Source organism: Hypanus sabinus, unplaced genomic scaffold (genome assembly GCF_030144855.1).
Source record: "Hypanus sabinus isolate sHypSab1 unplaced genomic scaffold, sHypSab1.hap1 scaffold_1111, whole genome shotgun sequence".
NCBI lineage: Eukaryota > Metazoa > Chordata > Chondrichthyes > Myliobatiformes > Dasyatidae > Hypanus > Hypanus sabinus.
Genome location: NW_026779168.1, coordinates 473 through 72,561, shown reverse-complemented (window position 1 = coordinate 72,561; position 72,089 = coordinate 473).

Below are 72,089 nucleotides of genomic sequence, written 5' to 3'. Positions count from 1 at the left end.
CCGGATGTCAGTCAAAGACACACCGCCGAACTGTCCCCAGCCATTGGCCTGTGCATATGTCCATCTGTCCCTTTTGCGGCGAATCAACCTGACTGCCCACAAAACGACGGTGATTAATGCTGGTTGTCTAATCCAATGTCAATCACTCTGCTCTCCGCCTTCCCCTTGAATGATTTGCTAATATAATTCGAAATGGGGCGGGGTTTGGTTAAAAGGCGTTTGACAGGTCAAATTAAAGTCGGATTCCCGCCACTAACTGGACTGGAGTGTGGTGCAGAGAATTAGAAAATAAAACCTGCACTGTTTCTTTGTTGAATAAAATTCTTTCCCTTCTTGTTTTACTCCGTTCCCCCATAAAGCTAACAATTATGCATTCTGCAGTGGTGTTTCCTTTATGCTCGTTATCCAAACAGTCTTGCTAGAAGTAACACGCACAAAATGCTGGTGGAACGAAGCAGGCCAGGCAGCAACTAAAGGGAGAAGCACTGTCGACGGTTCGGGCCGAGACCCTTCGTCAGGACAATTACAATCTCTATACTTCTCAATCCCACCAACCACTTAGCTTCTGATTTGCCGGGGGGAAGGTCTTTATCCACCGCTGGAATTGTATCAGCTTTTGTAACTCAACCTCTCCGTGCAGGTTGAAACCCATGAGAAGATCCATAAAACTCATAAGAAGTGGGCCGATGAGTTTCGAACGAGTTTTGAATCAGGAGGAAGTGACAGCTTGTGATTCAGCTGGGAGCTCAGAGAATTCGACCGTTGTAGGTAGGATTTAAGCCTACCTGGTCAATACCTGTGGAGGAGTGGGAACTGCGCAGGCGCGAGTGACATCAGCGTCGAGCGCGCACTTTAAAAGGCAGGACTTCTATTCCGAGCGGGCAGCAGAGTCCTGGGCTTTGGCTAAGTGGGCTTCGGCGTAAGGGGACTTCGGTAAGCCTGTGTGATTGCTCGCTGAGGAGTAGAAGGTCAGGTCGCTCGGTGCTTTTCAGACTTATTCTATTAATCCAGTTCAGGTATGGGGGAGACAGTCAGAGCAGTGGTGTGCTCCGTATGTAGTATGTGGGAAGTCAGGGACAACACAGTTGTCCCTGATGACCACACCTGCAAAAGGTGCGTCCAGCTGCAGCTCCTATCAGCCCGAGTTAGGGAGTTGGAGCGGGAACTGGATGAACTACGGATCATTCGGGAGGCAGAGGCAGAGATAGATAGGAGTTATCAGGAGATAGTCACACCAAAAATCCAAGAAGTAGACAGATGGGTGACGGTCCGGAGAGGCAGGGGGAGCAGGCAGAGAGAGCAGAGCACCCCTGCGGCCATTCCCATTAACAATAAGTATACCGTACTGGATACTGTTGATGGGGATGACCTACCAGGAATGAGTTGTAGTGGTCCTGCCTCTGGCACAGAGGTTGAACCCTCAACTAGAAAGAGGAGGAGGGAAGAGAAGAGAGCGATAGTTTTAGGGGATTCTATAGTCAGGGGGACAGACAGGAGATCTTGTTGGGCAGATTGGGAGTCTCGGATGGTATGTTGCCTCCCTGGTGCCAGGGTTTGGGACATCTCAGATCGGGTGCAGGCTATTCTTGAGAACGAGGGCATGAACCCAGATGTAGTGGTCCATGTAGGGACCAACGATGTAGGTAAGGTGAGTGAGGGGGTCCTGCTTAGAGAGTTCAGGGAGTTAGGAGTGAAGCTGAAAGGCAGGACCTCCAGGGTGACAATCTCGGGATTGCTACCTGTGCCACGTGCGAGTGAGGCGAAGAATAGAATGATTATGCACATTAATACGAGGCTGAGAGCATGGTGCAGGAAGGAAGGGTTCAGGATTTTGGATAATTGGTCTTTGTTCCAGGGACATTGGGAGCTGTTTCGAAGGGATGGTCTACATCTGAAGTGGAGGGGTACTAAGATTCTTGCAGGAATGTTTGCCAGTGCTGCTCGGGGGGGTTTAAACTAGATGTGCAGGGGGCAAGGATCCAGATCCAGTGGGTTGGTCAGAAGGAGCATGGGGTTAAATGTGTAGAAGGTTTGGGTGATCTTGAGAAGGTCATCAAAATTCAGGGTGCAATTAGCCCAATGGAAAAACGGGCCAGAAAATGGCAGATGGCATAAAAGCGTGATGTGTTGCAGTTTGGAAGATCAAACCAAAGTAGGACATACACAGTAAATGGTAGGGCACTGGGGAGTGCGGGGGAACAAAGGGATCTGGGAGTACTGGTACATAATTCCATGAAAGTAGACAGGGTTGTAAAGAAGGCTTTTGCCATTCTGGCATTCATAAATCAAAGTGATGACTATAGGAGTTGGGATGTTATGGTGAGGTTGAAGAAGGCATTGGTGAGGCCAAATTTGGAGTCTTATTTATGGTTCTGGTCACCTAACTATAGGAATGATAGCAGTAAGATTGAAAGAGTGCAGAGAAGATTTACTAGGATGGTGCCAGGTCTTCAGGTCTTCTTGAGTTACAGGGAAAGATTGAAAAGGTTAGGACTTCATTCCTTGGAGCGTAGAAGAATGGGGGGGGGGCGGATTTGATAGAGGTATATACAATTATGAGGTGAATAGACAGTAACTGCATGTAGGTTCTTTCCACTTAGGAAGAATAAATATGAGAGGACATGGCTTTCGGGTGAAAGGGGAAAGGGTTAGGGGAACATTAGGAGGAACTTCTTCTCTCAAGGGAGTGGTGGGAGTGTGGAATGAGCTGCCACCTGACGTGGAAAATGCGGCCTCACTCTTGTTTTAAAAATAAATTGGACAGATACATGGATGGGAGAGGTGTTGAGGGTTACGGACTGGGTGCAGGTCAATGGGACGAGCGGAATAAAGTTTCCGCACAGACTAGAAGCGCCGAATGGGCTGTTTTCTGTGCTGTAGTGTTCTATGGTTTTATGGAGTGAAATAAACACGAGATGAGAATTATCGATCGACTAATTTTAACTCGTTCACCGCATCCGTCAACCGAACAGAAACACCGGTGATTCAGCAGCAGCTGCGGGCGGTGGATCCTGAGCTCCCCCGGTCCGAAAGTCTACCCGTAATGAGACAGGTTAAATGGGACAAGTGCTGACCGGAAAAGACATTGAAGATTGTTCATTAAGTTCATCTGCCATTTCTTTGTCCCCCACTACTTCTTCACCAGCATCATTTTCCAGTGGTCCAGTATCAACTCTCATCTCCCTTTCACTCTTCATGTAACTGAAAACTAAACTTTTAGTATCCTGATTTATATTATTGGCCAGTTTGCCCTCATATTTCGACTTGACCATTCTTATGGCTTTTTTCGTTGCCTTTTGTTGGATTTTAAGAGCATCCCAATAATCCAACATCCCACTCACCTTTGCTACCTCATTTTGCTACTTTCTTCGGTTTAACACAATCCTTAACTTCCCTTGTCATCCACGGATTCCTAGACCTGCCATTTGAGAACTTTTTCTGTGGGACATGTCTATCCTGCACCTTGTAAACTTTCCCAGATACTTCGGCCACCTCAGTTCAGCCATAATCCCCGCAGAATTCCCCTTCAATTCACTCGGGCAAGTTCCTCTCTCATGCCATTGTAATTCCCTTTATTCCATTCCGAGACTGATACATGTGACGTAGGCTTCTCCCTCTCAAATTGCAGTATGAATTCAATTATATTATGATCACTACTTCCAACAAGTTCCTTAACTTTAAGCTCCCGAATAAGGTCACAACACCCAATCTAAGATAGCCTTTACCCGAGTAGGCCCACACACAAGATGTTCTAAAAAGCCGGTTCATAGGCATTCAACAAATGCCCTCTTGTGATCTGACAACATCCTTTTCCAGCTCAAACTGCGAGTTAATTTGAAGTCAGTCTCATAAATTAATAAAGTTTTTTCTAAAAACTATCTACCCTCCCGAAGATTGTACTGAAGACTGCATTTGATTTTTCTTCAGCATTGTACGCTTCACATTGAAATAGTATGTGTTTCGACAGTTTCATAATGATAAAACGTACACGACTCAAAATGAAGTTTTCTAATTAGATACAAGGCATAATTAAGCATAGTGTGGGCATTTCTAAGTCGTGTCAATATCATTCCTTCCCTTGTTTTAAGCCCTTCTTCTATAAACCAAACACGTTTATGTATTCTGTAAAGGTGATTGTCCTTATGTCCATTATCCTACAAGTCTTGGCGTAAGCCCCTAATTCGTAACACTACCAACCCTTTCGGTTCTGATTTGCTAAGTGGAAGGTCTATATCCACAGCTTAGCATTTAACAACTTTTGTTGTTAAATAGTCAACCCCATCATTTCCCTCAACAGTGTGATGTGCAGAGCCCATAATGTGTAGACATATAAATCTAACTTTACATATGAGTTTCCAAATGTCACTCTAACCTACTGCCAGAATGACCTGTTTAAGACTCATCAAAGCCGAAATATATTCTGAACAAATTGTAAGGACCAATGTCCTCCACCCACTCTAAGCCTAAACCGTTGGCAAAGAGTTCAACTTCCTTTGCTGGTAAGTGCCTGCAAGTCATTTCTTTATCATTTATCTGCCATTCAGGCACACAAAAACAGCCACACCAACATCCCCAGTTAAGTTATCTTCTGATTCATCTGTAAAACATTGTTACTGTCTGATAATAACTTTAATTTATATGCTGATGAACCAACAGGCTGAAAGCTTAAAATCCTCATCAATTTGCCCACCGTTTGACCTATTAATTGTAAATTTCAATTTCTACCTCTAATCTATAAAGCTACATCATCTGTATATTGTGATTTAACCAGAGTATCCATCTCAGCGAAAATATCAGTAATCATAATATTAAATAATGAAGGGCTACAAATACTGCCCTGTGGGATCCCAGTCTCTGTCCATAGAAACACAAACAGAACACGCCGACACATACTTGCACAGTCCGTCCAAATAAAAAGAACTCTGAAAAATCATACTATCTCCCCTCACTCCTAATTGCCATAATTTAATCAAAAGTCCTTCTTTCTGTAATATATCACTTCCCTTTTCAGTATCAGTATTATTATTACAAAATCTTTTTCTAATTCCTATGGCCGTATTTCTTTATCATTTCCCTGAATTACAGTCACACAAAAACAGCCACACCAGCATCGCCAGTTAAATTATCTTTTGATTCATCTGTAAAAATGGTTACTGTATGATAATAACTTTCATTAATATACCGATGAACCAACAGACTCTCAGGCAGAACCGAATCCGATCGTGTAACCTAAAATCAACTGAAACCATTGGAAAAACAATGTCGGGTTGCAGAGAAAGCTACAATGGGACATATTGTATCATCAAATACACCCATATAACCAGTGTGATAAGAACCCAGCCACCCAAAACAAAACACACTCTTCTTGTGATGTCCCCAACCGTCCTCTAGCACACCTTTAACAGGATGATCATTTCCTTGCCCACGCAAATTAATCCAGTATGTTGACATCAACTTGAACCTCTGTGACTTTGAGGGCAATTGTCCCATTGGAATCAGTAAAGCCAAAACAGGAGACGACATTACTGCACCAGAACACAATCTTAAAGCCTGTAATTGTATCACATACCAATATTTTAAATTTGAAGATGAAGCTGAACCATAAGCCACAAAGACATAATCAAGAACAGATCAAATTAAACAAATATAATTGGTAAACAAAGATTTTCATGTTGCACCCAAGAATACCCACATAGATGTCTGAGGAGATTTAAAGCTCCTTTACATTTATCAATTATTTTACTGATAGGTGTTTCCACGTCAGCTTATTATCCATCCACATACTGAGAAATCTTACCACTGACACTTCTCAAGAAGTGTCATATAACTTAAAATCAATAAATCATATAATTTAAAATCAAGTGAAAGTCTATTAATCCTATTTGTAAAGCACATACCCTTCCAAAATCCTCTCTAATCTCTAATCAAACGCTATACAACCTGTTTTCCAAAATATAACTCAAGCGCTTGATTACCATACATTCCATCAGTTTATATAAATGAGACATTCACGATATAGGCCCATAGCAAAACCTCCCAGGTTTTCGAATATGCACAATTGCTGCCATTTCCCATGAGGAACGGACATAGCCTAACCTCCACGCCCGTTTCCAAAATTTCATATTTTCACAGAAGAGAATTATATACAAATTATATACAAATACAGTGACACAACCTTCCCTGTTTCAGTAACAATCATTTTGCCCTCATTAATCATCACTGGAATAGTATGATCCCCACAAATCCCCCCCTCCCCCATTTTCTAAATCATACGCCAAACCTCTCCAAGTTTAATATCCCTTCCAATATTATCTGTATATAACCTCCAGTAAATCACCACCTTTCTCAGCACGGCCTGCGCCCTTTTATTCTTAATAATGTCACTCGGAGACTGATGCATCATCACATAAAAACTTACATTTCTCGCAATTTGCTTCCTGTCCTGATATAAATCCAAACTCAAGCTCAAAAAGACTGGAAGGCTGACTGACGTTCACAACAACTAATCACCGTGTGAGTTCCCATTTGACCAGCAGGTACTGCAGGCAATGACAGCAGGGGTCAGTGTTGTATCTGAGCTGCTATAGGCTGGTGGATATCTGCCCATGATCAGCCCCTCCTCTTCCGCTCCATCGCCATGGCGGAGATCAGCGAGTCGCTTCTGTCGGTGTCGCCGGCCTCGGCGCCCACAAGGACGGGTGTGATTCCCCTTCGCGCTTCGGTGGGTCTGTTTCGGTGACGTCTGTCGTGGCGGAGAAAAAAACGTTTTTGCAGGGAGCGATAGAGAAGGCGAGGACATGACTACAAATCCCAGAATGCACAAAGCTGGGGCTATTGTTTAGGGATAAGATATAAAAGCAAAACGGAGGAAAATGTAATGCATTCCGTATTCTGTATTGCGTCATTCCGTCAATAAAAAAATAAATAAATAAGATAATAGATAGGTAGGAGAACTGCGCTGAGAAGTGGCAGATGGAGTTAAACCCAGTTACATGTGAAGTGGTACATTTCAGCAGGTCAAATTTAAACACAATATAATATTAATGGTAAGACTCTTGGTAGTGTGGAGCGTCAGAGAGATCTTGGGGTCCATACGACACTTAAAGCTGCTGCGCAGGTTGGCGGTGTTTTTAAGAAGGAGTCTGGTGTGATGGCCTTCATCAACAGTGGAATTGAATTCAAAATCTGTGAGGTATATTTCTCTTAACCAGTACATAAGTAATTGTACCCCAACACGACAGGGCTGTGGACTTAGTTGGACCCCACTTGGGAGTCCTGTGTTCAGTTCTGGTGGCCTCACTACAGGAAAGATGTGGATACTATAGAGAGTGTAGAGTAGATTTACAAGGATGTTCCTCTTAGATTGGAGAGCATGCCTTATGAGAATAGATTGAGTGAACTTGGCCTTTCCCTTTTGGAGCGACGGAGGATGAGAGGTGACCTGATATAGGTGTATAAGATGATGAGAAGCTTTGACCATGTGGATAGCCAGAGGCATTTTCCCAGGCTTGAAGTGACTAACACAAGGGAACGTAGTTTTAAGCTGCTTGGAAGTCGGTTCCAAGGGAATGTCAGGGGCAAGTTTCTTACACAGGGAGTGGTGGGTGCATGGAATGGGCTGCCGGCAGCGAAGGTGGAGGTGGATACAATAGGATATTTTAAGAGATTCTTAGATAGGTTAATGGAGCTTAGAAACATAGAGGGATATACGATCAGGAAATCCTAGGCAGTCTTTAGAGTAGGTTACATAGTCGGTACAACATTGTGGGCTGAAGAGCCTGTAATTTGCTGTAGATTTCTGTGTTCTGTGTCAAAGACAGGCAGAGGGATTAGTTTAAATTGACAGGAGGACAGCATGGGAAGGTTGGGCCAAAGGCCCTGTGTTTGTGCCGTAAGGGAGGGGTTCTGTCCCAACCATCGACTCTATTCCCCTCAACAGATGCTGCCTGACTTGACAACGTTCTTGAAAAGTTACATTCAGTTCCGCTTAGCATTCTGTAGAAAGGATGTTTTGTGCTGGAAGAGTGCAGAGGAGATTCATCATGATTGAGGGGGCTTGTGTTCATAAGTCCATAAGGCATAGGAACATAATTAGGCCGTTCAGCCCACTGAGCCAGCCAGGATGGAAAGGTGCCTCCACCACAGTCTGTGGCAGAGCATTCCACAGATCCAATACACCTCGGCTAATTAAAATAATAAGCTGCTTACCTCTGTTTGAAATTGTGGCCCCACAACTTTGTGGCTGTGCCCCACCACAGGAAATACCTTCCCACATCCACCTTATCCAGGCCTTTCAACATTCGTTAGGTTTCAATGAGAAGACTGCAGAGAAGACCCATCATGATTCAGTGCGCATGTGCCCATAAGACCATAAGTCATAGGAGCAGAATTGGGCGATCAGCCCATCGAGTCTGCTGCCTTCCTGTCATGGCATATCCCGGGTCAATTCCATACACCTGACCTCTCACTATATCCTCTGATGCGATGACTGACCAGGAAACTTTCAATTTCCTCCTTCAAAATACTGACAGACTTGGCCTTTACTGCAGTCTGTGGCAGAGCATTCCACAGATTCAATACACCCTGCCTAATAAAAAAAATCCACCTTATCTCTGTTTGAAAAGGTGGCTCCTCATTTTTGTGTATGTGCTCTCTCGATCTCGATAGTCCCACCATCGGTAAAATCCTCTCACATCCACCTTTCAACATTCAGCAGGTTTCAATGAAATACCCTCTGCATTCTTCAGAATTCCAGGGTGTACATGTTCAAAGATGCCAAATTGTCCTCATATGTTGACACCATCAATCCCAAAACCATACTTCTGAACCTCCTTTGGACTCTCTCCAATGACAACACATCGATTCTGAGATATGGGACCCCAAAACTGTTGAAAATACTTAAATTGTGGCCTGACTGGCATCTTATAAAGGCTCAGCGTTAACCCCTTGCTGTTATATACATGGAGCGAGATTGGACAGTATTGATCCACAGAGAGATCTTGGAATCCGAGTTCACAACTCCAGATACTGGTTCCAGTGTCAGGCAGTTAGGTTGCGTCTAGAAAATTGCATTCGAATACAGGAATAATGCGGAGGTTTTGGATGGTGAGTGGAAGAGGCTTAACAGTATGCTGCCTGGATAAAGTGAGACTGGACAATCTGGGGTAATTTTCTCCGAAGCCGCAGAGGCTGAGGGAGGTCTGACAGAAGTTTACAGGAATGTGAGAGACACAGACAGAGTGGACAGCCGGGATTTTTTTCTCTAAGGAGGAAATGTCCAATGCCAGAGGGAATAAAGAGGAGAAAGGGAGAACAAATCCTAACATCCTCATTGCTCCTCTTTGCACTATTTAAATATTTTGTAATTTAGAGTAATTTTGTATCTTTTCTCTGCACAGCTGCTGTTGGAAAAAAAAAACTGTTAGAAAAGACAATGATGTTAAAAACCTGACTCCGAATGTTTAAAGATTTGCGTTTCAAGTTTTGTTTTTCATTCCCATAGTGGTGGGTGTCTGGAGTGAATGTCAGGGATGGTGGAGAAGGCAGATGTGATAGAGGCTATTATATACCACGTGAATGTGAGGAGAATGGAGGGATGTGTTCTTTGTGTCGGCAGAAGGGCTTGTTTAGTAAGGCATGAAGTGACCAGTTCAATTGGTTCAGAACAACACAGTGAGCAGAAGGGACAGTTCAAGGACAAGTAACAGCAAGCAGAGCAGGTAAACTGGATAAAGTGATCCCACTCAAGGAACAGACTGTGACGTCCGTGGATATATGCCGGCATCACGGTTTCCTCACCAAAGGTACTTCACTGCTGGATAAAATAAAGTTTGTGATGTTTATAACCAATGTTTATAAAAAATTGTACTGCTCAGACATCTCATCCTACTGAGGAAATTAAAATTATTGTGAAAGCTGCAGAAAGGTATCTTGGTGTAACTGGTGTGTAGTGGGCAAATGTAGTTTTGTTCCGTAGGGTATCTGTATCGCAGTGTACTTGTGAACATACACAATAGGAATGAAAATATTGGAATGAAATGCGAGATTTCAGAGTTATAATGGTCAAAACTTTAAGAAGTTTGTTCCTGATTTGTCAGATTCTTTCGATGTTATATCTGTTCAAGAAACCTGTACATTTTAAGTTTTTATTCCTATGCAGGATTATATTGTCGTTCGGCTTGACAGGTTAGTTGGTAGAGGGGTGGTGTTGCCAGTTTTATAAGGAAAGGGGCAGGGTATAGAGTTATGAATGGGAATAAATTGTTTGAGGAAATTGTAGTAGAAATTCTTGATTCAACAGGTATGTGTGTAATTTTCTTTTGCGAATATATTAACTTTCTGAATCGCATTTGGAGGTTTGGCCATCTACTCTCCTCATGGAAATTGGTTGTAGTAGCGTCCATTCTAAAACTTGGAGCTCCCCGTCTGATCCTCCTTGTTATAGGCCAATATCATTAACGTCTCATTTATGCAAACTTGTGGAATGTATGGTAATCGAGGGTTTGAATTATATTTTTGATAAAAGAGGTGATTTCATGTTTTATCAGAGGGGGATTCAGAAGGGTAAAGTAACATTGGAATCAGCTTTGGGTTTGGAAGGTCATATTAGGAAAGCACAGTTAAATAAATATGTTGTAATAGCAATATTTTTAATATTGAAAAGGGAAATTATATTTATTGAACGACGGATTTTTGATTATTTTTGGAAATGCAATTGAGGGGGCTATTGTACATTTTTTTCTGATTGTCTTTATTTGGACGTCTTGTAAAGGTATGGGAGGGCAAGTATGGCACAGAATTCATTTTTCTGTTTGGAAGGTGATATTAAGAAAGCACAGTGATATGTAGATTTTGAAACAACAGTATTTTTACTATTCAAAAAGGCAGATGGTATTTATGGAAGAAAATACTTTTTTATGAAATAATGGAAATCTAGATGAAGGGCTTGATTATCTAATCTTTTTTGAGTTTACTTTATTGGCCGTCTTGTGTCAGATACAGGTGGGCAAGTTATAGTCTGGTTGTTATGACATCGAGATTGGGATCCCACAAGGCAGTATTTATTATGTCATATTATAATTAATCCTATTTTTCTCTCAGATAGGTTTTGGAGCGTGTAAATCAGTATATGCAGATGATGGAGGTTCATGGATTAGAGGTAGAAAATTTAATTTTAATGTATATAGGATGCCATTATCAATTAATAAGGTTGAACAGTCTGCAAATAGATGGGATTTAAGCATTCAGTATCTAAAAACAAGTTATGCTTTACAAACAGTATTAGTAGACTTACATTTGATTTGAAAGTATATGATCAAACTCTTGAGGACGTGTCAGTCCTCTTGAGGAGATCCAGGCGTGTGGACGGAAGTTGACATGGAAGCACCAAATCAGTAAAATAACTGATACATATAAAGGCGCATTAAATATTCTCAGGCGTCAATGTGGATATTCTTGGGCTGCTACATGAAAATCATTTATGACCATTAACATTTCTTTAATTAGATCTGTTCTTGATTATGGTTGTGGTTTATCAATCACCTTCATATTCAATTTTATTTTGTTTGGGTGTGATACAAGCAGGCTTTAAGATTGTGTTGTGGTGCAGTCAGGTCATATAACCATATAACAATCACAGCACGAAAACAGGCCATCTCGGCCCTCCTAGTCCATGACGAATTCTTAATCTCACCTAGTCCCACCTACCCGCACTCAGCCCAAAACCCTCCACTCCTTTCCTGTCCACATACCTATCCATTTTTACCTTAAATGACACAACTGAACTGGCCTCTACTAATTCTACAGGAAGCTCATTCCACACAGCTATCACTCTCTGAGTAAAGAAATACCCCCTCGTGTTTCCCTTAAACTCTGCCCCCTTACTCTCAAATCAAGTCCTCTCGTTTGAATCTCCCCTACTCTCAATGGAAACAGCCTATTCACGTCAACTCTATCTATCCCTCTCAAAATTTTAAATACCTCGAACAAATCCCCCCTCAACCCTCTACGCTCCAATGAATAGAGACCTAACTTGGTCAACCTTTCTCTGTAACTTAACTGCCGAAACCAAGGCAACATCCTAGTAAATCGTCTCTGCACTCTCTCTAATTTACTGATATCTTTCCTATAATTCGGTGACCAGAACTGTACACAATATTCCAAATTTGGCCTTAACAATGCCTTGAACAATTTTAACATTACATCCCAACTTCTGTACTGAATGCTTTGATTTATAAAGGCCAGCGTTCCAAATGCCTTCTTCACCACCATATCGACACGAGACTCCACCTTCGGGGAACTATGCACTGTTATTCTGTTCCTCTGCATTCCTCAATGCCCTACCATTTACCCTATATGTTCTATTTGGATTATTCCTGCCAAAATGTAGAACCTCACACTTCTCAGCATTAAACTCCATCTGCCAACGTTCAGCCCATTCTTCTAACCGGCACAAATCTCCCTGGCAAGCTTTGAAAACCCATCTCATTATCCACAACTCCTCCGACCTTAGTATCATCGGCATACTTACTAATCCAATTTACCACCCCATCATCCAGATCATTGATGTATATTACAAATAACATTGCACTCAAAACAGATCCCTGAGGGACCCCGCTAGTCACCGGCCTCCATCCCGATTAACAATTATCTATCAGTACTCTCTGGCATCTCCCATCTAGCCACTGTTGAATCCATTTTATTACTCCAGAATTAATACCTAACGACTAAAACTTCTTAAATAACCTTCCATGTGGAACATTGTCAAAGGCCTTGCTGAAGTCCATATAGACTACATCCACTGCCTTACCCTCGTCAACATTCCTTGTAACGTCTTTAAAAAAATTCAATAAGGTTTGTTAAACATGACCTTCCACTGACAAATCCATGCTGGCTACTCCCAATCAGATCCTGTCTATCCAGATAATTATAAATACTATCTCTAAGTATACTTTCCATTAATTTACCCACCACTAATGTCAAACTGACAGGTCTATAATTGCTAGGCTTACTGGTAGAACCCTTTTTAAACAATGGAACCACATGAGCAATACGCCAATCCTCCGGCACAATCCTAGTTTCTAATGACATCTGAAAGATCTCTGTCAGGGCTCCTGCTATCTCTGCACAAACTTCCCTCAAGGTCCTGGAGAATATCCTGTCAGGACCCGGAGATTTATCCACTTTTAATTTTCTTAAAAGCGCCAGTACTTCCACCTCTTTAATTGTCATAGGTTCCATAACTTCCTCACTTGTTTCCCACACCTTACACAATTCAATGTCCTTCTCCTTAGTGAATACCGAAGAAAAGAAATCGTTCAAAATCTCTCCCATCTCCTACGGCTCCACACATAGCTGACCACCCTGATTCTCGAAGGGATCAATTTTATCCATCACTATCCTCTTGCTTTTTATGTAACTGTAGAAACCTTTCGGATTTACTTTCAGCTTATTTGCCAAACCAAACTCGTATCTGCTTTTCGCTTTTCTAATCTCTTTCTTAAGATTCATTTTACATTCTTTATTTTCCTCGAGCAATTCCGTTCCTCCATGCTGCCTATATCTATTGCAGACATCCCTCTTTTTCCGAACCAAGTTTCTAATATCACTTGAAAACCATGGTTCTTTCAAACCTTTAACCTTTCCTTTCAACCTAACAAGAACATAAAGATTATGTACTCTCATAATTTCACCCTTAAATGACCTCCACTTCTCTATTACATCCTTCCCATAAAAATACTTGACCCAATCCACTCTCTATAAAACCCTTTGCATCTCCTCAAAGTTAGCCTTTCTCCAATCAACAATCTCAACTCTAGGTCCAGTCCTGACCTTCTCCATAATTATACTGAAGCTAATGTTTTTGTGATCACTGGACCCGAAGTGCTCCCCAACACATACATCTGTCAGCTGACCTATCGCATTCCCTAACAGGAGATCCAACACTGCCCCATCTCTAGTCAGTACTTCTATGTATTGTTGCAAAAAACTATCTTGTTCACATTTCACAAACTCTCAACCATCCAGCCCTATTACAGAATGAGCTTCCTAGTCTACGTGTGGAAAATTAAAATCTCCCACAGTTACCACCTTGTGTTTAATACAAATTTTTGCTATCTCCTTACACATTTGCTCTTCCAACTCACACTCCCCATTAGGTTGCCTATAATACACTCCTATCAGTGTTACTACACCTTTCCCATTCCTCAATTCGACCCAAATGGCCTCCCTAGAGGAGCTCTCTAATCTATCCTTCCAAAGCACCGCAATAAGATTTTCTCGGACAAGCAATGCAACACCTCCTCCTCTGGCCCCTCCTACTCTATTACACCTGAAGCAACTAAATCCAGGAATATTTGTTTGCCAATCACAACCTTCCTGCAGCTATGTTTCACTAATAGCTACAACATCATAATTCCAGGTATCAATCCACGCTTTAAGCTCATCCACCTTTCTTACAATGTTCCCAGCATTGAAATAGATACATTTAAGATACTCTCCACCTCCTCCTCTCTTTTTATCCCTAACAGTGCATTCAAATTTATTATCCTTTTCTTTCTTCTCCCCTACATTTTCGGGGTGAGCGCATCCCTTCTCCATCACTTGCCTTTCCTCCCTCACACACTGTCTACTTACTTGCCCTGCTGGTGAACTAACCTCCTCTCCCATAGTTTCCTCAAATTGATTCCCCCCCCCCATCTTACTGGTTTGAAGTCTGCCCTGTAGCCATAGCAAACCTCCCAGCTAGAATATTGGTCCCCCCAGAATTCAAGTGTAACCCGTCCTTCTTGAACAGGTCACGCCTGCCCCAGAAGAGGTCCCAATGATCCATAATTTTAAATCCCTGCCCCCTGCTCCAAACCCTCAGCCACGCATTAATCCTCCACCTAATTCACCTTCCCACTCTCACTGTCGCGTGGCACAGGCAGTAATCCCGGGATTACTACCTTTGCGGTCCTTCTTCTTAACTGCCTTCCAAACTCACTGTACTCTTGTTTCAGGACCTCTTCCCCTTTCCTACCTATGTCATTGGTACTACATGTACCACGAGCTCTGGCTCCTCACCCTGCCACTTCAGGATATCTTGGACGCGATCAGAAACGTCCCGAACCCTGGCACCAGGGGGGGAAACTACCATCCGGGACTCCCGATCACCTCCACAGAACAGGCTGTCTGAACCACTGACTATCGATTCCCCTATTACTATGGTCCTCTTTCTTCTCTCCCTACCCTTCTGAGCTAAAGGGCCGTCCTCTGTGCTGGAGGCCCGGCCACTGTCAATTCCTCCAGGTAGGCTGTCCCCCCCAACAGTACTCAAACATGAGTACTTATTGTCAAGGGGTACAGCCACTGGGGTACTCTCTAGTACCTGCCTCTTCCCCTTCCTGACCGTGACCCACCTATCTGCCTCCCGTGGCCCCGGAGTGACCACCTGCCTGTAACTCCTCTCTATCACCTCCTCACTCTCCCTGACCAGGCGCAGGTCATCGAGCTGCAGCTCCAGTTCCCTAACTCCGTCGCTCAGGAGCTGCAGTTCGGCGCACCTGGCGCTGATGTGGACGTCCGGGAGGCTCGGAAACTCCAGGACCTCCCACATCCGACACCGAGAACAACAAGCTGCCCTCACACTCATACTTACCGAATAACTGAAAATAACAACGAGAACTAAAAGATAAGCCTGCTGTGCCCTCTCCCGCCTAAGCCCTCTGAGCCCAAGTCCGACACACTGCTCCCGGCTCAATCCGCTGCCCGTAAACAAAGAAAATTATGCCCTCTCGTGTTAGCCTCTTCAGCCCTGGAGAAAAGCCTCTGACTATCCACACGGTCTCTGATCCTCCGCACTGGCTGCTCGCACATTCTAACTGTGCCCTCTCGTGTTAGCCTTTTCAGCCCTGGGGAAAAGCCTCTGGATATCCACACGCTCCTCTGATCCTCCGCATTGGCTGCTCGCACATTTTTTCCTGTGCCGTGTTATCTTGTTACTAGTCGTGACAGGTTAGTTGGTAGAGGGGTGGTGTTGACAGTTTTACAAGAAAGTGACAGGGTTGTGAATGTGAAAGAAAGGTGTGAAGCGCTTGTAATAGAAATATTTCATTCAATAGGCAGGGATGTGGAAGTGTTTAATTATCAGTTTGTTGTGCCGATACTAAACCCGGGTATCTCATCGTCTGATTGTTCTAGTTGAAGGCCTAAGTAGTTAATGTCCCTTTTATGTAAACTTATGGAAAGCATCTTAATGGAGAGGTTCAATTATATTTCCTGGGAAGAAATTAATATTTCGTGTTAGCAGACTGGGTTTTGGAAGGGTAGAATTACCGGATTAACTTGTACATTTGTATAAATGATATTACAAAGCACTCTTAAATAAGGGTGTTATAATTGCAGTGTTTTTATATTGAAAAAAGCATATGGTATTTCTGGAAAGAAGGATTTTGGACTGAATTATGAAAAGGATGTTTCCATTAGAATGATGGGAGAGTTTAGGATAAGAGGTCATAGCCTCAGGAGAGAGGGGCGCCGTTTCAAAACAGAGATGCGGGGAATCTTTCAGACAAAGGGTGGTGAATTTGTGGAATTTCTTGCCACATGCAGCTGCAGAGCCCACGGCGTTGGGTGTTCTTAAGGCAGACATTGATTGTTTCTTGATGGGACATGGCATCAAAGGTTCAGGGGAGAAGGCCGGTAGCTGGGGTTGAGGAGGTCGGAAAGAAACGATCAGCCATGTGTGAATGGTGGAGCAGACTCGATGGGCCGGATGGCCTGACTCTGCTTCCAAGTCTTATGGCTTTATGGAAATGAGGATTGAGCAGGAGACTGCAAGGCTTTCTCTGAGTTTTACATTTGGACGGTCGGTGCTGGTACGGGTGGGAACCCACAACGCCGTAATTGTAACCCTTTATTATCTAATGTTATGATTAATGACATTCTCTCTGAAACAGACACTGAGGTGTGTAAATCACTATATGCAGATGATGGAGCTCTATGGCTTAGAGGCATAAATTGCAAGCATACTGTATATTGGATCCAATTAGCAGCTAATAATTTTGAACAGTCGGCAAATACATGAGAATTTAAGTTTTCAGTCGCACATGAACAAGTTCTGTGTTTTAAAAATGGGATTAATAAGCATGCAGTTGATTTGAAATGATATGGTCAGACTCTTCAAGACGTGACAGCGGGAAGATTTCCAGGCATGTGGATGGATAATCAGCTGGCATGGAAGCGCCATAAATGAAAATAATAACATTAAATATTCTCAGTTGTCTATATGGGTATTCTGGGCAGCTTCATGAATATCATTGTGGGCCATGTTCATTTGTTTAATTGGATCTGTTCTTGATTATGGCTGTGTGACTTGTAGATCAGCGTCATCTTCAATATTAAAGTGTTCGGAAGTGTTCTGGCGCAATAAGGTGGTCCCCTGTTTCAGCTTTACTGGTTGAAATGAGCCAAGTGTAATTGCGGAGTTTGCAGTTGATATTAACAAACTGGATTCATTAGACTGGACAAATAGATTAAATTCCTGTTGAATTTGTGTTCGAGGACGGTTGGCAATATCACACGAAGAGCGCTTTCAAGTTTAGGTGGCTGGGATCTTATGGCGCTGGGAAGATGGGATTGTGGGATTACGCAATGTTCCCCAATGTCACGTTCTCTGAAACCCCATCTTGTTCTGCATCTGACTAGCTGATTTTAGGTCACATAGTTTAATAACTCTAAGAATTCTGTAATCCGAGAGTCTGTTGGTTCATTAGTGTATTTTGAAAAACTCTTAAGATATATTAACTGTTGCAGAAGAATAAAAAAATAACAACTGAGATGTTCCTCTGGCTGTTTCTCTGCCTTAATTACAGGTAACGATAACGAAACAACTTCCTAACCATTATATCAGTACAAAGAGAAGAATTTGTTGCCATCATTTTAGGCTTCCACTGGGTGGAAGAAATTTGTCTGTGTAAAGTTTTAATTTATTCAGATGTCTTTTCGGATTTGATGAGTTTTAAAACAGTTTATTCTCGCGGACGGTCAGATTTACTGTTAGAAACACATTGGCCCACTTCTTATGACTTCTATGGGTCTTCTTATGGGTCTCAACCTGCACGGGGAGGTTGAGTCACAAAAGCTGATAGAATTCCAGCGGTGGATAAAGACCTTCCACCCGGAAAATCAGAAGCTATGGGCTTGGTGGGATAGAGAATTATTGAGATTAGAATTGTCCTGACGAAGGGTCTCGGCCTAAAACGTCGACAGTGCTTCTCCCTATAGTTGTTACCTGGTCTGCTGCGTTCCACCAGAATTTTGTGAGTGTTACTTATAGCAAGACTGTTTGGATAATGAGCATAAAGGAAACACCACTGAAGAATGCATAATTGTTAGCATCATGGGGGAACGGAGTAAAACAAAAAGGGAAAGAATTGTATTCAACAAAGAAACACAGATGGTTTTATTTTCTAATTCTCTGCACCACACTCCAGTCCAGTTAGTGGTGGAAATCCGACTTCAATTTGATCTGTCAAACGTCTTTTAAACAAACCCCGCCCCATTTCGAATTACATTAACAAATCATTCAAGGGGAAGGCGGAGAGTAGAGTGATTGACAGTGGATTAGACAACCAGCATTCTACAAGTTTGCCGTCGTTTTGTGGGTTGTCAGGTTGATAGGCCGCAAAAGGAACGGATGGACAATTGCACAGACCAATGGCTGGACAGCCTTTCGGTGCAGGTCTTTGACTGACATCTGGCAGGTCCAATGCGGTACTGAGTCTCCAGGACGGAGCTTTGTCCCTCACAAATCATACACGATCCTAACGTTCCAGAGCAGCCGGTCGATGCGATAACCTGCCGGGAATAACACCTGGGTGATCAGGGGGTGAATGTGAGGAGATGGAACCCTCACTACAACCGCCTCCGACTTGTACTCAGGTCGCGGCTTTATGAATGAACTGAAGCACCGAGGTGACCGGATATTTCACCGCGCTGATCACCTGCTCCCTGAATTTCGACTGAGTCACTGCGTAAATAAATGTGTTCGTGCAGCAGTTGCAGTTCATCAGTAAAACCGCGACGTAGTGAAAGATCAGTTCAAAATCATTGAATACGAATCCTTTCCCTGAGACCTGATAATATATGAAATTTACAACCGCCGTCATCCACAGGAGGATGAAGCTGCCGGAGATGGTGAAGAGTAAAACCATAGACCTCCTCCTGCTCTCCATCTCCACGTCACTGCGGTTCTCCCCCTTGCTCTGACCCTTCAGCCCCTTACGGACCCGACTGGCCACTAAAATGTGTTTGACTGTCAGAGCGTTGAGCAGCAGGATCCCAGCGAAAGGGAGGAACGGAGTTAAAACCGTATCGAACCAGTCATATACCACCCACCCGGGGTCAGTGAGATAATTGGCCCTGAGTTCACAGTACCACGGTACATTGTCGATGATCATCCAGGGTTCCCGTGTGAAGTATCGGGGAACGTTTTTAAGACAGAACAGTACACCGGTTGTTGTCAGAACCACAGTCGCAGTTTTCCCGGTGCAATATTTTGTTTTCAGCTTCCGGCAGCAAATGGCGACAAACCGGTCAAAGGTGAAAGTGACGGTGAACCAGACAGAACAGTGTGTGGCTGTGTAGCTCAGTACATCGATAACACTGCACACAGGGGTGATGCTCAGAAAACTCCACCGGAAGTAATTCCATCTTATTCGAGTCAATATGACCCCGGTGACAATGGTCAGTAGATCGGCCGCTGCCATGGCCACCAGGTAGCGAGTGGTGCAGGTCGAGAGGCCGCACTTTCCCCGGGATAGGATCACAATCGCCACTACATTCACTGGAGAGAGAAAGGGGGACAAACAGACACTTGACACAGTCTCCAAGAATTAACACCGGATCGAGTTGCTGCTAAAGATGTCTGTGAACGGCTGCTAATCCAGCACCAGACACGGGTCACACTATCTCTGAACTGCTTTCTTCAGTGTGAAGATAAAGCAATGTGTGGGGAATCGTCGGCGATATAAACGAGCTGAATGAACAACAACGATCGCTGCTGATCCCGATTTCAGTCGCTGATGGGGCCGGTTTCACTGACTTAACCGTGACTGACCAGGACTCTGGAAAATCAGCATCTGATGTTCCCAAGATGAGATACAGAGGGGAGAAGCAGCTTGAAAACACTGGAAGCAGTATTAGCAAATGGAGACTGAGTGGCTCAGTTAACGGATTAATTCCACACCGCAGTTCAATTCGATAACACACGCGAGCAGATCCCTTGACACCGGATGGGTTGAAGACCAAATTATTGAGCAAAAGGCAGCGGGTTACGATTGTGACAGACTCCACAGGGAGACGCGAAGCACAGCACCAGAGGCTCTCTTTGATCAATAACTCAGAAACAGTGAACCTGACAATGAACCCGTCCCCCCCCCCCAGTCACACCTTCTCGGAGAGCTACCTGTCCTCAGCACTGCGACAAATCTGGACAAGATATCATTAAAGGCAAGAACAGTGTTTGAGTCGATCCCGTGGGCTAGAGGAGAGACAGAGGTTTAGTTCCCTTTGTCATTGAATATGAAAAATCGGAAACTGGAATTGATAGGATCGATATTTCTGACGGATATTTGTACAATGATCATCAAGTTGGAAGATGGTAAAATGATCAGGAATAAGTTCACACCGGTAACAATCAGAAATTCCAAACATGAATCCCTCTGCTCACTCACCGGGAACTCCAACAACGGCAATGAACACGTACAATATTTTATCCACTCTTAAGTAAATATCGAAGAATGCAGACATTTTCTCTGTCCAGTGATCCGGCCCCCGTGTGTTACACGCGATCTCTCGGAATGAAATGCTGAGGCAGCAGATGCCTCGGGTTTTTAATACAATTCAGTGACTCCACGGGGACAGACTTCAACAGATTTAAAAATAAAGATATTAAATTATTTACAAATCGATTACATCAGACAGGTGAAATTCCCGCGGTGACGGATGGCGATTAAACTATTCAAATAATATGAAGACCATTGGGAGCTAATTTGTACCATCGCAGGTGACTGAACCGTCCGAGTTATCTTATCAATTAAATGTGCTTCCAGTGTAAATATGCACTTCAAGGTATCCATTTATCAGACACAAAATATTTAAGTGAATTATGCCATTGCAGCTTGTGAAATTGCATTGAATCGCGAACACTACGCCGGCTGATGTTGTCGTGGGATCAACGCCGGACTTCGGAGTGAAGATTCCCGAGTTCGAATCCATCTGGCGTCAAAAAAAAAAAACCTCTGTCTGTCTGTGTGTGGGTAGACCGACTGTCTCTGCCTGACCCTGCCGGACTATGCACGTGACCATCTCCAATTCACTTTATGCCCTTGGTTTAGTCCCTTCTCATCTGTCTCCCCAAACTGCACAGTTCCAACACTTCTCAAAATGGAGCCTGGACAATGAATAAAGACAAGAACAGAGGGCATAAATCAAATTACATTTATTAGGTCTGAACGTACAAATGAAATAACTTCGAGACTTGTCGCAGCTCCAAATCACGAGGCACCCCCACATGCGCATTAGATTGTGCCAGAGCAAGAATCATTTCAAGCAGTTCACAAAAGGTTGCCACCATTTAAACCACTAGGAAGAACAAATTATGGATTATTAAAGTATGGATAAACGGAAAATCCTTGAAATCCGACACATCTCCTGATGCCCCGGCTCATCCAGTTTAGTGTTCACCCCCAAATCCGCCAACACGCCCAGCTGTGTGCAAATCAGTCTGCACCCAGAAATCTGTGCTCTCCAGAAAACCCTCATTGAACCTTCAAATCAGTGACCACCCCAAAGCATCGGACACCACGAAATCCGTGTGTACTCACACATTCGCTGACATACCCCTAAAGCTGTGCACATCCGCAAAGCTGGATGCTCCGCCATACCCGTCCGCAATACTAGATTCATTGGCAAACCCCGAAATATGCCGACATCCCCATTTATCTGACCAAACAATGACATGTATCATCTTGTCCTGGTGACGTCTGACCTACCAATCCCCTGCAATATTGTCACAGTATGTCCACAGAAAATCTTTTTCGCAATCTTCACCACTTTCCTCACCCTTGTGGCTTCTGCCCTTTTATACTTAATAAGGTTACAGGGGCACTGATACTTCTTCACTTTCCTAAACGCCTTGTCCCACTCCCGAATCGCCTCTGCACACTCCACAGTCTACAGTGATACAGCCTTTCTCCTATTAATTCTGTTTGTAATGGGAATCACTTCCATCGCAGTATGCTGAATAACGTGACATAACCTATCAATGTAAAAATACACATCTTCGTCAATATTCTGCAGCAGTTCCAGAACTACTGTGAATATTAAATCTCGTACCCGTTCAGACACACAAGTTGAAAAACTGTTCTTTAATCAAACCATTACCATCATTCCACAAACAAACCCTCAGTGAACTGCGTTATAATCTCAGCAGCAGACAACTCTTCGTGAGCGAGAACAAAATATACTTTCTCACAACTCAAAAGTTTTCCACAAGCGTTGTAAACCATAATCAGTCTTATACAACTACCTGCTGAATCAAATATTTCTACAGCAAATCCCACATACGGTTCATTCAGATTCACAACTCTACACCCTCCCTCCTTCCTTATAAAACTATCAGCACTTGTTTTGGATGAAACCCTCCAGTTTCAGCATTGAGAGTGGCCCTTCCAGGCTGCACTGGTGCCCAACAGAATTGTCCCATCTGCCTGCGTATGAGCCATTTCCTCTGAGCATGAGTTAGCTTGAATAGTCGCATGGGCACAGGCGCTCCCTACTGCTGGAGTCTTTGACTAAACCTTTCCTATTCTGTACTTACTCACAATGCCTTTTAAATTTGTCTAAGTGCAGGACCACAAAGGAGGTAGTGTTTGGTCTCTTATCGGGCTGTAAGGTGGTTTATTTACTCATAGCCTGGGAGGATATACTGCGGATTATTCAGTGAGGCAGGAAATGACATTACTAGTGACTTGACCAATATATTTGTGCTCTCTGGAACACGAGTAAGATCTCAGAAAAGCGCTGATCGATCTTATTCTGTTATTTAAGAAGGCGGTGGATAATCCTGGAAAACGTAGAGTCACGTTAGGGTTAGACAAGCTTCGAGAGGATTCTTAGGGATTGGATGTAGAGTTATCAAACTCTTCACACATCAACATAACCATCGTCTCCTCCAGAGTGTGATAGTCTGTTTCCCGACGGCCCTTTCGGCCGGCACCAGGACCATCCCTGCCGTCCATGTACATGTCCAAGTGTCTCAATGGAACCTCATTTCACCACTTCCACTGGTGTCTCATTCCACACTCACACTGTCCACTCAGTAAAGAAGTTCCTTTACTTTTTACTCTTAAACCCTTTTCCTTTTACCCCGAACTGATGACTTCTTTTTCAGGCCTCACCCAACCTGAGGGGGAAAAGTCTCAGCTTAGGTGCGAAAAAAACCCTTTGAATCTTTCTCTCCAACTCAGGTCCTCACCTTCTGGAAACATCATTATAAATGTTCGCTCTGATCGTTCAAGTTTCTTGATACTTCTTATATGTAGATCGGAACCCTGGATAGACACACAGAGCTTAGAAAAATGGAGGGTTATGGGAAAGCCTAGATAGGTCTATGGCAGGGACAGATTCAGCACAGCTATGTTGGACGAAGGACCTGCATTGTGTTATAGGTTTTCTATGATACGAACTACACACAATCCTCCAGGATTGTGCTCACTTACGTCCTTCATAAATTCAACATAACATTCCAATTCGTGTACTGAGTAGTTTAATTCATGAACGCCAATATGGCAAAGGGTCTCTTCATGACCCTGCCCAGAACTATGGACCTGTATTCCCGGATCCCTCTGCCCTTCGCAGACCACAATCCCCGACCAGTCACTGCCTGAGTCCGACCCTGTTGTTCCCGGCAAATTGCAACACCTCTCATCTGTCTTCATTACATTCCAGCTGCAAAACCGTCAGCCCATTTATCCAGCTGCTAAACTCATCTCCAGGTTCCGATAATCTGCCTCACTGCCACTCATGCTTTGTATCGAGGTGTCAGCTGCAAATCCAGTTTATCATATTCCCATTCAAATCCGCAGTTACGTGGAGCTGAGGAGGACGATGGCGCCTAACGGCGACTCCTTGTTTGGGACTTCGGAAAGAGCTCTTGTTCTATTTTAATATCTCTATTTTCCCTCTCATGTTGCTTTTGAAGACCCCGACCTGGAATTACAAACTGACTTTGGTACTTTGCGAGAATGGGACCCGTTCTCGGAGTCTGACGACTGGCCGTTATTCGATATACCAAGGACGAGGGCTAAAACACCAGCGCGCCTTCAGTATCCCGGGATTTCGTGGCTCTGGAGGCGGGTGGAGTCGAGGTCGGTGCCGTTGCAGGAAATCGGTGTGTCGTGGGAGACGGAAGATCGAAAGCAGCGAGCTGGCTGCTGGCCGAGTGCCCGGAGACCCGAGTTCCTCGGGCACAGAGCTCGGAACAAACAACACAACAGACATTTAACATCTTAAATCAGCGAGCTGTTTGTTGTGTCCCCTTCTCGCTGTGAAAGCGGCACACCCATTTTTCCTGTATTAGAGAGGGAGAAAAAGAGAGAGGGGGGGTGAGGGGGGGAGAGAGGGGGCAGAGAGAGAGGGGGAGAGAGAGAGAGAGCGAAGAAGAGGGAGAGAGAAAGAGATGGGGGGAGAGGCTGTGGGATGTTGAATTACCGGGTGAACGTGTACTCTTTGGGGTTCTGCAAGTCTGTGTCCCTATTGACGCTTTGCTGCACGTTTCAGTGCTCGGTGGAGGGCACCGATGCTTTCTTTAACTGGTGGGTGTGGGGAGGGAGATGGTTGCTTTACCACTGTTTCTGCGTGGGTGGGGTCAACTGGAGAGAATTTGGGGTGCTAGCATTTAACTGTAATTCATTCATTGGGAATCTCCTCTGTTTTCGTGGATGGTTGCGGAAAGAGGGTTTTCCGTTTCTGTTTCCATTTCTCTTACATTAACTACACATTTGAAACATTTGATACCTTTGAAATACTTCTATACCCTGTCCCCTAGACTGTCTGACAATAAGTTAACTGTTGGTGTCAGGCTCATCCGCCTCTACTTTCCCGGGGCATCGTCAGAGCCTTTCACCATTCGATAGGTTTCAATCGGGTCACCCCTCATTCTTCTGAATCCCAGTGATTGCAGACCGGAAGCCATCGAACCTGGAATCATGTTCGTGAACCTCGTTGAACGCTCTCCAGTTTCAGCACATTCTTCTGAAGATAAGCGGTTTAAAACTGTTCAGAATACTCCGTTTGAGGCCACACCAGCACTTTATAAAGCCGTTACATTACATCCTTGTTCCTGCATTGTAGCTACCTTAAAATAAATGCTAATGTCGCATTTTCTTTCATCATCACACACTTGAACCCTGAAATAACCTTGAGGGAATGCTGTTCAACGAGTCCCAGTTCTCTGCTTGTCCGTGTTTTGCATTTTCTCTCCACTTAGAAAGTACTCAACACTTTCATTTCCTCTACAAGTGTGAATGACCATACACTTCCAGGCACTGCGTTCCACCTGCCACTTCTTTGTCCATTTTCCTCATCTGTCAGTCTTTCTGCAGCCTCGCTCCGTCCTTAAAACTATCTGTCGCTCCACCCATCTCCGTATTGTCTGCAACCGTTGTAAGAATGCCATCGATTACATCATCGAAATCATTGACATATAACGTGAAAGAATTATCACAACACAGTCGTCTATCGAACAACACTTCTCACTGGCAGCCAGCCGGAAAAGTCCCCTCTCTTCCCATTCTTCATCGTCTGCTAGTCAGCTACTGCTGGAATTATTTTTGTTGTATTTTATTCCCTCTCTGATGCTGGCTTCGACTTCTCTTGTCAGCCACGGTTGTCAATCTGTGCTATTCTTTGCCAGAGACGTCATTCGGTATATTTAAGGCAGAGGTTGATAAATTCTTGTTTAGACAGGGCAGGAAGGGCGACGCTGAGAGGGCAGGAGATGAGGGTTGAAAGGGAAAATGGAACAGCCACGATGGAAACGCAGATTTCTTGCGTCAGATTTTCCGATTCTGCTCCAGATTCTGATGTGAAGGCTGAACAGTGAGATGCTGTGGTCCATCTAGAGACCAATGTCATGGGTAGGAAGAGGGTCAATAATCCTTAAAGTGAGTTCAGGGAGATGTGTGCAAAGTTAAATGACAGGTATTGCAGGGTTGTGTCCTTAGCATTGCTACCCATGCCACAGTACCATTGAAATCAGAAGTATGAAGATTATACAGTTTAAAGTGTGACGATGGAGCTGGAGCAGGCGGAGGAGTTTCAGACTTTTGGATCATTGGCTGTCTTTTAAAGTGCATCACCATACACGTCCCGGTACTGAACTCCATCTGCCAATCCTTTCCTCTTTTTTCCTCAGGTGGCTGAGTCCTTTTCCAACCTCTCTTCTTCCTCAAAGCTACCTGCCCCTTAACCGACCTTCATACCGTCTGCAAACCCTGAGACAAAGCTACCTGCCCCTTCACCGACCTTCATATCGTCCGCAAACCCTGCGACAAATCTGCCTGCCCCTTCTCCTATCTTCATATCGTCCGCTATCCCTGCGACATAGCCATCATCCAATTCACTGGCATAGAATGTAGCAGTGATCGGTCCCAACACAGACGTCTGTGGAACAACACCAATCACGGCAGTCAAACAAGAAAAGCCTCCCTTACTTCAAACACTTTGCATTCTGCTAGTCAGACAATGCTAGAATCTTCTCTGTTTGTTAGGCAGCCTCATGTCCGGCAACTTGACCGCCTAGGGATCTGAACCAAGTAGCTGAGAGATTGCGGAGGCGATAATAATGATCTTTCCAGAATCGATAGGTTCTGGCGAAGTACCAGATGACTGGAAAATTGCAAATGTTACTCTGCTGTATAAGAAGGGTGGAAGGTGGGATATATGAAACTATAGACCTGTTAGCCTGACATCAGTGTTTAGAAACTTGTTGGGAACGGTCGTTAGGGATAAGATCATGGAGTACCTGGAGGCACATGACTAGATAGGCCAAAGGTAGCGTGGGTTCCTGAAAGGGAAATCCAGCCTAATAAAGAACTACTACAATTTTTGCGGTAAGTACAAGCTCACAGTCAAACGAGATGAGGCAGATATGGTGTAATTGGAAATTCCTAGCAAGATAGGATTCCATGGAAATGCAGGGAAGTTAATAGCGCAGGTGGAGCATTGGCTGATCGGCAGAAAACTGAGAGTGGAAATATGGGGTCCCATTCTGTCTGGCTGTCAGTGGAAACTCACAGGTGGCGCTTTTGGGAATGTTGCTTTTTGCGATGAACTGTACTGTACATGAACACCTGGAAGTATGATATTGTAGCCAGTAGAGAGACTTGGGTGCGGAGGGACACAACTGGCCGGTCCATATTTCGAGTTTCCATTGCTTTAGACGCGACAGATCGCGGGGGATTAAAGCAAGAGGGGTGGTGCTGCTATTCATGGAAAAATTGTACAGCTGTGCTCAGTCAGGCCAGACTGGAAAAATCGTCCCATGATGCGTTTTCCTTGGAACCGATGAATACAAAAAAAGCTATGATCTCGTTCATGGGGCTGTATTACAGAGAACTCAACACCCCGACGGATTTAGAAGAACAAATTTGCAGAGAGATCGTAGATCGCAAGAAACATATGGTTGGTGTTATAGTGGGACATTAGTTCCCTTGCAGTTCAGGTGCAAATCTTCCCTTCTGTGCAGATCCCAAAATGTTCCCTTACACACATCTGTCAGCTGCTGTCTATCACAGAGACTGGGAACAAAGTAAAACCTTTCTGGTTGACTTCCAATAACTCGTGGTTTTCCAGAAGTGACTGGGCTGGGACCATTTCATTTTAACCTCTCTCTTAGTGACATGGATGACGCATTTGATGGGTTTGTGGCCAGAATCTTCAGACTGCGAGGTCACTGTGCGTGAATGGGAGTAGATGGACATATCCAGAGACCCATTATTCGGTGGCATTCCAAAATAGTTCTTTGACTGACATTTGGTAGGCCATTGAGGAACCGAGTTCTATTCAATTTTGTTATGAACATGGAAATAACTGCAAATGGAGAGAGTGCGATACCTGATCTGCGATTAGAGAATGAGAGAGAGCAGTGGCAAAAGTTTGTGTAGAGAACACATTACATCTCGTGACCACAAGGTGATTTGTTTCACGGTAGATACGCACCAGTTTAGGTCTGGTGTGCGGGGTGAGATTCTAACTTGGAGAAAGGTCAGTTTTAATGGAATCAGAAGTAATCTGTCAAGTGTGGATTAGGACAGGCTGTTTTCTGGCAAATGTGAACTTGGGAAGTGGGAAGCTTCAAAAAGTTGGGAGTAAAATTCTTATATATGTCTGACTGAATAAAAGGTAAATTTGAAAGATGTAGACATCTTCGGTCCTTTTGGATGATGAGGCCCTGGTGAAGATATAAAAGGAGGTTCACTGCAGGTATAAGCAGGCCGGAACAAATGAGGTGCTCATGGGATATAAAAATGGAAGAGAACATGAGACACTGACGCAACAGCAATTGGCATTTTTACGACAGTTAATTGAAGCTTCCAGACTGCACACGGTGATTTCTATTTAAATAATTATATGAATTCTCAAACAAATTGTCTGCACCAGTGACTATCTGGTTTGCCATATTTAAGGGGTGAATATCACTTTTTAGACATCACTTTCATTTTGACACGAACTCGTCTTTCTGTTTTTCAGTGTCAAAAAGCCAAATTAAACCACTGTGGATTAATGTTGTAAAACGATAAAACATGAAAACTTCCAAAGTGGGTATGAATACTTTTTAAAGTGTTGTAAAATACAAAACATCCTGCGTACAATTAAGAAACATTAGGAACCATGTTGTCCTTGATCCTGGTGCTGTGTGTTCACACTCCTTCATGTCAGCTGCCCAATGGAGGGTGTGAGAAGACAGAATGACGTGGTGGAAAGGGTTTTTGTTTATGTTAACTGCTTTCCTGGGGCAGCTAGAAATGCAGCTGGAGTCAATGGAGGGGAGTAAAATTTCTATGACAGACAGTGCTGAGATCACAAAGTCCAGCTCTGACATGACTTTCACAAAGTGCCACACCTCACTCATCTGGAGTGAAAACCTTTTGCCATTCCTCAGCCAACTCAACAAGCTGATCAAGAATCACTTGTATCAGAATCAGAATCGGTTTTTTTAAACACCTGTATGTGTTGTGAAATTTGGAAACTGTTACCATCAGGTAGGAGGTACAGAAGCCTGAAGGCAAACACTCATCGATTCAGGAACGGCTTCTTACCCTCTGCAATCCGATTCCTAAAAGGGGATTGAAACCTTGGACACTATAATTGTTATTATTTTATTTTGTTTTTCCTTCCATACTATGTATCGTAGTGAACTGCTGCTGCTAAGATAACAAATTCCACGACACATGCCAGTGGTAATAAACCTGATTCGGATTTGTTAATTTACCAGCAGCAGTTTCATACAATACATGAAAACATAGAAAAAAAAACAAAACAAGTAAAACAATAACAGTAAGCATATATGCATACTTAAATGTCGAAATATGCTGCAAATACAAAAATTATATATATTATAAAAGTGAGGTGGTCATTGATACAATGTCCATTTAGGAATCGGATGGCAGAGAGGAAGAAGCTGTTCCCGAATCGCTGATTATGCGCCTTCAGACTTCTGTATTTCTTTCTTGCCTTTAACAACGAGAAGAGGGCAGGTCCTGGGTGATGGAAGTCCTGCATTGCTGACGTCGATTTTCTGATGCATCACTACCTGACGATGTCTTGGATGCTACCGAGGCTCGAGTCCAAGACGGAGCAGACTAATTTTACAACTTCTGGAAGCTGATTTTGGTCCTGCGCAGTAACTGCCCCCATCCCCACCAAAGAGTGAATCGGCCTGTTAGGATACACTTCACAGTACGTTGAGGGAGGTTTTTGAGCGACTTCCATTACTAGTTCTCAAACAGAACACTGCTAGACCATTCAGATGGTTCACTGCTGCTCAGCGATAAAATAGAAAAAAAAATCTTGTGTACAATTAAAAACATTAAAGAATAATAGAAATACTGGAGTCATGATGCTCATTATAGGTCTGCTGGATAGAGATGTTTATGCACATTCTGTCAATAATTCACAGAGATTGAAGGATAAGGCTGCAGGGTGACAAGACGTTGCAGGAGCTCTTGGAAAGAAAAACAAATCCCGACCGGGAGAAAACGGCACCTTTTCTTTCTGCACTGTTCTCCAGCAGTTTGAGGACTGAGTCCAGTCGGAACATAACTCACAAGTGCTCCTGAAAGTCAGGTTTTAAACCCTACCTACCAACAACCAAGCATTGCCATCCTGGTCGCTTTCATGAAGGCTTATGAAGAAGCATGTGACTTCCCTCCCAGAGATGATCGGTGTTTGTGCACTCAACTCTTGAAGGCTTGGACCCCATCACCTGACAAGAATAACATTTTCTTAAGAATACTCTTAAGAGGGAAGCAAGTCTAATTCCAGGTCAGGAAAATGCCAAGAGTTTCTGTAGCTACGTTAGGAGTAACAGTGTGGCTTGGGAGAGAGTGGCACCATAGAGAACAGTAGGGTCTCCTTTTCGTGAGGCACAGGGAATGGGTGGGATCATGAATCTATCAATGATTTCTACTTTGTGCTTACGGGTCCAATATCATGGTTGCTCAATGGATAATGCAAACTCGTGAAGTTGCTTTGGAGGATATTCATATTAGAAGCGAGCAGTCATCAGTAGACTAAACTGCATTAAGGGCCTGCATTAAGGGAATCATCAGGGCCTGACCCACTGCTTTGTGGAAGTGGAGAGAAAATTGTTGAGGTCCACTGAAGATTGCTGCAATGACTGAAGAGTGGTTAATGTTGTTTTACTGTTTAAAGAGCTGTCAAGGACAAGCCTGTGAACTGCAGGTCAGTCAGCCTGACTTCAGTAGTTCGGACGCTACTGGAGAGGATTCTGGGGGACAGGAATCACCTGTATTTGGATGGACTGTGTCTGATTGGCAGGAGTCAGCGTGGATTGTTTGCAGGAAGTTGTGTTTGATGGATCTGCAGAGGTTTTTGAAGAGGTAAGTAAAACTGTTTCTCAGAATGCAGTTTGGGAATTAGTGATCTGCTCCAGCGGGCTGAGCTGTGAGTCTTGTTGTTCACTATTTTAACAATGTATTTGCATACAAATGCAGAAGGCTTCATCAGTAAGTTCGGACATGATGTTGATAGTGAAGAATGTTCGCATAGATTGCAGGGAGATCCTGATCAGTTAGGGAAAAGGGCCAGAGTGACAAATGGCTCAAAACACAGCTACAGACGTGAGAGAAATTCGTGAATCCTGTAGGATTTTCTCTATTTCTGCATAAATATGATCTAAATATGATCAGATCTTCAGCAATATCCTAAATCTAGATAAAGAGTATGCAATTAAATTAATAACACCAAAACTTCTTCATTTATTTATTTAGGTAAATGATCCATGAGTCTGTGGGTCTTTGAAAGTGGTGACAGTGTACACAAGGTGGTGAGGAGATCCTTTCTCATGAATCCTTCATCCGTCAGGGCAGTGAATACAAGAGTTAGGATGTACCCTCACTACTATACAATATTTTGTTGAGACTGTAGTTGGATTGTTGCCCAGCAACAGAAAAGATGTGATTCAGCTGGAGAGGGTTCAGGAAAGATTCACAAGGAGCGACTGGGACTGAGTTACAAGGAGAGGCGGGGAAGCCTCGGTCTGTGCTCCCGGAATGTAGAAAGCTGAGTGTTGAGCGTATAGAACTGTATAAACTCTGAGGGACATGGCTGATAAAGTGACTGGCTGCAGTCATCCACAACAAATACCATCTAATACTAGATAGGGCAGATTTGTGGTGAGGCAAGAATGATTTAACTGACGTGGGGAGAAACGTTTTTTTGCACATTCCTCTTCTCATCTTGTACATACCCCCTCGTCTCATGTGAACTATCTACTCCTGGAGTGAGGAACGTCTAGTGCTGTCCATCTTGCACTCAGTTACAGAATCTTACAGGGCAAAAACGCGGCCATATTGACCACGGTGTGTATCCTAGAATTCCATTTAAACTGTGTCTGGTCCAGATCCCTCTCTATCCATTCACCTGCCCGAATGTCTGATAAACATTGTGATTGTGTCTCCTCAGCAGCGTTTTCTTGCAGCTCGTATATATACCCACAACTCTGTGGAAGAGGTTGCCAAATTGTCCCTTTTGATCTTTCCCCTTTCAAAACGTTCTGCCCTTTCCCAGCTTAGTAACTTCCATCCTATAAATGCGTCACCAGAACTGCCCACAATACATTGTGGTCACACCAATGATCTGTACTGTCACAACATGAAGTCCCATCTCCTGTACTCCAATCTCTAACTGATGAATGCCTTCTTCACCACCCTACCTACATTTCCAGAGTACTATGTACTTGTAATCCTTGGTCTGTCTGCTCTCCAACACTCTTGGGGATCCGACTAGCTGCCACAGATACCCCTGTCGGTGCCCCCTGTTAAATAGTTTGCTGTTACTGAGGCTCACTCAGAGCACTGAACAGTGCGGTATAGGAACAGGTCCTTCTTCCCACCATGTCTGTGCTGAACACAATGCCACATTAAACAGAATCACTTCTCTCCCTTCAATGTCACTATCATATCTGCTTCCATCACTCCCCATTGGCAGCCCATAACAGGCCCCACCACTCTGTAAATAACACTGGTCTACCACTTGCCATGTTCACCATCTTTAAATGATCACCCTGTCACTGTAAAGGCAGCCTTCTTGAATTTGATATTTCCACCCTGGGAAAATGACTCTGACTGTTTCCCTTATCTATAACTGCATAGTTTTATAAACTTCGGTCAGGTCCACCCTCAGCCTCCTTCACTCCAGCGAAAGCAGCCCCAGAGTGTCCGATCATTATCTGTAACACAAGACCCCAGTCTAGGCATCATTTCTGTGAATTTTGTCTTCACCTTTCCAGCTTAATCACTTCTTCCTTATTTTGCTGACCAGAATTACACAGGTTACTGCAGCTGTGATTTAATGAATATTTTGTACAACTGTAATGTGATTTTGCAACTCCTCTGTTGCTAAAGGGAGGCATGTTGTTCACCTACTTCACAACCATGACAATTTGTGTTGTGACTTTTAGGGAACCATGTACCTGTACCCCAAGATCTCTCTGTTCATTAACACTCTGCATGACACTGCCTAAGTCCTGTTCTGCATTACCTTCCCAAAATCCATCAGGGTGCACTTGTCTGACATTGTAACAACACTTCTCCGTCTCTCTGCACCAATCACACTGATATAAATGACCATTAACCATTCAATGCACCTGTGTGCTGTTTGTGTGTAGCTTGGACAAGACAACACCTGGACCCCTACAGGGCACCAGATTGCAGGTGGAGGGGGATTGAATTGGAATCCGTTACTCTATATCTCCCGGTCAGACCGTGGTCAGTTTCGCAAATCATGTGCACTGGGGCACAGACCACTGACCCGAGTTCTTTGTGCTGTGCCAGTCTTTCACACTGTCCCCAGGTGCAGCCAATCTTCGTGCGTGATACATCCTTTCTCAGAGATGAAGACTTTTGAGCTTCTGTAGTTCATGGTTTTTGAGTGATTGAATTTCTGGAGTTAGGATGTCCAACTCTACTCCATTTGCATCCGGGCTTCGGACAGGGCTGGAACAATGAATATGTTCGAACACTGAGGTCCATCTCCCGGTCAGCCTGCAACCATCTCCCTACAATAGCTGTAAGGTCAAACACGTTTCTCACAATACAACGCATTCATTCACCCTATCTATACCATTCATAATTTACTATACCGCTGCTAAAGTGCTCTGTGTTAATATCCCGTGAAACATCAAACTAGCCACTTTCCGCCTGTCCCCTACTGCCACTTTTCAGGCTGCGGCAGTACATGCTGAGGGACACACGGAGGCTTGGTGTACCCGACTGTGTCCCCGTAAAATGATGTGAGTAGAGATGTGCACAGTACATCAGCCTCATCAATCTCATCAGAAAGTACATATCTTTATTGTAATCCATTTGCCACTCTGTGGCACTCTTCCCCAAAAGGTCAGAGTCTCCCTGTAATATATAATCTCCTTCATGAACTCGTATTTACTCGCTAATCTCCCGGACACTATTGAATGTCGCTCTGGTGGTAATGCAAAGATCCTCTTTCCTCGTTCTACCTATGTTGTCAGTGCCCAAATGCACCTCCCACTGCAAGTTCCTCTACAGGGCAGATAAGGCGACCCGAACCCGGGTAGAGGCAGGCAACACAGTCAGTCTGTGACTCTGTTACAAGGTCTTCCGCCGTATCCAGTGTACATCAGTAAGCAGGGGCTACAGCATGCTCAGGTGTAACCTGCAGGCTGGTGGTGGGATGGAGCGCCTTACGTCTATTATATTAGGTCCACCTACACAAACATAATTCCGGACATTGTTCGTGGAGGAGTGGAAAAAGAACCTAAAATATGAAAAGAGGTGCAGCTTGTGTTCAATGATGCAGATAATGCAGCACGCTGGGGAACATAAAATATCGAGTCTCCATCACTTACAGCTTTACACAGCTGCTTCTTTTTCTGATCTAGCATACTGCCAAGAACAGAATAAATAAATATAATTGTTAAATTATCCCGCCTGGAGGTAAACATACGTATAACGTAGTTAAACACTGAACAATATTCTGAATAGTGCTGCAAATAAACGTTCGAGTTGATGCTGTTCCAAACAGGCTGTGCACAACAAAGAGAATTATTGCGCATCACAAATCAGATTAATTACAGTCAGAAATAGATGTTGTTAACCCGTTGTAGTTCAGCTGATGCAGAAATATGGGATACACCACACGGTGGTATAAAATGAAAATAGGACACATTATTATTGAAGGTTTTATAATAATTTTATCTGTTGCTCTGATAGGGGTAAACATTCCAACAAAGCTTTCTCTGCAGGTGGGGAAGGATGTGAAACACAGACTTGATGAATCTGCCCAAAATCTCCACTAGTCACAGTCAGACTCTTCTCTCTGACCTCCTGGAGAACCACTGCCTGGATTGGAGCTGCAAGACAGTGGACATGAAAAGACACATTGAGTGCTAAGCTGCAACGGCAGAAAGGTTATGGGCTCTTGTATTCAATATGCAAAATGGTCTGTACTTTCAGAGCACGTCACTGATCTCTCTGATGTTGTCATTGCCTCACTCATCTGGACTGAAAACCATTTGCCATTCCTCAGCCTACTCAACAAGCTGATCAAGAATCACTTGTATCAGAATCAGAATCGGTTTTTTTTAAACACCTGTATGTGTTGTGAAATTTGGAAACTGTTACCATCAGGTACGAGGTACAGAAGACTGAAGGTACACACTGATCGATTCGGGAACGGCTTCTTACCCTCTGCAATCCGATTCCTAAAAGGGGATTGAAACCTTGGACACTATAATTGTTATTATTTTATTTTGTTTTTTCCTTCCATACTATGTATCGTAGTGAACTGCTGCTGCTAAGCTAACAAATTCCACGACACATGCCAGTGGTAATAAACCTGATTCTGATTTGTTAACTTACCAGCAGCAGTTTCATCCAATACGTGAAAACATAGAAAGGGAAAAAAACAAAACAAGTAAAACAATAACAGTAAGTATATATGCATATTTAAATGATGAAATATGCTGCAAATCCAAAAATAATATATATTATAAAAGTGAGGTAGTGTTCATGGATATAATGTCCATTTAGCAATCGGACCGCAGAGCGGAAGAAGTTGTTCGTGAATCACTGAGTGTGCGCCTTCAGACTTCTGTATTTCTTTATGGCTTTAGCAATGAGAAGAGGGCATGTCCTGGGTGATGGAAGTCCTGCATTATTGACGTCGATTTTCTGATACATCACTACCTGACGATGTCTTGGATGCGACCGAGGCTCGGACCCAAGATGGATCTGACTAATTTTACAACTTCTGTAAGGTTCTTTTGGTCCTGCGCAGTAACTGCCCCTATTCCCTCCAAAGGGTGAATCAGACTGTTAGAATATCCTTCATTGTACATTGAGAGAGGCTTTTGAGCAACTTCCATCACTAGTTCTCAAAGAGAACTCTGCTAGACTAATCAGATGGTTCACTGCTGCTCAGCGATAAAATACAAAATAAAATCCTGTGTACAATTAAGAAACATTAAAAAATAATAGAAATACTGGAGTCCTGATGCTCATTATAGGTCTGCTGGATAGAGACGTTTGTACACATTCTGTCCACAATAATTCACAGAGATTGAAGAATAAGGTTGCAGGGTGACAAAACGTGGCAGGAGCACTTGGAAGGAAAAACAAATCCCGTCCGCAAACCCTGCAACATCCTTCATATCGTCGGCAAACCCTGCGACAAAGCCATCATCCAATTCATTGATGTAGAATGTAACAGCGATCGGTCCCAACACAGACGTCTGTGAAACTACACCAGTCACGGCAGCCAAACGCGAAAAGGCTCCCTTACTTCAGACACTTTGCATTCTGCTAGTCAGACAATGGTAGAATCTTCCACGTTTGTTAAGCAGCCTCATGTCCGGCACCTTGTCCCCCTCGGGATCTGAACCAAGTAGCTGAGAGATTGCGGAGGCGTTAATAATGATCTTTCCATAATCGATAGGTTCTGGCGAAGTACCAGGTAACTGGAAAATTGAAAATGTTACTCTACTATTTAAGAAGGGTGGACAGCGGCATAAATGAAACTATAGACACGTTAGCCTGACATCAGTGTTTAGAAACTTGTTGGGAACGATTGTTAGGGATAAGATCATGGAGTACCTGGAGGCACATGACGAGATAGGCCAAAGGTAGCATGGGTTCCTGAAAGGAAAATCCAGCCTGATAAAGACCTACTACAATTTTCGAGGGAATGACAAGCTCATAGACAAAAGAGATGCGGTAGATATGGTGTATTTGGAAATTCCTAGCAAAATTGGAGTCCATGGCAATGCAGTCAGGCCAGACTGGAAAAATCTTCTAATGATGCGTTTTGCGAGGAACCGATGAATAAAAAAAAGCTATGACCTCGTTCATGGGGCTGTATTACAGAGAACTCAACACCCCGTCGGATTTAGCGGAACAAATTTGCAGAGAGATCGTAGATCGCAAGAAACATGAGATTGGTGTTATAGTGGGATATTAGTTCCCTTGCAGTTCAGGAGCAAATCGTCCCTTCTGTGAAGGTCCCAAAATGTTCCCTTACACACATCTGTCAGCTGCTGTCTGTCACAGAGACTGGGAACAAAGTAAAACCTTTCTGTTTGACTTCCAGTAACTCGTGGCTTTCCAGAAGTGACTGTGCTGGGACCATTTCTTTTTAACCTCTCTCTCAGTGACTTGGATGACGCATTTGACGGGTTTGTGGCCAGAATCGTCAGACTGTGAGGTCAATGTGCGTGAATGGGAATTGATGGACATATCCAGAGACCCATTATTCGGTGGCATTCCGAAATAGTTCTTTGACTGACATTTGACCGGCCATTGAGGAACCGAGTTGGATTCAATTTTGTTATGAACAGGGAAATAACTGCAACTGGAGAGAGTGCGATACTTGATCGGCGATTAGAGAATGAGAGAGGGCAGTGGAAAAAATTTGTGTAGAGAACACTTTGCATCTAGTGACCACAAGGTCATTTGTTTCACGGTAAATACGCATAAACTTAGGTCTGGTGTCAAGTGTGGATTAGGACAGGCTGTTTTCTGGCAAAAATGAGAATTTGGGAAGTCGGAAGCTTCAAAAAGTGTAACTTTGGGAGTAAAATCCTGATATATGTCTGACTGAATAAAAGGTAAAGTTGAAAGATAGAGGATTCTTCGGTCCTTTTTGATGTTGAGGCCCTGGTGAAGATGGTGAAGAACCTGGTGAGGTTCACTACAGGTATAAGAAGGCCGGAACAAATGAGGTGCTCATGGAGTATAAAATAGAAGAGAAGGTAAGACACTGACGCCACAGCAATTGACATTTTTACGACAGTTAATTGAAGCATCCAGACTGCACACGGTGATTTCCATTTAACTAATTATATGAATTCTAAAACAAATTGATTGCACCAGTGACTATTTGGTTTGTCATATTAAAGGGGTGAATATCACTTTGTAGACATCACTTTCATTTTGACACGAAATCGGCTTTCTGTTATTCAGTGTTAAAAAGCCAAATAAAACCATTGTGGATTAATGTTGTAAAACGATAAAACATGAAATCTTCGAAAGTAGGTATGAATACTTTTGAAAGTGCTGTAAAATACAAAACATCATGCGTACAATTATGAAACATTAGGACCCATGTTGTCCTTGATCCTGGTGCTGTGTGTTCTCACTCCTTAATGTCTGCTGCCCAATGGAAGGTGTGAGACGACAGAATGACGGAGTGGAAAGGGTCTTTGTTTATGTTAGCTGCTTTCCAGGGGCAGCTAGAAATGCAGCTGGAGTCAATGGAGGGGAGTAAAATTTCTATGACAGACAGTGCTGAGATCACAAAGTCCATCTCTGACATGACTTTCACAAATTGCCACACCTCACTCATCTGGACTGAAAACCTTTTGCCAGTCCTCAGCCAACTCAACAAGCTGATCAAGAATCACTTGTATCAGAATCAGAATCGGGGTTTTATTTATCACCTGTATGTGTTGTGAAATTTGGAAACTGCGACCGTCAGGTAGGAGGTACAGAAGCCTGAAGGCAAACACTCATCGATTCAGGAACGGCTTCCGACCCTCTGCAATACGATTCCTGAATGGGCATTGAAATCTTGGACACTATAATTTTTATTATTTTATTTTGTTTTCTCCTTCCATACTATGTATCGTAGTGAACTGCTGCTGCTAAGCTAACAAATTCCACGACACATGCCAGTGGTAATAAACCTGATTCGGATTTGTTAACTTACCAGCAGCAGTTTCATCCAATACATGAAAACATAGAAAGGGAAAAAACAAAACAAGTAAAACAATAACAATAAGTATATATGCATACGTAAAAGTCGAAATATGCTGCAAATACAAAAATTATATATATTATAATAGTGAGGTGGTGTTCATTGATACAATGTCCATTTAGGAATCGGATGGCAGAGAGGAAGAAGCTGTTCTTGAATCGCTGATTATGCGCCTTCAGACTTCTGTATTTCTTTCTTGCCTTTAACAATGAGAAGAGGGCATGTTCTGGGTGATGGAAGTCCTGCATTATTGACGTCGATTTTCTGATGCATCACTACCTGACGATGTCTTGGATGCTACGGAGGCTCGGGCCCAAGATGGAGCTGACTAACTTTACAAATTCTGAAATCTGATTTGGGTCCTGCACAGTAACTGCCCCCATCCCCACCAAAGTGTGAATCGGCCTGTTAGGATACACTTCACAGTACATTGAGAGATGTTTTTGAGCGACTTCCATTACTAGTTCTCAAAGAGAACTCTGCAAGACTAATCAGATGGTTCACTGCTGCTCAGCGATAAAATACAAAATAAAATCCTGTGTACAATTAAGAAACATTAAAGAATAATAGAAATACTGGAGTCCTGATGCTCATTATAGGTCTGCTGGATAGAGACGTTTGTACACATTCTGTCTTCAATAATTCACAGAGATTGAAGGATAAGGTTGCAGGGTGACAAAACATGGCAGGAGCACTTGGAACGAAAAACAAATCCCGACCGGGAGAAAACAGCACCTGTTCTTTCAGCACTGTTCTCTAGCAGTTTAAGGACTGTGTCCAGCTGGAACATAACACACAAGTGCTCCTAAAAGTCAAGTATTAACCCCTACCTACCAACAACCAAGCATTGCCATCCTGGTCGCTTTCATGAAGGCTTATGAAGAAGCATGTGACTTCCCTCCCAGAGATGATCGGTGTTTGTGCACTCGACTCTTGACGTCTTGGACCCCATCACCCGACAAGAATAAAATTTTCTTAAGAATACTCTTAAGAGGGAAGCCAGGCTAATACCAGGTCAGGAAAATGCCAAGAGTTTCTCTAGCTATGTTAGGAGTAACAGTGTGGCTTGGGAGAGAGAGGCACCATAGAGAACAGTAGGGTCTCCTTTTCGTGAGCCGCAGGGAATGGGTGGGATCATGAATCAATCAATGATTTCTTCTTTGTGCTTACGGGTCCAATACCATGGTTGCTCAATGGATAATGCAAACTTGGGAAGTTGCTTTGGAGGACATTCATATTACCAGCGAGCAGTTATCAGTAGACTAAACTGCATTAAGTGGAAGAATCATCAGGGCCTGACCCACTGCTTTGTGGACGGACAGAGAAAATTGTTGAGGTCCACTGAAGGTTGCTGCAATGACTGAAGAGTGGATAATGTTGTTTTACTTTTTAAAGAGCTGTCAGGGACAAGCCTGGGAACTGCAGGTCAGTCAGCCTGACTTCAGTAGTTCGGACCCTACTGGAGAGGATTCTGGGGGCAGGAATCACCTGTCTTTGGATGGACTGTGTCTGATCGGCAGGAGTCAGCGTGGATTGTTTGCAGGAAGTTGTGGTTGATGGATCTGCAGAGGTTTTTGAAGAGGTAAGTTGTTGGATTGTTGCCCAGCAGCAGAAAGGATGTTGTTCAGCTGGAGAGGGTGCAGTAAAGATTCACAAGGAGCGACTGGGACTGAGTTACAAGGAGAGACTGGAAAATCTCTGTCTGTGCTCCCGGAATGGAGAAAGCTGAGTGTGGAGCGTATAGAAGTGTATAAACTCTGAGGGGCATGGCAGATAAAGTGAATGGCTGCAGTCATTCACAACAAATATCATCTAATATTAGATAGACCAGATTTGTGGTGAGGCGAGAATGATTTAAAGGACGTGGGGAGAAACGTTTTTTGCACATTCCTCTTCTCATCTTCGTGATGAGATCTTCTCATCTTAGTTCTCATGTGAACTATCTACTCCTGGTGTGAGGAATCTCTAGTGTTGTCCATTTTGCAGTCAGTTACAGAAATGTACAGGACAAAAACGCGGCCATATTGACCACGGAGTGTATTATAGAATTCCATTTAAACTCTGTCTGATCCAGATCCCTCTCCATCCATTCACCTGCCCGAATGTCTGATAAACATTGTGATTGTGTCTCCTCTGCAGCGTTTTCTTGCAGCTCGTAATATATACACACAGCTCTGTGGAAGATGGTGCCAAAGTGTCTCTTTTGATCTTTCCCTTTTCTAAACGTTCTGCCCTTTCCCAGCTTAGTAACTTTCATCCTATAAATGCGTCACCAGAACTGCCCACAATACATTGTGGTCTCACCAATGACCTGTACTGTCGCAACATGAAGTCCCATCTCCTGTACTCCTACATCTAACTGATGAATGCCTTCTTCAACACCCTATCTACACTTCCAGAGCATAGTGCACTCGTAATCCTTGGTCTGTCTGCTCTCCAACACTCTTGATGATCCGACTAGCTGCCACAGATACCACTGTCGGTGCCCCCTGTTAAATAGTTTGCTGTTACTGAGGCTCACTCAGAGCACTGAACAGTGCGGTATAGGAACAGGTCCTTCTTCCCACCATGTCTGTGCTGAACACAATGCCACATTAAACAGAATCAATTCTCTCCCTTCAATGTCACTATCATATCTGCTTCCATCACTCCCCATTGGCAGCCCATAACAGGCCCCACCACTCCGTAAATAACACTGGTCTACCACTTGCCATGTTCACCATCTTTAAATGATCACCCTGTCACTGTAAAGGCAGCCTTTTTGAATTTGATATTTCCACCCTGGGAAAATGACTCTGACTGTTTTCCTTATCTACAACTGCATAGTTTTATAAACTTCGGTCAGGTCCCCCCTCAGCCTCCTTCACTCCAGCGAAAACAGACCCAGAGTGTCTGATCTTTACCTGTAACAGAAGACCCCAGTCCAGGCGACATTTCTGAGAATCTTTTCCTCACCTTTCCAGCTTAATCACTTCTTCCTTATTTTGCTGACCAGAATTGCACAAGTTACTGTAGCTGTGAATTAATTAGTATTTTGTACAACTGTAATGTGATTTTGCAACTCCTCTGTTGCGAAAGGGAGGCATGCTGTTCACAACCATGACAATTTTTGTTGTGATTTTAGGGAGCCATGTACCTGTGTCCCAAGATCTCTCTGTTCACTAACACTCTGCATGACACTGCCGAAGTCCTGCTCTGCTTTACCTTCCCAAAATCCGTCAGGGTGCACTAGTCTGACATTGTAACAACACTTCTCCGTCTCTCTGCACCAATCACACAGATATAAATGTTCATTAACCATTCAATGCACCTGTGCGCTGTTTGTGTGTCGCTTGGACAAGACAACACCTGGACCCCTACAGGGCACCAGATTGCGAGGGGGGGGGGAATTGAATAGTAATCCGTTACTCTATATCTCTCAATCAGACGGTGGTCAGTTTCGCACATCATGCCCACTGGGGCACAGACCACTGACCCGAGTTCTCTGTGCTGTGCCAGTCTTTCACGCTGTCCCCAGGTGCAGCCAGTCTTCGTGCTGGATACATCCTTTCTCAGAGATGAAGACCTTGGAGCTTCTCTGGCTCCGGGTTTTTGTGGGGTTGGATTGCTGGAGTTAGTCTGTCCAACTCTACTCCATTTGCATCCGGGCTTCGGACAGTACTGCAACACTGAATATGTTCGAACACTGAGGACCCTCTCCCGGTCAGCCTGCAACCATCTCCCTGCCATAGCTGTAAGATCAAACACAATACAATGCATTCATTCACCCTATCTATACCATTCATAATTTTGTATACCGCTGTTAAAGTGCTCTGTGTTAATATCCCGTGAAACATCAAACTAGCCACTTTCCGCCTGTCCCCTACTGCCACTTTTCAGGCTGCGGCAGTACATGCTGAGGGACACACGGAGGCTCGGTGTACCCGACTGTGTCCCTGTAAAATGATGTGAGTAGAGATGTGTACAGTACATCAGCCTCATCAATCTCATCAGAAAGTACATATCTGTATTGTAATCCATTTGCCACTCTGTGGCCCTCTTCCCCAAAAGATCAGGGTCTCCCTGTAATTTATAATCTCCTTCATGAACTGGTATTTAACTCTCTAATCTCCCGGGCCCTATTGAATGTCGCTCAGGTGGTAATGCAAAGATCCTCTTTCCTCGTTCTACCTATGTTGTCGGTGCCCACATGCACCTCCCACTGCAAGTTCCTCTACAGGGCAGATAAGGCGTCCCGAACCCGGGCAGAGGCAGGCAACACAGTCAGTCTGTGACTCTGCTACAAGGTCTTCCGCCATATCCAGTGTACATCAGTAAGCAGGGGCTACAGCATGCTCAGGTGTAACCTGCAGGCTAGTGGTGGGATGGAGCGTCTTACGTCCATTATATTAGGTCTACCTACACAGAAATAATTCCGGACATTGTTCGTGGAGGAGTGGAAAAAGAACCTAAAATATGAAAAGAGGTGCAGCTTGTGTTCAATGATGCAGATAATGAAGCACGCTGGGGAACATAAAATATCGAGTCTCCTTCACTTACAACTTTACACAGCTGCTTCTTTTTCTGATCTCGCATACTGACAAGTGCAGAATAAATAAATATAATTGTTAAAACATCGCGCATGGAGGTAAACATACGTATAACGTAGTTAAACACTGAACAATATTCTGAATAGTGCTGCAAATAAACATTCGAGTTGATGCTGTTCCAAACAGGCTGTGCACAACAAAGAGAAATATTGCGCATCACAAATCAGATTAATTACAGTCAGAAATAGATGTTGTTAACCCGTTGTAGTTCAGCTGATGCAGAAATATGGGATACACCACGCGTTGGTATAAAATTAAAATAGGACACATTATTATTGAAGGTTTTATAATAATTTTATCTGTTGCCCTGATAAGCTTTCTCTGCAGGTGGGGAAGGATATGAAACACAGACTTGATGAATCTGCCCAAAATCTCCACTAGTCACATTCAGACTCTTCTCTCTGACCTCCTGGAGAACCACTTCCTGGATTGGAGCTGCAAGACAGTGGACACGAACAGACACATTGAGTGTGAAGCGGGAACGTCAGAACGGTTACGGGCTCTTATATTCGATATGCAAAATGGTCTGTACTTTCAGAGCACGTCACTGACCACTCTGACGTTGTCATTGCTTCTCTGGATCTCAGCTCACTGAACTGAGATGATGATATCACTGCAGGCCAAGCTGCCGAAGTCATTACTATCCCACGCGCACTGTTGACCCAGATGATAATGTTGCCTCTGGAGCCTTATCCCTGACCACATTGGTAACGTTACTGTGTGGCCTGGTCATTCCCAAGACCGCCAGGTTTGAAATTCCTCCCCTCTGCGTAAAATTCAATTTGAGAATTGTCCAATGAGAGTTCCCTGCAGTCAGCTGATCGCGAATATCCAGCTCCAATGCACCTATAAATGCTGTACATCAGCGATTCTCAACGGGGTCTATTTGGCTCCCTTTAGGGCCCTGGCACATTTGAATGGGGCCACCGACTGAAAACTGTGAGAAGGGGAGCCCCGGGGGTTTATGGGGGCCCTGGTAATTGAACCGATGAAATACCGAAGCAGCAACCTTCAGTGGAGTCAATAGTTTCCCTGCTATTTATAATATCTTTCCAACACACCGTTTGAATTCGGCACAACTGGTACATTCATTGTTTAAGATTCTCCCGCACAGCCTCACTTCAGAGTCAGTCACGATTCAGACTGCACCGGGTCAACATATTCAAGCAAGGGTTCTCGCATCCATTATCGCCATCCTTCATTCTCCGAAGATCAGCGTGTCTTGCTCGGCCTTGTTTTGCCTAGTAACTTTAAAGTATATGTGTTTGTATGTATTATACGTTAAGGTAGGTTGTGAAAAGTGTTTATTACTGTACATGACGTCACCGAAAAAATCCCTGGCTCCGGGTGACAGCATTTTTTGTCAGTGATGTATCTGTATTTCGCGCGCTCATTCCGAAGTTAAAAACGTTTAGGCAGCCTTCCTAAACCACTTCCCAGTCAATGTCGTCCATTTAGCTAGAAAATAAACAAAAATATTTTTGTTTCATTGTTGGCATTATACTATGTAATTTGCTAAATCTCAGTTGAAATTGTAAATTTTCACGGTAATTTGGTTAATTTGGTTGTCTAATTTAATCAGTAAGTTTCAAAATCATTTTTGAATCAAGAATGATCTGCTGAATAAATTTAACAGGCAGACGCTGCCTCCTGCCTGTTAGCCATTCCGTTGTCCACGTCAGTAACTTTTCCGCAACGCCATTGGATGTCATCTTGTTACGTAGTCTGATGTGCGGCCTCTCATCACATGACTTCTGAAAATCCAAGTCAGTGACAACCTCTGCCTCTCCTTTATCCACACAGCTTGTTATTCCCTCAAGGAATTCGAACAGTTTCATCAGGGAAGATTCCTTTGACAGAATCCATGCTCACTTTGACTTATTTTATCATCCGTCTCCAAGTACCCCCAAAGTTCATCCTTAATAAGACTCCCCAGCCCCCCATGCCAGACAGTGATGCAGCCTGTTGGCATGCTCTCCACGGTACATTTATAGAAGTTATTTATTGATGTACAAAATCTCTTTTGAACACCTGATGAAGTATAGCTGCTGTATTGCCTCCTTTATAACTGCATCGGTATATTGGACCAGGTTAGATCCTCAGAGATCTTGACACCCGCCTCTGATCCCTCTATGGGGATTGGTATGTGTTCCTTAATATTACCGTTCCGAAGGTTACAATCAGTTTTTCATCGTACTGACGTTGACTGCAAGGTTGTTACTGCGACACCACTCCTCTAGTTAGCATATTTCACCCCTGTACGCCCTCTCGTCGCCGCCTGAGATTCCAACAACAATGGTTGTCTCATCAGCAAATTAAAGATGGCCTTTGAGCTGTTCCAAGCCACACAGTCATGGGCATATAGAGAGTAGAGCAGTAGGCCAAACACACACCCCTGAGGTGCGCCAGTGTGGATTGTCAGCGAGGAGGAGATGTTATAATCAATCCGCACAACTTGTGGTCTTCCGGATATAAAGTCAAGGATCCAATTGCCGACGTAGTGTCACGTACCCAGTGACCGGATTAAAGAACCAGCAGAAATGGAAAACACTCCGCAGTCTGGTATTACTATTAACTAATAGTTTTTATTAAAAACTAAGCAATACCGTACTATAAATGCAGAAATATCAAACAGGTTAGCAACGATATATAGATGTATAAGTGTGGAAATAGGAACAAAACTAGCCTCTTTCAAACCTGGGGGTAAATGAGTACAGTCTTACGATATGATGAAGAGAGTTCAGTTCAGGTCGGGGTAGTTAGTTGAGTAACGGTGGAGAGAGAGAGAGGTGCGCGGTGATGCTGTTGATCTTCCCGTTGCCTTCCGAAGTCCTGTTGTGGTCACCGACCATGATACGTACGGCCTTTCTTGAGTGGGGGAATTATCACCCAGACGAGGGTGAACACACAAATAATTCCCCGACCGTCGCGCCTTTTCCACACTGTGAGCCACGATCGATTTCCACGAATCGATCCTTAAAAAATCCACCTTCGTGTGGGTGCAACAAAGCTCGTTCTGTGTCCGCACTGTGTGTGTCTCAAGCTGAGTCTCTCTCTCGCTTAATAGCAGAACAAATCATAGGGTCTATTCTGGGCCCCGTTTCAAACTAGGTTTTCCCCTGTCAGTAGGAACAGAGCCCGAATTCTGCAACTGCTCAATCAGGATTATGCTGAGCAATAGTCGATGAACAACATCCTGACATGGGTGTTTGTGTTGCTAAAGTCATCAACCCTGCTCTGTCCCCATCTTCCCTCCACTCTCCGCCGCATTCATCTCACCTTCCATGTGTCCCGCATAAAGCGTATCATGAGACACCCCTGTGTCCTGTACCCAACACCTCCCCACCCTCACGGCTTATCGATGGGTCAGAGGTGTTCGCGGTCCGTCAACTGCTGGACCCGCTCGTTACATCCTGGAGGCCTCCCTCATCAGGGTATTTTATCGCCAGCACCCATCTCTACCTGCTGTGACGCCAGGAGGCGTCCGTACTGTGTGTGTGGCGGGGGCGAGGGTACTGTCAGTACCTCCAGTTGAACTCTTGTCTTTTTGTGTGTTTGCTCCAGCTATCAGTCTGTGGTTTCGCATTGCCATGTGTCCTGTCCCCGCTCCTGCTCTACTCCGGCCCCTGTGTTCCTGAGTACTCCGTCTCTCATCTGTTTCTCATTATTACCTGTATTGCTGCCTCCTGTGTCTCATTGTGCTCCACCTATCACCTGCCGCTCTGTTTATTGCTCAGTGTATTTCAGTCCGGTGCTTTCACCGGTTTGTTGCCGGATTGTGCCAGTGAATTTTCCTCAGCGTTTCCAGCATTCATATCTGTACCCTGTCCGTCTGAATATCGACTCTGCCTGTTTCCCGATTCTGGTGTTTGGATTTCTCTGGATTTTTTTATCTTTACCTGATTCTGGACCTGACGAAGGGGCTCGGCCCGAAACGTCGACAGCGCTTCTTACTATAGATGCTGCCTGGCCTGCTGTGTTCCACCAGCATTTTGTGTGTGTTGTTGCCCCGATTCTGATGTTTGGATTTCTCTGGATGTTTTCATCTCTGTCTGAATTTTGACGCTGACTTTGTCTGTACCTCAGGATTTGTGACTCAGTATATATCACCGTGTGCACTGTACTGGGTCTGCGATTGGATCCCTGCTGCAGAGCCTTGACAGAAATAGCAAACATGAATTGCTCTGCTCGCTCACCCGGAACTCCAATGACGGCAATGAACACGTACAATATTTTCCCCACACTCAGGTACCTATCCAACATTACAGACGTTTTCTCTGTCCAGTGGTTTGTCCTCCTGTGCTACAGACGATCGCTCGGAATGAGATGTTGAGATTACACATGCCAGAGGTTTTTACTATCATCTAGCGACTCCATGGAGACAGATTTTAACAGATTTAAAAGAAAATATTTTTATTTTACTTACAAACCAATTACGTCAAGCAGGTGAAATCCTCGCTGTGACAGATTCAGAATAAACTGATGAATTTATATTTAGACCATTTGTGGGACCATTTGTTTGTCCCAACAATGGTGACTGAACCTTCAGCTAAAGGTGCTTCCACTGTACAAATGCACCATTTGTCAGACACAGAATATGGAAGTAGATTATGTCATTGTATCTTGTGAAACTGTGTTGAATCACCGACTCTTACCAATCTCCTGAAGGCCAGAAACTCTTGATGAAGGTTATGTTTAGGGGACTCTACCGAGGGTGTCTCCAAAATAATGTCTGTTTGTGGTGATGAATAAAGACTTTCCTATCCATGAAGCGCTTAACGACTTCAGAGCCTCAGTAATACTCAGAACATTTGGGGGCTCGTCCAGGACCTGCTCCTGAACCTGACATATCTCCAGCAAACTCACCAGTCTAGTGTGAGGGAGCATGTTTTAATCACAGCACCCTGTATGTGTCAAAGAACACGACTCAGAGCCGCAGAGGCGGTAGGAAAGTCTAAGTGAGTGAGTGAGTGAGTGTGTGTGTGTGTGTGTGTGTGTGTGTGTGTGTGTGTGTGTGTGTGTGTGTGTGTGTGTGTGAGCGTGTGTGTGCGTGTGTGTGCGTGTGTGTGTGTGTGTGTGTGTGTGTGTGTGTGTGTGTGTGTGTGTGTGTGTGTGTGTGTGTGTGTGTGTGTGTAGACCCATTGTTACGCCCTGCCCGTGGATGACTATACACTAGTCCGACTCCAATTCAGTTTATCCCCCTTGGTTCATGCCCCTAATTTAATCTCACTAGGCATTTGATAAGGTTCCCCATGCAAAGCTTATTGAGAAACTAAGGAGGCATGGGATCCAAATGGACATTGCTTTGTGGATCCAGAACTGGCATGACCACAGTAAGCAAAGAGTGGTGTAGACGGGTCATATTCTGCATGGAGGACGGTCACCAATGCCGTGTCTCGGGAATCTGTTATAAGACCAAAACACCAAAAGATTTAGGAGCAGAAATAGGCCATTCTGCCCAATAATCAAGAACAGAGGTCAAAATTCAAATTGCAATTATTATTATTTTATGTGCAAATGAAACAGCCTTGATACTCGTCACCTGGCCGGATCAGCAGACACCCCAACGCACAGAGCAGGAATAATTTCAAATAGTTCACAAATCGGCTGTCTCCATTTCACAAAAGCAAAAACAGAAGTCAAAGTTCATATTGCATTTATTATTGAAGTCTGTATAAACGGAAGAACCTTGAGATTCGATACCGCACGAAATCCAAAGGCTCCCACAAGTCAGTGTGCACCCCCGAATCCGCCCACTCACCCAACTCTGTGCAAATCAGTGTGAACTCACAAATCTGTGCTCACTGGCAAACGCGCATACAATCCTTAAATCAGTGTGCACCCCGAAAACAATTCCTGTGCACCCACCCTTCACATCCATAGCCCTAAATCTTAGCACATCCGTCAAGCAAGATCAGCCGCCGAATCACTCCTACCTCTCCAGGTCTCCACTGTCTCCCATTCCGTGTGCATTCAATATTCGATAGGTTTCAAGCTGATTTCTCCCTCATTATTTTGCCCAGAACCATCAAACGCTCCTCAAAGGTTCACTCTTTCATTCCCTGTTCAATCTCCTCAGAGTTAAGCCCATGATATCGCTGTATCCGTTACAAACAATGCAATGCTGTATAGTTCCCCGAAGCAGTGTACACACATCCCTCTGTTGTCCCAGCCAAGTGTTCTCAGTCGCCAATCCGTCACGACAACGCGCCAGCGTTGTCTGCTAGGTACACTCTGACACAAAGACACACACGGGACCTTATATAAAATTCAAAGATGCAGACACACAATGATACATTAATCATGAAAACATTATGAACTTTGAACTTTTTTTATTATGGAGGCAGCTATTTCGAGAACTGTTTGAAATGAGTTTTGCTCTCGGAAGCTCTGATGAGTCTGTGGCGATTTCAGTGGGTTTGGGGGTACACAATGGATCTGCACATTGACTTGCTGATTTCTGGGCATGTTGGCGAATACGGGTGTGCACACTGATTTCGGAGTGTCAGTGAATTTCGGGGTGCACACAACTTTGGGCGTGTGAAGGTGCACAGGGATTTGGGAGAGCAAATCTATCTGAGGCACCGCACAGAATTGGGTGTGTCGGCGGATTTGAGGATGCACACAGATTGGGGTGACCTTGGATTTGGGGATGTGATGAATCTCAATAATGTTTCATTTAATAATAAATAAACTTTGAACTTTGAACTGTTTTCTTGCTATTTGATTTAAGGTGGAGACAGCTATTTTGTGATTTGTTTCAAATGACAACTCTGGGAGTTGCCATCAGGTTTGTGGTGCGCACCGATATGGGTATGTAGGTGGATTTAGGAGTGACGGCAGGTTTGGTCGGCGCACGGATCTGGGTATGTAGGTGGATTTGCGAGTGTCGGCAGTTTTGGGGTGTGCACGGATCTGGGTATGTGGGTGGATTTGGGAGTGTCGGCAGGTTTGATGTGCGCACGGATCCGGATATGTAGGGGGATTTGGGAGTGTCGGCAGGTTTGGGGTGCGCACGGATCTGGGTATGTAGATGGATTTGGGAGTGTCGGCAGGTTTGGGGTGCGTATGGATCTGGGGATTCACACTGATTTGTGAGCGAACACTGAGTTGTGGTTCATGCGGCTTTGTGGGTGTGCACAGATTTGGGAGAACACACAGATTTACAGATTAGAGCAGATTTGGGAATCCCGGTGGATTCCGAGTTTGTCAAATTTGATTCATTGATACAAACTTTCAGAATAAATGCAACCTGAATCTTAACCTCTGTTCTTGCTATTTTTCAGGATGGAGGCAGATATTTTGAGAACTGCTTGAAATGATCCTTGCTCTGAGATAATGTAACTTGTATGTGGGGGTGTCAGCAGGTTTGTGCTCCGCACAGATCTGGAATTGTCGGTGGATTTGGGGATGTCTGTGGATTCGGAGTGGGCTCGGATTTGGGGGTGCACATAGATTTGAGGATTACTCTGACTTAGGGATGCTTTGGTGAATCTGGGGCTGCACAGGGATTTGTGGATGTGAGCAGTCAAGGGGTTTGTCAACGACTCGGTGGATTTGGGAAACCCAATGATAAAGATAAGTTTGGTGAGGTGTGAAGAGCTAAGGTGATGTCAATGTTTATACGAGCATGTGTGCGTGTGTTTGCAATTTAAACTTGCTCTTGCTACTTTTAAGGTGGACGCATCTAATTTGTAGAGTGGTTGAAGTGAATCCTGATCTGTGATAGTGTAATGTGTAGGTGTGAGCACGGATTTGGGGTGCGCATGGATTTGCGGATGTGCGCATATTTCGGGACTTATCGGTGAATCTCGGGGTGCATTCAGATTTGGTGGTAAATGTTGCTTTGAGGATAAGCACAGACTGAGGGGTAAGTCAGTGAATGTGTTAGTGCACTGGAATTCTCGGGTGTCTGTTGCTTTTTGGGTGCACACTGATTTGAGGGTTCAAGGCAGTTTTGCCAGTGAGCACAGATTTGTGAATCTGTTGTTGAGGTGTTTGCGAATTCGGGGGTGAGCGCTAGCTTGGGGGAGCTGGTGGATATGGAGGTGTGTCAGATCTCAAGGTTGTTCCATTTTTAATGAAATATTAATACATTCAATATGCATTTTGTCTTCTGTTCTTGTTTTTTAAATTGAGGTAAGTATTTTGTGAAATGGTTTTTGCTCGGTGAAAATATAATGTGCATGCGGGGGTGACTGCTGAAATTGAGCTGTGACGAGTCTCAAGTTTGTTTTATTTCCACATACGTTAATAATAAATGCAATTTGAAATTTGGCCTCTGTTCTTACTTTGTTACGATTCAGCAGCCATTTGTGAAGCGTTTGAGATGAGAGTTCGAGAACATCTGCATTGCGGAGACAGACGGGAAGGGGTTGAACCTCGGGGGTTAAACTGAATTGGAGGTGCACGGGCACGTATATAGTCGGGCAGGGACAAGTAGAGACACAGACACAGAAATACACTGACGCACACTAACACTCATAGACAGACACAGACAGACAGACAGACAGACAGACAGACAGACACACACACACACACACACACACACACACACACACACACACACACTTTCCTACCGTGTTCTGTGACAACTACGGAGTGACATGATTTAAACATACCCCTCCCCCATCCTCTGGACTACTCAATTTCATGGCATGTGTTCGGGTTAGGGATTGGTCCTGGATGAGCCCCCAAATGATCTGTGTGTGACTAAGTCACTGAAGCCATTGGAGGATTTAGCAGATATGAAATTGTGTTTATTCGTCAACACAAACAGATATTTTCTTCGAGGCCTCTCAGTAGAGTCCCACAAGCACAAACTACATCAAGAGTTTACACTCTTGAGGAGAATGGTAACAGTAGGTGACTGAGTACAATTTCACAGGCACAATGACATAATTTACTTCAATATTCTCTGTCAGACAACTGGTTCCTTTGCACTACATATTTCCAGTGGAAGCAGATTTAATTGATAAGACACCTCGGACGGTTCAGTCACATTTGTTGTAACAAATTAACTGCCACAAATGATCTAAATATTATTCATTAATTTATTCCCAATCTGTCATCGCAGGGGTTGCACCTGTCTGACGTAATTCGTTTGTAAATAATTTAAAAACCTTTATTTGTCAATATGTTGAAATCTGACCCACTGGAATTGCTAAATGGCTTTAAAAACCCCAGGCATGTTGTGCCTCACCGCCTCATTCCGAGAGATTGTCTGTCGCACAAAGAGACAAATCACCGGCCAGAGAAAACGTCTGCAATGGTCGATAGTTATATCAATGCGGTGAAAATATTCTACATGTTCATTGCCGTCATTGGAGTTCCTGGTGAGTGAGCAGAACATTTCATGTTCGGTATTTCTGTGTGTTAACCTGTGTGAAACTGTTTAAGATGATGTTACAAGCTTACAAACTGATCATCCTTACACAAATAACCTGCAGAGATATCGATCCTGTCAACTTCACATCCTGAATTTTCATATTTAATAACAAGTGGAACTAAGTTTGTGTTTCCCCTCTAACTCACGGGATCGAACAGAACGCTGTTCCTGCCTTGAATGACACCTTGTCCAGAGATGTCCCAGTGCCGGGGCCAGGGATCTCTCCGGGAAGAGAGAGATGTTTGCATTCTGAAGTACACATTTCCTAAGTTATTGATCAGAGGGAAACCCTAGTCCTGCGGTTCACGTCTTCCCGTGGAGTCTGTCACAGTCGGATCTCACTGTCTGTTGGTCAGTCATTGGGTTTGATCACCTGAACCTGTGTTCACGGAGGGTCTGTGAAGGAGGGTCTCGACCCGAAAAGAAAGATTATTCAATTCCATGGAAGCTGCCTGACCTGCTGAGTTCCTCCAGTTTTGTGTGTGTTGCTCCTCTCTGTATCCCTTCTCGGCCTCATCAGATGCGGATTTTCCAGAGTCCTGGTCAGTCACAGTTAATTCAGTGAAACTGGCCGCATCAGCGACTGGAATGGGGATCAGCACCGATCGTTGTTGTTCATGCAGACCGTTTATATCGCCAACGATTTCCCACACATCGTCTTATCCTCACACTGAAGAGGACAGGTCAGAAGAGGACAGGTCAGAGACAGTGCGACCCATTTCTGGTCTTAGATTTTCAGCCGTTTACAGGCTCCAGCACTCCGGAGATTTAGGGAAAGCCCGATCCCATGTTAATTCACGGAGAATGTTTTCAGTAATGCCCAGTGTCTGCTCTCTCTCTCTCCAGTGAATGTAGTGGCGATTGTGATCCTGTCCCGGGGAAAGTGCGGCCTCTCTACCTGCACCACTCGCTACCTGGTGCCCATGGCAGCGGCCGATCTACTGATCATTGTCACCAGCGTCATTTTGATTCGAATCAGAGTGTTTTACTTCCCGTGGAGTTTTCTGGGCATTACCCCTGTGTGTAGTGTTCTCGATGTACTGAGCTACACGGCCACACACTGTTCTGTCTGGTTCACCGTCGCTTTCACCTTTGACCGGTTTGTCGCCATTTGCTGCCAGAAACTGAAATCAAAATATTGCACCGGGAAAACTGCGGCTGTGGTTCTAACAGCAACCGGCGTACTGTCCTGTCTGAGAAGCGTTCCCCGATACTATGTACGGGAACCCAGAGTGATCATCGACTATGTACCGTGGCTCTGTGTTACCAAGGACAATTATTTCACTGACCCCTGGTGGGTGGGATATGACTGGCTCGATACGGTCTTAACTCCGTTCCTCCCTTTCGCTGGGATCCTGCTGCACAACGCTCTGACAGTCAGACACATTTTAGTGGCCAGTCGGGTCCGTAGGGGACTGAAGGGTCAGAGCAAGGGGGAGAACCGCAGTGACCCGGAGCTGGAGAGCAGGAGGAGGTCTGTGGTTTTACTCTTCACCATCTCCGGCAGCTTCATCCTCCTGTGGATGACAATGGTTGTAAATGTCATATATTATCAGGTCTCAGGAAAAAGATTCGATTTCAGTGATTCTGAATTGATCTTTCACTACGTCGGGTTTTTCCTTATGGACTTCAGTTGCTGCACAAACACATTTATTTACGCGGTGACTCAGTCGAAATTCAGGGAGCAGGTGATCAGCGCGGTGAAATATCCCGTCACTTTGATGATTCAGTTGATTAAAGGCGCCGCAACCTGAGTACTCACCAGAGGCGGCGGCAGAGTCTCCAGTCCGGGCTCCAGATCCTCAGATTCACCGCCTGATCTCCCAACTGTTATTCCCGAGCGTATTGTCCCATCGACCGGCAGTCCGGGACGTTAAGATAGTGTGTGTGGGGAGGGGCAAAGCACCGTCCAAGAGAGTCAGAACCTCATTCTTCCCTCCAGATGCCAGGCAAAGAACTACTCCGGAATGCCACCCGCACATTCGTCTGCGGATATGTCCGTCTATTCCCATTCCGTTCACCAACGTCACTGACGCACATTCCCACAAGACGGCGCGGGTCGATTCAGATACTCATTTTCTAACCCAATGTAGACACCGGTCTCCACTATCTCGTTTATTGAAAGGCAAAATTAGGACACTGAAACCGAAAGACGCATTCCCTTTGTATATACGTAATGAAACACAATACTGCGAATTAAATTAAAATCACCCCATGACTTATGAAAACGATTAAGTGAAATCAATTAAGCCAACCAAAATTTCAATGAAGTCTGTATGATTTTTTTCCTGATATGTTTCACCCTGAAATAGCATCTGTTCAACCATTTCATAATGTAAAAACCTACACGATCCCGTAGCATGTTTTGGTGTGAGTGTGAGTGCCTGTGAGCGTGTGTGTGTGTGTGTGTGTGTGTGTGTGTGTGTGTGTGTGTGTGTGTGTGTGTGTGTGTGTGTGTGTGTGTGTGTGTGTGTGTGTGTGTGTGTGTGTGTGTGCGTGTGTGTGCGGCCGCTCCAGGTCGACGTGTTGTTTGCCTTTACACAACATAGCGTCTCCTCCAGGTCGTTCCGCCTGCCCGTTCGTCTGGGGGTGGAAGCCGGATGACAGGCTGACCGATGCACTTGAGGCTTGACAGAAGGCCCATACCTGTGAGACGAACTGGGGACCTCGATCGGAGACGATGTCCGCGGGGATTCCATGGAGGCGGAAGACGGACGAGAGGATCTGCGGGTTCTTGAGAGGAAGGGAGTTCAGGGAGAACAACGAAGCGCACCGCCTTGGAGAATCGGTCTGCCTCGGTGAGTCCGGGGGTGTTCTCATGTGAAGGGGGTAGACCGGGGACGAAGTATCTGGCGATGTGTGACCAGGGACGACCAGGGAGAGGACGGAGAGGATGAGAGGCTTTTCCCCGGATTCAGATGGAACATGCCGAGACATAGGAACGGGGATCCGCCTCCATGGACGGCCGCTTTTTCAGCGGGGACCTCTCAGTCCCGGGGTGGCAGGTGCCCCATTGGAGAACCTGGGACCCGACGGAAACGGGCACATACAGGCGATCGATGGGCCGATTGCCGGTGGCGGTGTCATCCCGTTGGGCTCCGTTTAATTTGGAATCCATCTCCCAAGTGAGGGTGGCAACCACGCAGGGTGGTGGGTGGACAGCCTCTGGGCTGGAAGTGTCCTCCTTGGTTGTATTGACGGGACGGCGCGTCCGGCTTCCCGTTCTTGCGGGAAAACTTTAACGGTCCGTAAAATAATGACCAATGAGCCTGGCGGAGAGTTCAAACGTTTGGCGGTCTGAATATACGCCTAGTTTTTATGATCAGTCCATACCACAAACGGTTGTTCTGCCCTCTCCAGCCATTGCCTCCATTCTTCCAATGCTGCTCTGACCGTCAGGAGTTCCCGATTCCGCACATCGTAATTCCGCTTGGCGGGAGACATTCGGCGAGGACAGAAGGCGCAGGGTGAAGCGTTTCGTCCGAACTTGATGGTTGGGACAGGACTGCTCCTATCCCGGAGTCTGAGGCGTCCACCTCGACAATGAATTGACGGGCTGGGTCCGGATGGACCAGAATGAGAGTGGTGGTGAAACGCCTCTTTAGGTCGGTGAATGCCGAGTCGGCTTCGGAGTCCCAACAGAAGGGGGTAGGCGAGGTTACTCCGGGTAAGGGGGGGGGCCGCCACTCGACTGCAGTCCCTGATAAATCGGCGGTAGAAATTGTCAAACCCCAGGAATCGTTGAAGTTGTTTGCGGACCGTGGGCCTAGGCCATTCATCCACTGCCCGGATCTTCTCAGGCTCTCACCTGCCCGCTCTCGATGATATAACCTAGGAAGCTGACCGAAGGAACGTGGAACTCACATTTCTCCGCCTTCACAAATAACTGGTTTTCCACTAGTCTCTGGAGGAATTGCCGGACATGGATCAAGGTCATGGGCGGCGTACAGTGTGTCTCCCGAGCCAGCAGTTTTCCGTCCAGGGCCCGGGCCTTCAGCGGGGTAGTTAGCGGCTCGCCAGGTATTCCAGCCTGTGAGACTATGTCTTCGTCCAGCAGATTGCCTGCGGCGCCGGAATCCACCAAAGCGGACAGGGACAGAGACTGTCGTTGGTAATTCACGGTAGCCAGGATCTGCATCCGAGTCTGGGGGCTGAAGGGAGTCTCGTCCGGCTCACCAGGACAACCCTTTTTCACTGATGCCCTCCCTTTAGGCCGCTTGAGGGCAGATATCCCGGAAATGTCCTGGCCTGCCACAGTAGTAGCAATCCCCATGTCTCCGCCTCCGAGTTCGTTCGGCCGGGGAGTGACGGTTCCGTCCCAGCTGCATCGGTTCCTCCCCCAGTGGGGTGGGAACGGTCGTGGCAGGAGCCACACTGGGAGCGGCTGGGTAAGGAGGGCTGGTTGTGACTGGTAAGGTGGACAGTGAGCTTCCCCGAGCAGCGGGGCGTCTGGTTTTCTCTCTCCCAGACGCTCCTGAAGCCGATAATCCAATCGAATGGCTGGCGAGATCAGAGAGTCCAGACAGTCCGCGTCGTCCCCCGCGGCCAACGCATCCTTTATCTGGTCCGAGAGGGCCTGTCGAAACGCCTCCCTCAGGGTCTCGTTATTCCACCCGGAGTCTGCGGCTAAGGTCGGGAACTCAGTGGAATATCTGGCCGCACTTCGCGAAGCCTGACGAAGAGTAAGCAACCGTTTCGCGGGTTCCTTTCCGCGAGTGGATTGTTCGAAGACTCTCGTCATTTCAGGGACAAAGGAGGAGAAGGAGGATCAAACCTCCGGTCGCTTATCCCATCTCGCGGTTGCCCAGGCCAAACCATCCCCTCGTAGCAGCCCCATGATGTACGCAATCTTTGGTTTATCGGAAGTGTAGATACGCGGCTGCAGCTCACAGATGAGGGAGCATTGTGACAGGAAGGCTCGGCACCTACCTAGGTCCCGGCGTAGGGTTCAGGCTCGGGTATATACGGCTCTCGAGGAGATGGTGTCGCTGAATCCGGGGGCGAAGCCATCCCGAGCGGTGCGGTTTATGTAGCCGGCGTACTTGGAGGGGAAAGAGAAAAAGAAATGGAGACCCCGTCCACTTGTTCACACCTTCTGCACATTTGTGGTCAGTGTCCCAAGGTTTTCCGTGATCTCCCGAAGTAGTTGGTCGTGGGCGCCCTTTAGGTAACCCTGGCTGGCCAGTGCCTGTTGTACGGGAACGTGTCCGCTGGGTTCATCGTGGCCAGTTTGTTCTGTTGCAAGGACGTGGCAGCGGAACGAACCCAAGTGCTGAACATGGGCGCAGAGGCCGAGTCGGAAGCCGTTACCTTCGTAGCCAGCGTGAAATTGGTGCCAAGGGATTCTTTACCCGCAGTCATTGTCTTAGCACAGAATTCAGGAGCGATTCTGGACTGAGAACTGATCGCCCTAAGAACCATGGAACGAGGTTACTCAAACACGAGTCGACCAACGAGGCGGCAGCTCCTTGTTGTGATAACGAGGTTTTTACACCGTATTTGCTGATGGACAGCAGGTGTTTGCAGTTAGTGGAACTTGGAAATGAAATGGGAACTAAACGAAGTGATTGAGGCCCAATTCCTGAGGGAAATAGCCAGGTAGGCGATTGCCTGAATGGACAGTGTCAGCTTCACCTTTCACCTTATGACTTTTGCCGACCAGTTTCTCTTTTAATCACTAAGCGATTCGCAGTAACAGACATTTTGACCGGGGGTGCACAAACTCTTGCTTGCCACTTTAAGTAATTGGATTTCAGTGGTAATATGGTAAACTGGATTTACAGACGGCACCTAGATTCAGAGCGCGAGTGGACAGCGAAGTAGATTATCGAAAGTTGAAGATGCCTGTCACAGCTGGATCAAACGGCTAAAGATTTTACAGCTGCAATGAAATGTGGAGCAATGTGAGTTTTCGCACTTTGCCAGGAACAACCAGAGTAGGGTGAATGGTAGGAGATTGTGCTCTGAAGAGAGCAGAGGAATCGGCGAAGGCAGGAAAAATATCAATAAGCTTGAAAAATGCAGTCAAAAGTTTGCAATGGTGATCCCTGGTCTATCCTGGTGGGCATCCATTTCGGCCTGCAAGTGCCGGTGGCGATATTGAAAGTGAAGGGAATCATTCAAAACGTCCGCTCATTAGATGGAGCCCGACCTGGTATGTCTCCTGAAATATTGCATTCAGTTCCCGTTAGCATTTTATACAAAGGATAGTTAGTGCTGGAGGACTCCGCAGGACATCAAGCGGGATTGTGGCGGATCCCAGTGTGGGATTTGAAAGCAGCTACTCAGGGTGGGTGGTAAAGGCGGTGTCGGGACTGCCTGTCTTTAGTAGTCGAGGCACTGGGTTCCAGTGTCAGTTAGATACTGTATTTTGCAGTTTTATAAATCTCTAGTTTAATCGCATGTGAAGCGCTGCGATTCTATTATAGGTAAATATGGCGGTTTTGGACGGTGTATAGAGAGGTTTGCCAGGATTCTGACTGGATAAGGAGAGTTTGAAAAACTTAGGGATTTTTTTTTATCTGGAGCGGCAGAGCCTGAGTGGTATCTGGGAGAAGTTTATTGGAATATGAGAAGCACAGAGAGAGTGGACAACATGTATCTTCGTCACTGAGGAGGAAAAGTGTAATTCCAGAGCGCATGTACTTAAGGTAAAATCTAGAACCCTAACTGATGAGTCATTTTTGCACTAATTAGGTATTTTGTAATTCAGTGTAATTTTGTGTCTTTTCTTAATACCACCGATAGCAGCAACTCGCTGCACTCCGCCAGGGTGATGGAGTGGAAGAGGAGTGACTGAGTATGGCATAGATTTCCACCCGGCCAATCTTAGTTCAGACCCACCGCTGTCCACTGCTGTCACTGGCTGAGCTGCCTGTCGTTCAAATAGTTCATCTGAACGTCAGTCACGAGAGAGGTGGAGAGGCGAAAATAGTTACTATGTTGCCTTGAGAAAATAGAGGCAGTTGCAGTTCAACGCGCTAAGTACAGTTGTGTGTCATATCCAGAGGCCTTACAAAAAGTTAAAGCAGTTTCCGACTGGTAAACTTGATAAGTCGTTCCCAGTCAGAGAACAGAGTGTGACGTCAGTGGGTACTGCAGGCGCTGGATAAATGGGCTGAATATTTTGCAGCTAGCATATAATGTGGCTCATTGTGAGGTGTTGCACTTTGCCAGGAATAACCTGCTTGGAGTTACACAGTGACTGGTAGGGGATTGTGGTCTGCGGAGAACAGACAGATCTGGGAATATTCCCGTACGTCAAGGTGGAGTCATGAAGAGAGCTTTTGGCACGTTGGCCTTCATTAATAAAAGTACTGTTAACACGAATTGGAATGTTATGTTGGGGTTGTAAAGGACATTAGTGAGGACAATACTATAGTATTGTGTGCAGTTTGGGCCACCTATCTATCTATCTGGCACCTATCTAGTTTTGCCACCTCAGCTTGGGCGAGACCAGAAGAAGAGGTCATAAGTTAAGTGTAAAAGGTGAATTGTTTAAGGGGAAGATGAGATGGAGATTCTTAATTCAGAAAGCAGTGTGAGTGTGGATTTGCCAGAGAAAGTGCTGAAAGCCGGAGACATTTGGATAGCTACATGGACGGCAGGCGTATGAAAGGTTATGATTCTGGTGCAGCTCGATAGGACTCGGCCAGAAAACTGGTCATCACAGATTGGAAGAGCCGGTGGGTCTGTTTATCGATGTGGTGTTCCGTAACTCTATAACCTATCCCTAAGAATCGTTTTCAAAAACGTTACTACCACTGCGTGAGTTTATATTTTCCAGGATGATCCACCCCTACTTAAAACACTTATGGTCACTTTTCTGGGATCTTAGTTTTGACTGGAGAGAAAACAAATATATTGGTCCAGTCCTCTACCTCTCTCAATAATCTGCAGTATATCCAAACAGGTTCTGAGGAAATTATCCACCTTATTTCCCGTTAATTGACCAAACGCTACACCCTGTGTAATTATACAAAGTTAAAATACATTGTAGCTAAGTACGAAATAAGAAAGATTTAATCAAAGACTCTTACAACGGGAAAAATAGCCTTCAGCTCCTGTACCAATGTGACTATTCAAGCTAATTCATCCCCAGAGGAGATGGAACAGACGCAGCAGACGGGACTATTTTGTTGGGCACCAAGTCGGCCAGGAACGGCCAGTGGTAATGATGAAAGTAAAGAGTCTAATTCGAAACGTTGGCTCTATGCCTCTCCATAGATGGTGCCTGACCTGGTACATTTTTTCAAATATTGCATTCAGTTCTGTTTAGCACTCCATACGAAGGATATATTCTGCAGGTGACTCCAGAGGACATTCAACAGAATAAGGAGAATCCCTTTGCGTAATCCCCTGAAATGGCTGCGCAGGGTGATGGGATGGTAACGGCGATGTCCGGCCTTCTTGTCTTTAGTAGCCGAGGCACTGAGTAGGTATTTTACAGTTTCATAAATCTCTAGTTTCATTGCATCTGAGGAGTTGCAATTCTATCATCGGAAGAATGTGAAGGTTTTAGACGGTGAATAGAAAAGGTTTACCGGGTTACAGCCTGGAGAAGGAGAGATTGGACAGTTTAGGCTTATCTTCTCTGGGGTGGCGGAGGCTGAGGGAGGTCTGGCAGACGTTTATCGGAATGTGAGAGACACAGACAGAGTGGACAACCTGTATTTTGCCCAAGGAGGAAATGTCTAATTCCCGAAGGCATATATCTAAGTTGAAAAGGGGAACACTAACTGATGAATCCATTCTTGTACTATGTATGTATTTTTAAAATTAGTGTAATTTTTTATCTTTTCTCTACACTGATGTTGTGTAAGAAAAGAAAGAACTATCAAAACACTTTTGCTCCGCCACCACAAACATCGCTGGAACGGACCCACCGAGGCGTCGAAGGGGACCCGCGCCCGTCTCTGTGAAAGCCGAGGACGGAGACCCGACAGCAGCTACTCTCTGAACTCCGCAAAGGCGATGGAGCAGAAGAAGTGAGTGTGAGCATGCGGCCGATTTTCACCCGGCCTATCGTAGCTCAGACCGACCGCTGTCCCGTGCTGTCACTGGCTGAGGTGCCTCTCGGTCAATTGAGAAGATCAGTTAATGTGAACGTCAGTCATGGGGATCGGTGGAAATGTGAACATGTTCATTAATGAAAACAAAGGCAGCTACAGTTCAACAGGTTAAAGTACGTGTCTTATTCAGAGGCCTTCAAAAGGTTTAACACGTCTATGACTAGTAAACCTAAACTCACCAGTTTTTAATTCACATTCAAGTACTCGTTTATATATTTTCTGCTTCTAGGTTCCTGAACACAGAGGTATTGAGGAGAATGATTGGGTTGCCTTTAAGTTACAGAAGTTCAACTGTGGATAAAGACACTTCATATAACAAATCAGAAGTTCAGAGTTATGTATGTTGAGAATTTGGAGCGGATGAAAAGACTGATGGAAAAGTGAGTGCACCTTTACAGAATACATAAACGTGCTGGGTGTATGGGTAGAAAGCGGTAGAACAAGAGCGGACGGAACTAAACTGACATGAACTGGAATGGGAACATGAAAGTGCTGGGTTTATGGGAGAAGCAAGAAGCGAAGAAAGTGTATCGCCATGACTTACTAAGCTTAATTATTCCTTTTGTCACGTTCCAAACCATGCTTCTGGATTGTGCAGACTTTTTTCATTATGGAAAGGTTGAACACACGCCATTTCAGGGTGAAGCATATCAGGAAAGAAATCATACAGGTTTTACTGCAATTTTGGGAGCTTTAGTTGATTTCAATTAACCGCTTTAAGTCATAGGTGTGACTTTAATTTAATTGACAGTATTGTGTTTTATTACGTATAATCAATAGGATTTGTTTTGGATAATTTAGCGTTCATTAGAAGACAGAAGCAGTTCTCTATTAATTTCCCAATTCTCTACACCCCAGTCCAGTCCAGTTGATAACGTGAATGCGCCTTTAAGTTGTAGTGTCTTAATTTTGCCAATCATTAAACGAGAAGTTGTGATTCACATTGGGTTAGTAAATGAGCATCTGACGTGATTCACGCCATCTTGTGGGAATGTCTGACAGTGCAGATGGTGAGCGGAATGGGAATAGATGGACATATCCGCAGACGAATGTGCGGACGGCATTCCGGAGTAGTTCTTTGCCTGGCATCTGGAGGGAAGAATGAGGTACTGACTCTCTTGGACGGTGCTTTGCCCCTCCCCACACACACACTATCTTAACGTCCCGGGCTGCCGGTCGGTGGGACAATCCGCCTGGGATTATCACCTGGGAGATCAGGCGGATAATCTGAGGAGCTGCTCAGGATGCGGCGCCTTTAATCAACTGAAGCATCTTCGTGACCGGATATTTCACCGCGCTGATCGTCTGTTCCCTGAATTTCGACTGAGTCACCGCGTAAATAAATGTGTTCGTGCAGCAGCTCAGATCCATCAGGAAAAACCCGAAGTAGTGAAAGATCAATTCAGAGTCAGTGAAATCGATTCCCGTCCCTGATATCTGATAATGTATGAAATTTACAACCATTGTCATCCACAGGAGGATGAAGCTGCCGGAAACAGTGAAGAGTAAAATCACAGACCTCCTCCTGCTCTCCATCTCCGGGTCACAGCGGTTCTCCCTCTTGCTCTGACCCTGCAGCCCCTTACGGACCCGACTTGCCACTAAAATGTGCCTGACTGTCAGAGCGTTGAGCAGCAGGATCGCAGCGAAAGGGAGGAACGGAGTTAAAACCGTATCGAACCAGTCATATCCTACCCACCAGGGGTCAGTGAAATAATTGTCCTTGGTAATGCAGAGCCACGGTACGTTGTCGATGATCACTCCGGGTTCCCATGTGAAGTATCGGGGAATGTTTCTCAGACAGGACAGTACACCGGTTGTTGTTAGAACCACAGCCGCAGTTTTCCCGGTGCAATATTTTGTTTTCAGTCGCTGGCAGCAAATGGCCACAAACCGGTCAAAGGTGAAAGTGACGGTGAACCAGACAGAACAGTGTGTGGCTGTGTAGCTCAGTACATCGATAACACTGCACACAGGGGTGATGCTCAGAAAACTCCACCGGAAGTAAATCACTCTGAGTCGTTTCAAAATGACGCTGGTGACAATGGTCAGTAGATCCGCCGCTGCCATCGCCACCAGGTAGCGAGTGATGCAGGTAGAGAGGCCGCATTTTCCGCGAGACAGGATCACAATCGCCACTACATTCACTGGAGACAGGAAGCAGACACTGGGCATTACTGAAAACATTCTCCTGATATTAAAATTGGATCGGGCTTTAGCGAAAATTCGGGAGTGCTAGGGTCTGTAAACGGCTGCTAATCTTACATCAGAAACGGGTCGCACTGTCCCTGGACTGTCTTCTTCAGTGTGGAGATAAGACGATGTGTGGGGAATCGTTGGCGATACAAAAGATCTGCATGAACAACAACGATTGGTGCTGATCCCCATTCCAGTCACTGCTGGGGCCAGTTTCACTGAATTAACTGTGACTGACCAGGACTCTGGACAGTCAGCATCTGATGAGGCTGAGAAGGGATACAGAGAGGAGCAACACACACAAAACTGGAGGAACCCAGCATCAGGCAACATCCGTGGAATTGAATAATCTTTCGTTTTAGGTCTAGTCCTTCCTTCGGGACGAAGCATTGCCCCGATTTATGACTGGTTTCAGAGGGAGAATAGGAACCACTTAGTGACCTGTGGCTGAGTTGCTCCATTAATAGATTAATTCTGCAGCGCAGTTTAATTCGATAACATACTGCAGCAGATCCGTGAACACTGGTTCAGGTGATTAGACCCAATAACTGACCAAAGAAAAGTGGGATCCGACTGTGACAGACTCCACAGGGTGACGTGAAGCACAGGGCTAGGGTTTTTCTCTGATCAATAACTTAGGAGAAGTGTGCTTCAGAATGCAAACATCTCCCAGTCACATTTCCCGGAGAGATCCCTGGCCCCAGCACTGGGACATCTCTGGACGAGGTGTCATTCAAGGCAAGGACAGCGTTCTCTTCGATCCCGTGAGTTAGAGGAGAAACATGGACTTAGTTCCACTTGTTATTAAGTATGAAAATTCAGAATGTGAAATTGACAGGATCGATATCTCTGATGGATATTTGTGCAGTGATGATCAGGTTGTAAGCTTATAACATTATCTTAATCAGGTTCACACAGGTTAACACACAGAATTACCGAACATGAAATGCTCTGCTCACTTACCAGGAAATCCAATGGTGGCAATGAACATGTATAATATGTTCTCCACACTGATATACCTATAGAACATTGCAGACATTTTTTTCTGGCCAGTGATTTGTCTCTTTGTGCGACAGGCGATCTCTCGGAATGAACTGTGAAGGTAACACATGCCTGCGGTTTTTAAAGCCATTTAGCAATTCCACAGGGACAGATTTCAACAGATTTAAAAATAAAGGTTTTAAAATTATTTACAAACCAATTACGTCAGACATAAATCCCCGCGATGACAGATTGTGATTAAATGAATGAATAATATTTAGATCATTTGCGGGGTTAGTTTGTTTCAACAAAGGTGACTGAGCCGGTCCAGCTGTCTAATCAATTAAATGTGCTTCCACTGTAAATAAGTACATATGTAAATATGCAAAGGTACCAGTTGTCGGACACAGAATATTGAAGTAAATTATGTCACTGTGCCTGTGAAATTGTACTGAATCACCTATAGTTCTATTCTCCTCAAGAGTGTAAACTCTTGATGTAGTTTGGGCTTGTGGGACTCTGCTGTGAGGGCCTCGAAGAAAATGTCTGTTTGTATCACGCAGATCATTTGGGGACACATCCGTGACCCATCCCGAACCCGAACACATGCCATGAAATTGAGCCATGTTATTATTAATGTATGTAGAAATAAAAGAACCTTGAGACTCGTCACAGCTCCATTTGAGCAGACATCCCCACATGCACATTTGATTACCCCGGAGCAAGAATAATTTCAGACAGATCACAAAATAGCTGTCTCCATAGAAAAAAAAAACAAGAAAAGATGTGAAAGTTCATCTTGAATTAATTATTGTAGCATTAAATACGGAACCTCCAAATCCACTGGTTCCCCCAAGCCAGTCCTCACCGCCAACACCCCCAACTCTGCGCAAATCAGTGTGCATCCACAAATCTGTGCTCACTGGCAAAACCTCATTCAACCCTCAAATCAGCGTGCACCCCAAAAGCAACCGACACCCGATAATTCCAGTGTACTCACACATTCTCTGACATACCCCTAAATCTGTGCGCATCCTCAAAGCAACATTCGCCGCCAAATCCGTATGCACCCCAAGATTCATCGACAGGTCCCGAAATATGCGCACATCCGCAAATCCGCGCGCACCCCAAATCCGTGCACACCCCAAATCCTTGCGCACACCTACACATTACACTATCACAGAGCAGGATACTCTTCAACTACTTTACAAAATAACAAGAACAAAGTTTAAATTGCAAACACACACCCACATGCATATTCCTCGTATAATCATTGACATCGCCTTAAATCTGCGCACCTCACCAAACTTATCTTTATCCCCTTATCAGTGGGTTTCCCAAATCCACCGAGTCCCATATTCGCTGACAAACCCCGATGTCTGCTCACAGCCACAAATCCCTGCGCACCCTCATATTCACAAAAACATCCCGAAGTCAGCACATTCCTCAAATCTGTGTACAGCCACAGATCCGTGCCTACGCCGAACCCGCAGACACCCCCGAATACATCGATATACCTGTGCGCACAACATACCTGCTGAATCCCCAACATGCAAGTAACATTATCTCCAAGCAATTATTAACATTATTTCAAGCAGTTCTCGAAATATCTGCCTCCACCCTAAAAAATAGCAAGAACAGAGTTCAAGGTCAAATTGCATTTATTATTAAAGTTTGTATCTATGAAACAAACCTCCGAATTCGACAACATCCGAATCCACCCGGATTCCCAAATCTGCGCTAATCTGCAAACCTGTGTGTTCTCACAAAACTGTGCACACGCGCAAAGCCGCATGCAAACCACAATTCAGTGTTCATTCCCAAATCAGTGTGTATCCCCAAATCCATGCCGGACCTGCAGTCACTCCGAAATCCACCCACATACCCAGATACGTGCGCACCCCAAACCTGCCGACTCTCCCAATTTCACCCATACCCAGATCCGTGCGCACCCCAAGGCTGCCGACAACTCCACATGCTCATCAGCTCATCCCAGAGCAAGAATCATTTCAAACAAATCACAGAAAAACTGCCGCCACCTTAAGAGTGCATTTGTTATTAAAGTGCCTATAAGTGAAACAATCTTGAGATTCACATCACATCCCTAAATCCAAGGTTGCCGCAATCTGCATGCATCCTCACATCCGCCGACACTCCCAATTCTGGGCGGTGCCTCAAATAGATTTGCACACCCTGTGTACCCTCACATGCCAAAACTGTGGGCACCCCGAAATTCACTGACACTCCGAAATCTGTGTGCACACCCGTATTCGTCAACATGCCCTGAAACGTCCGGACATCCGCAAATCAATGTACAACCCCATTTCCATGTGTACCCCGAAACCCGCTGACATCGCCCCAGGCACATTAGAGTTTCCTAGAGTAAAACTCATTTCAAGCAGTTCGCGAAATAACTGCCTCCATATTAAAAAGTTCAAAGTTCTTAATGATCATTATTAATGTATGTGCATTAATAATCTTTACTGTGTCTGCATCTATGAGTGTTTATATGAGTTCCCGTGTGTGTCTTTGTGTCACAGAGTAGCTAGCAGACAGCTATGGCGCTTTTTCATGTCGGCTTGGCTACTGAGAACACTTGGCGAGGACAACAGAGGGATGTGTGTGCACTGGTTCGGGGAACTATACAGCATTGCATTGTTTGTAAAGAGATACAGCAATATCATGGGCTTAACTCTAAGGAGGTTGAACAGGGAATGAAAGAGTGAACCTTTGAGGAGCGTTTGATCGTTCTGTGCGCATAATGAGGGAGAAATCAGTTTGAAAGCTATCGAATATTGAATGCACACGGAACGGAACACAATGGAGACCCGGGGAGGCAGGAGTGATTCGGCGGCTGATGTTGCTTTACGGATGTGCTAAGATTTAGAGGTATGGAAGAGAATGGGTGGGTCACGGGTATTTTGAGGTGTCCGTTGCTTTCGGGATGCACTCTGATAAGGGCTGAATGCGCGTTTACCGGTGAGCACAGATTTGTGGGCTCACACTGATTTGCACAAATTTGAGTGTGTTGGCGGATTCGGGTGTGCACACTGCCTTGTGGGAGCCCTTGGATTTTGTGCAGTATGGAATCTCAAAGTTTTTCCGTTTATACAGCCTGCAATATTAAATGCAATATGAACTTTGACTTCTTTTCTTGTTTTAGATAAAAGGAGACAGCCGATTTGTGAACTATTTGAAATTAATGTTGCTCTGTGCATGTGGGAGTGTCCGCTAATCTGGACATGTGACGGGCCTCAAGGTTGATTCATTTGTACAGAAAATAATAATAAAAGAAAATTGAATTTTGCCCTCTCGTCTTGATTATTGGGCCGAATGGCCTACTTCTGCTCCTAAATATTTTGGTCTTATGCGCTTATAACAGATTCCTGAGGCACAGCACTGGTCACCGGCGTCCACGCAGAATATGATCCGCCTACAACCAGTCTTTGCCTACTGTGGGCAAGCCAGTTCTGGATCCACAAAGCAATGTACCCTTGGATCCTATGCATCCTTACTTTCTCAATAAGCCTTGCATGGGGCACCTTATCAAATGCCTAGTGAGATTATATTAGAGTCATTGGGGGTCAGGCAGAGACAATGAGCATTCACACACACACGCACGCACACACACACACACACACACACACACACACACACACACACACACACACACACACACACACACACACACACACACACACACACACACACACAGACTATCTTACCGCCTCTTCGGCTTTCATCTGTGTTCTTTGACACATACAGGGTGTCCTGATTAAAGCATCCTCCTCAACACTAGGCTGGTGAGTTTGATGGCGATATGTCAAGTAACGGATGGGTCCTGGATGAGCCCCCAACTATTCTGAGTATGATTGAGTCGCTGAAGTCGTTGAGCGTTTCATGGATAGCAAAGTCTTTATTCATCACCACTGACGGAGATTATTTTGGAGACCCCTCGGTGGAGACCCCTAAACATAACCGTCATTAAGGTTTCATGCTCTTGAGGACATTGGTAAGAGTCGGAGATTCGGTGATTCAATAGTTTCACAAGCTACTATGCCTTAAATTACTTCCATATTCTGTGTCTGACAAATGGTGCATATGTACAGTGAGAGCACCTTTAGCTGATAAGACACCTCGGAATATTCAGTCACCATTGTTGGGACAAACTAACTCCCACAAGTGGTCTAAATATAAATTTATCAGTTTAAAATCACGAAAACGATAGGTCCCAGAACCGAACGTGGTGGGACTCCACTAGTCACAACCCTCCGATCCGAGTGTACTCCCTCCACCACGACCCTCTGCTTTCTGCAGGCAAGCCAATTCTGAATCCACCCGGTCAAATTTCCCTGGATCCCATGTATCCTGACTTTCTGAATCAGCCTACCATGTGGAACCTTGTCCAATGCATTACCAAATTCCATGTAGATCACATCCTCTGCACTACCCTCACCTATAAGCCTGGTCACCTCCTCAAAGAACCCCATCAGGCTTGTTCGGAACGATCTGCCCTTCGCAAAGCCATGCTGACTGTCCCTGATCAGACCATGATTCTCTAAATGCCAATAGATCCTAACTCTAAAAATATTTTCCAACAACACAGACTGGTCTATAATTGCCCGGACTAGCCCTACTACTTCTTTTAAACAAGGGGACAACATCCGCCTCCTCCAAACCTCCGGTACTATTCCCGTGGACAACAAGGACATAAAGATCCTAGCCAGAGACTCAGCAATCTCTTCCCTCACCTTGTGGAGCAGCCTGGGGAATGTTCCGTCATGTCCCGGGGACTTATCCGTCCTAATGTATTTTAACAACTCCAACACCTCCTCTCCCTTAATATCAGCATGCTACAGAACATCAACCTCACTCATATCGTCCTCATCGTCATCACGTTCCCTCTCATTGGTGAATACGGAATAGAAGTTTTCATTGAGGACCTCGCTCACTTCCACAACCTCTGGGCACATCTTCCCACCTTTATCTCTATTCGGTCCTACTTTCACTCCTGTCATCCTTTTGCTCTTCACATATTGAAGAATGGTTTTTCTTTACCCTTCTCGCCAAGGCCTTCTCATGCCCCATTCTTGCTCTCCTCAGCTTCTTCTTAAGCTCTTTTCTTGCTACCCTAAACAACCCATCTGATCCTTGTTTCCTAAACCTCATACATGCTGGTTTCTTCCACCTGACTAGATTTTCCACCTTACTTATCACCCATGGTCCCTTCACCCTATCATTCTTTATCTTCCTCACCTGGACAAATTTATCCCGAACATCCCTAAGAAGGGTTTCCCCCGGTTCCATGCACACTTTCGCACTGTCACACTTGATAAGCTCCATTCTTTCACGTTCTATCCTTTTGCTCTTTACATACTTGTAGAATGCCTTGGCGTTTTCTTTAATCCTGCCCGCCAAGGACTTCTTATGGCCCCTTCTGGCTGCACTAATTTCCTTCCTAAGCTCCTTGCTGTTTGCCTTATAATCTTCTAGATCTCTAACATTATCTAGATCTCTGAACCTATTGTAAGCTTTTATTTTCTTCTTGACTAGATGCTTTACAGCTCTTGAACACCACGGTTCCAGTACCCTACCATAACTTCCTTGTCTCATTGGAACGTACCTATGCAGAACTCCACACAAATATCCCCTGAAGATTTGTCACATTACTTCCGTACTTTTGTCTGAGAACATCTGTTCCCAATTTAAACTTCCAAATTTCTGCCTGATAGTCGCTTAATTCCCCTTACTCCAATTAAACATTTTTCTATCTTCTCTGCTCCTATCTCTCTCCAATGCTATTGTAAAGGAGATAGATTTATTATCACTATCTCCAAAATGCTCTCCCACTGAGAAATCTGTCTCCTGACCAGATTCATTTCCCAAATCGACCCATTTCAAATCGTTTGAAATGATTATTGCTCAGCGATAATCTAACGTGCTTTTGGGACGCCAGTCTGTTTGGATGCGCACAGATATGGGTACGTGAGCACTATAGGAATGTCGGCAGCTTCAGGGGTGCGCACGGACTTGGGGGTGCAGACAGATTTGGAGAATGCATTGACGGAGGGGATTTTAGCGAATGTGGGCGTGCACAGTGATTTGCGGACGGACGCAGGTATCGGCGTTTGTCAGCGGATATGAGATGTCGGTAGAGTTGTGAGCAAACACTGACTCGAGGGTGAACATGGATTTGTGAAGGTGCGCAGATCTGGGAACGTCAGTGGATTTGGTGCTACCCACTGAATTTGGGAGTTGGTGGATTTAGAGGTGCTCATGGATTTGGGATGTAGATATATTTCATGTTTTTCCAGTGCATGTTTGGCGAATATCAAAGATGTTTCATCTGTAGATACTTTTATAATAAATAGTTTAACCTTTGAACTTTGCTCTTGCTGTATTTTTAAGGTGCTGGTTGCTATATCTGAAATGATTCTTCCTCTGCGATATGCTAATTTGCATCTGGAGGTGGCTGTGGATTTGGGGTGAGCACAGATCTGGATTGTGCACATATTTAGGAATGTGGGTCGATTTGGGAGTGTCAGCAGGTTTGGGAGTGCACATGAATTGGGGGGGTTTATATTTGAGGGGGAGCCCATGTTTGGGAGGGTTTGTGGATTTGGGGGGCACATATATTTGCGGGTAGAAACATACAAAAAGCTACAGCGCAGTACAGGCTCTTCGGCCCACGATGTTGTGACAAAAAAGACTTCTCTGTGCCTACTTTCAGCCACCATAAAACTGTGCCCTCTCGTGTAATTCTTTTTAGCCCTGGGAAAAGGCCTCTGACAA